Source organism: Stomoxys calcitrans, chromosome 1 (assembly GCF_963082655.1).
Source record: "Stomoxys calcitrans chromosome 1, idStoCalc2.1, whole genome shotgun sequence".
Classification (NCBI taxonomy): Eukaryota; Metazoa; Arthropoda; class Insecta; order Diptera; family Muscidae; genus Stomoxys; species Stomoxys calcitrans.
Genome location: NC_081552.1, coordinates 6,149,428 through 6,210,585, shown reverse-complemented (window position 1 = coordinate 6,210,585; position 61,158 = coordinate 6,149,428). Strand labels below are relative to the sequence as shown.

Below are 61,158 nucleotides of genomic sequence, written 5' to 3'. Positions count from 1 at the left end.
TTTCGTCTTTGGTTAGAAGACTTTTCTGCCATGCAAGGTGTGATGGTTTCAAGGGCCGTACGTTGGTATGTTGCATTTGTATTGTATTTAGCAATAACATCAAGCGTGGTCGTAGAGACACTGATGATGCGGAACACAGTAAACGTTCATTAAAGAAGAAACATCAACCAATATTGGCAAAGGGACAAAAAGGCCTCCAAATTTGAATAATTTGAGAAATCGGCAGAGCCGTTTATTTTATATTACTGTAACAAAGTTTCCAAGTAAGTATGGTGTCCTGTTTTGCAATGAAGAGCACTATTTTGTCAGGAAATGACCTCTCGGCGACACATATTTTGTTTTTTAGATATCAAAATTTTTGGGCCTATTTGAATTTTTTCTACTTTCTACTACGAAGATAAAGCAATGAAAATATTGGTGGCCTTTTATAACCTACTATGTGTAAGTCACTCACAAACAAAACATATTTAAGGAACAGTTTTGAAAGTTACCTTTTAAGTTATGAAAGTTCCAGTGGTGACGATTACGATATTTCTGAAAATTCTTTGCGGTCGTTCTATACAGAAAAATTCTTCCTGCGTGAAAAAGACAATGCTTCTCCTTAGGATTCAATAATAGTCTTGTACAGCAGCTCAGAACTATCATCGGTACTAGCTCCAAGTTATATGTGACCATGATATGTATTCAGATTTTTTTCTACTTCTGTTTATTTCCCAGATATTCTTCTAATAATCCTCTATTAAAGTATTGGCATGACTATGGTATCCAAGTTCCTAAGCCTTTGTTACAGTTAATCTCTAAATGTTGCAAAGCAAAGTTGTTGAAAATCCATTCCATTAACATCTCCCAATTCCAGGAATTTCTCCCAAAATACTACACTTGCTTTATGATCCCTGAGGAACAAAAGTACAGCATAATTTGTTCTGACAAAAAAAAAACCATATTCCCCAGTGTCTCAACATCTCTGAAAATGGCTAGCTTTAAGGATAGCTTAACAAAAATTCCATATTCTAGGACTTTGACATGCACACCGAAAAAAGAGATATTGAAATGCTGATGCTGTTGGCTTATGTTGACCAAGCTCCTTTTTTATTGACAATCTAATAAAAATTGTGTTGAGCCATTCGTTTCAATAGAAGAGATAGCTGGCTACTCGTTTCTGTGTATGGACGAATGAATAAATAAATGAATGTCCTGTCAAACTGATGTTTGCATGGGAGTGGAGACAACAAAACGATTTATTAAAATAATGATAAAGAAAGCATACAAACTCACACATACACATACTACATAGACCGAAAGTCCTGGACAAATTGTGTAGTTGCGGATGTATTATACTTTTCTGGGTCTAGCTACCCATGGAAAGACATTTTGACGACGATATGAGTAATTTGTTTTCTGGCTTTTAATGGTCAACTATTTTTTGGTTTTGTCTGTTCTATGCCATCCTTATGGAAGTTTCAAACCAAGCGTATACAAAAAGGATAATACCCAACAATGCCGATGATGATGGTGATGGCATAGTTTGGTTTCATTATATCCCATACGTGCGTGTGTTTTAAGCCCGTTTACATTACTACATGTTTAACAAAGCCAACGGTTTGGCTTTGTCCTTGTCAAACGGAAACCGGAAGTCAACAAGCTTTTGCGAAAAAGTCGCCATGAGAACACCCATAAAACTAACTGTGAGCCAAAAACCTCCATAGACAACAAATGCATCACCAAGCAACCAGGAAAGGTTTGTTCAACATACAACCAGCAATAACTAAAAGGACCTCATATGTTATCTTCATAAGTGGTTCGTTAATTCACATTCTATGGTGGCAAAAGCTGACAAATATAATTTATATTAGAAAACTACGACTATATCTACATGTCCCAATACCACAGCAATTTGATTTGGTGCTCTCACAGTCTTCCTGTGTGGATGGATGAATAACAAGGACATCATCATAATTCATTACATGCAAGTTTATATGTACACTAGTGTGTGTTTGCTTGTGTAGCCCCTAAATGTACACTTGCATATATCTCTGGAAGAGATATTACAATTTTTATGTCCTCCACAGATGATGTCCTGCCAAAGAGTATTAAATACGTACAAGTTATGATACAAAGATTATGTTGAAGTGCATAAATGGTTCTGGGTGGACGCTAGACTATATATGAATAGTTTTGGAGGTATTGTGGCCATATAAAATGGTGAGGACGTAGGAAAAGGTGAATTTTGCCATTACATGCCAACAGGCTTTTAATAATAATTTTATGTTTTGTTGAACAAATATTAAAATATTAAATGTTTCTCTACGTGCATTGCTTTTATATGACTAAAAGGCATGTAATATGATAAAGGGAGAGTACAAGATGAGTGTTCGAAATTAAATTCTGATGGGTAAGGTTAAAGAGTTAAATTCGTTGAACTATGGATATTATAGTGTATTAAAAAAATATATTGCCCCTGTTCTGTAGTGGAATGTTCATGCAAAAGTTGCATTAAAAAATATTTAAGGCAATCGATGGAGTGGAGTGAATGATTTGGTTTACGTTTTGCTTTTAGTTTGTAGGTGTTTATAATTAGGATGTTAGAAGTAGGGGTTTCTTTTCTAGAGATTCCTTCAGCAATAAATGAAACACGAGACATTGGATTGCTCTGACAGACATTAATTTCTTAATACCATCCACCATAGGATGGACGTATACTAATTTCGTCATTCCGTTTTTAACACCTCGACGTCTAAGACCCAAAACTTTATATATATTCTTGATTGTCATGACATTTTAGGTCCATCTAGCCATGGTCGTCGGTCAGTAACTTTCGAAATAAAGTATAGCTAGGCGCTTGAAATTTGACACAAATACTTATAATTTGAGTAGGTCAGTTGGGATTGTAAAATTGCCAAATCGGTCCAAGTTTTGATAAAGCTGCCATATTAACCGATCTTGGGTATGGAGCTTCTGAAATTGCGCACATATCGATCTGGTATGACTTCCTACAACTGTTCCAAGTTCGTTTGATAACCTGATGGAGCTTCCATATAAACCGATCTCCCAATTTGAATTTCTGAGCTTCTAGAGGGTCCAATTATTACTCGATTTGCCAGAAATTTTGGAGGTGGTGTTTTTCTATGACTTTTGACGGTCAAAAACACTCAAATATTGGACGATGAGATAGCGTGCTTAGGATATGGAAGGATCATTTCTTATCCATAAAACGCTGCTTTAATGGTTCTCCATTAAACTCTGTATGTATCAACACACAATGTTATCAGACAAAACTGTCCCCAGGCACCACATTCTGACAACGCTAGTGGGAGAAAGTCAAAAAAAAAAAAACTAGTAAACAATATGTCCTGTGAAAAAGGGTAAAAATATCTATTTGAAATGGTAAGAGCTGAGGTGTTCGCAAGAATGTGTGCAAAATTTCAAGGACCTAGGTTGTTCGGTCGTCCTTTGGCATGTCCCTAAAGTTTTTCACCTCGGTATTACGAAAATTTGTTGGCGATGCCAAATCTTCGTTTGTGGTATCTTGAGGTGTACAATATATCCAGAGGTTTCGGGGATATACGAATTTTAATTGTTATATGTTCAAATTTTGGCCGATATTGCAATTTACGAAAGCATTTGAGGATCGATTTTCATTTTTAGTATTTAGATTTTTAACAAAATTTTTATCGACTTTGTCGCAATAAGTGTCCATATATCATTATTTTGTCAAAAGTTATACAGATTGAAAGTAATTTTTTTTTTTTCATTTTTTTGCAATTTTTTTTTTTTTTTTTTTTTGAAAAAAAAAGTATTTTCATTGATAAGACTTTATTGAAAAAACTTGCTTCAATATTAATACTTTTTCTTTCTCTTCTGTAAAGGAAATATATTGGATGCGTTTTAAGTGAAATTTGAACAATATATGTCAACTTAAACGGGTGCAGTACATATAGTATGTCAAAAAATGCAATTTTTATTAAAAAAGTGGAAAAACCCCTCGGGTTCAGAAATTCCAAAGCCCAGATCCCCCGTTTGGGCACAGGTTTCTTTAACTCGATATATCCCCACAGCCCAAGCAAAAATGTTTTCTACCTAACAATATTTTTAGCCTCCACAGCAAATTTACTAAAAAATTCTGATTATGAAACCGACTTTGCCTGAAAGAGGTATTTTGCGAAATTTCAGTAAAAAAATTCGGTCACCATTTATTTTTAAAAGTCCTTAAAAAAACGCTATTATCTATCCTAGATTGCATTTGTCAAGTTCTTTTCTCGATATCTCCTTTTAGGCAAACAAAGGACAAAAGAAAATAATTACTATAATATTGGAGCTATATCAAGTTATGGTCCGATTCGGATTATAATTGAATTGAATATTGAATACCATAGTAGAAGTCATTGTATAAAATTTCAGCCAGTTCGAGTAAGAATTGTGCCCTTTAGGGGCTCAAGAAGTAAAATAGAGAGATCGGTTTATGTGGCTATCAGGCTATAGACGGATTCCGACCACATTTTACACGTATATTGAAGGTCATAGGAGAAGCAGTTGTACAAAATTTTACCCAAATCGGATAATAATTACGCCCTCTGGAGGCTCAAGAAATCAAGATCCCAGATCGGTTTATAATGTAGCTATATCAGGTTATGGATCGATTTGAACCATTTTTGACACAGTTGTTGGAAGTCATAATAAAACACGTCATGCAAAATTTCAGCCAAATCGGACGAGAATTGTGCCCTCTAGTAGCTAAAGAAGTCAAGATCCAAGATCGGTTTCTATGGCAGCCATATATAAAAAGTATTTGTGCAAAATCTCAGGCGGCTAGCTTTACTCCTTCGAAAGTTAGCGTGCTTTGGACAGACAGATGGACGGACTTAAAATGTCATGACGATCAAGAATATATAAACTTTACTAGCCGAACCGGGTCCGCTCCGCTGCGCCATCTTAAACTCTCTAATATCTTTTTAGGGTGGGGACACTTTGCCCTTAATGCGGATATCGAATTCGTGGCACTGTAGCCTATGACGCTGAACGCGTTCGAATTCTGGCGAAAACATCGGACAAAGCGGTGTTTATCCCCTCTTTATGTTGGCGACATTTGCGAAGTACAATGCCATGCACGGTCATTTAAAAAATTTTCCGCAAAGAGGTGCCGCACTGCGGGACGCCGTTCGGACTCGGTTATAAAAAAGGTCCCTTATCATTGAGTTTAAACTCGAATCGGAAAGCACTCATTGATGTGTGAAAATTTGCCCCTTCTCGGTGCCTGATGGTAATGTTCTTCCTTAGGGTAATTTTCTCATTAGGGGAGGGATGGCACCTCAGACATTTCGATTCAAATATGGATATCAAAGTCGTGCTGCACTTCCAAATCCCTTTAATTTGAGCCCCATATGGTCATGGGCGGTAAATATGAACCGTTTGGAGGGTGTTTTGGGGTTGGGGCGTCTACCGGCATTTTGCACTGAAATAAGATATTCCCAACGGAAATGAAGTTCAGTTTAGGGGATGCTTTAGGACGTACCCACTTGGCTCCAAATTCGTTTCCCATTTGACGTATCTTTAGTAGGAAAAGCGCCACCTAGACTTGAACGCAAATCTTAATGTCATATTCGTAATCTACTCCCTAATACCTTTCATTTGAATCCCATATATCCATGGTCGGCTTATATGCCCATTTGGGGGTGGGCGACCTCCCATTACCTGGACCTAATGTTTTATGCCATATTTGTAATCTACTGATTTTCATTTGAGTCCCATATTGATATGAACTTTGAATATAACGGTTTAGAGTAGTTTTGGGATTGGGGGCCCCGCTGGGTACTTGGACCCAAATTTTAATACCATATTTGTATTCTGGTCTCTAATACCTTTCATTTGATACCCTTATTGTGTCCATCGGACCACTTTCGGATAAAGGTTGCGTTTTTGGGTTAAGGCGGAGGGTCCGCCTCCATCCGATATCTAAAAATTATATAGCCTAAGATTCCTTCCAGACAAACGTACACCATCTATGAAAACTTTAAGAAAATGGGTTCTGCCACGTAACATATACTCATAATGGGCCTAATGGCTTTTTTGAGGGGTGGCTTCGATCTGATTTTGTATGCAAGATTCGAAATCTACTCCTGAATACCTTTCATTTGAGCCCCAAATTGAAATCCATGAACGTCCAATATGTCTGTTTGGGGGAATTTTGGGATTGGGGCGGCCAGATAAGTACTTAGACTCAAATTTTAATACCATATTCGTATTCTACTCTCCAATACCTTTCATTTGATACCTTTATTGCCCCGATCGTCCACTTTTGATTTTGGGTTGTGTTTTCGGCATAAGGGGGAGGGTCCTTCCCCCCTCCAAAACCGAAAAATTATATAGCTTATGTTTCCTTCCAGAACCAACCTACACAATATGCGAAAATTTCGAGAGAATCGGTTCAGCCGCTTTTCAGTCTGTACGGAACAAACAAACCGAGTCCCATATATCCGTGATTGACTAATGTGCCCATTTTGGGCGTTTTTGTGGGGGTGGGCTGACCCCCTATACTTTGACTTGAATTTGTATGCCAGATTCGTTGTCTACTCCCGCATACTTACCCATATTGTCCTTTTGGTCCACTTTTGATTTTGGGTTGTGTTTTTGGGGTAACGGTGATCCCTTCCACCCTACGCCCAATTCCGTTATCAATAAATTATAAAGGCTATTCCTACTTCCTGACCATATTCGTAATCTACTCCCGAACAAACAAACAAACCGACAAACAAACACAAATTGAATTTTATAAAGATAAAATGGGGTATTAGACGAGTATTTCGAGGAGTTACAAACAGAATGAAGAAATTAGTATACCTTCTAATTGTCCTATGGTGGAGGGTATAAAAAAACTTTTTTTCTCTTTTTATACCCACCGCCATAGGATGGGTATAAAATAACTAATCTAGTTATTCCGTTTGTAACATCTCTAGCCATGTTCGTCCGTCCGTCTGTCGAGATCACGATAGCGGTCGAACACGCTTGAATTTTTGCAAAGATACTTAATATTTATGTAGGTCGTTGGGGATTGCAAATGGGCCATATCGGTTCAGATTTGGATATAGCTTCCTTATAAACCGATCTCGATTTCCTAAAAGCTGCTTTTTTTATCCGATTTGGTTGAAATTTTTAATATCGTGTTCGAATCGGTCTATAACCCGATATAGCTCCCATAGAAACCAATCTGCCGACTTGACTTCTTGAGTTCTTACAAACCGCAATTTTTGTCCGATTTGACTTAAATTTTGCATGCAGTGTTCTATTACGACTTCCAACAACTGTGCCAAATACGGTTCAAATCAGTCTATAACTTGATATAGCTCCCACGTAAACCGGTCTCCCTTGTCATCCTTGTTCGGTTTCTAGAAGCTTTAATTTTTGCTGGTTTGACAGCAGTTTGGTATGTAGAATAAAATTATGCCCTTCAACTAAAATTATTGTGTATAAATTTTTAGTAGAATCCATTGTGGTGGGTTTCCAAGATTCGACCAGGCCGAACCTAGCACGCTTTTACTTGTTTGACTTCCAAATTGTATAACTTTTAACTGAATAATCAGATGTGAACACTTGATGCATTAAATTTGTTGTAAATTGTGTCACAAGGCTAATAATGAAAATCGACCGACCAAAAAAAAAAAAAAGTAATAATTGTCGACCTCAAACGGACATTTTTGTAGGGATTTTTTTTTAGCACTCTCCAGCAAAAAAAATTTTGGACATCGGATCACAAACGAATATTTGGCAACCCCAAAAAATTTTTGAAATATCGAGGTGACACATTTTAAGGACCTATCAAAAGATGCCCGGACAACCACCTCAGCTCTAACCATTTAAAATTTCAAAGAGATATTTCTACCCGTTCTCACACGGCATATTTTTACTAGTTTGTTTTTTGATTTTCTCCCACTGTGCAAAGTTTAGTGTACAATTTTTGCAATCCTAAAAAAACTGGTGTTCCATCCATATTGCATCAAAGAAACATATGTACAATGTACATTGAACATACAATGTTAAAAGGGTTATTAAAATTTGAGGTTGGTATGCATACACATGTTGAAGGAAAGATGTTCATAAGGATCGGTTCATGAAATTGTCCCCGCACGTTGTCAATATTTTCAACTAGGCCTGTTTATGATAATAACACCATTTTTTTCGCTTTCTAGAATTATAGTACGTCAATATACAATAAATGATGTAAATAATATATATAAGAAATTCCATCAAAATCGGAGTCAGGAGAACTTTCGAACCGAACACTGATTTTGGTAATAAAATTCAATGATTTGCAAGCGTTGCTCGTTAGTAAGTCTATTCATGATGAAATGTCAAAGCATACTGAGCATCTTTCTCTTTGACACCATGTCTGAAATCCCACGTGATCTGTCAAATACTAATACATGAAAATCCTAACCTCAAAAAAATCACCCTTTAGTAAGGCAAGACCACTAAAACAGCCCTTCACGACCTAGTCGGCTAAATGGAGAGTTCTCTCGCTGCCAAGGAGTATACAAATGTAGGTGTTGTTTTAAGGGTGTTTTCAAAAATGTATACCCAACGTCAATCATGATGGAGCTGGAGTTTCTAGGCATCAACACTACCATAGGAGAGTTTATTTATAACTTACTTACTAAAAGATACATCAAGGCAGGCTTGAGATCGGTAGATCTAAATAGATGGGTCAGCAGAGGAACACCTCAAGGAGGTGTACTGTCTCCTCTACTAATGGAATATAGCCATTAATAATACATTATTGTCTCCATGGCTGAAAACGGTGTAAAAGTGGTATCGTATGTTGATGACTTGGCAATTGTAGTTAAGGGAAGTTTCCCAGCACTCTAAAAGATGTACTTCAGGAAGCTTTACGCGCGCCAGCGAAGTGGGCTACCGAAAGTAGTCTAAATGGAAAACCGTGCAAAACAGAAGTAGTTCTTTTCAGCAGGAGATACAAGTTGCATACAGTGGAACCTGTCTCCTTGGGAGGAGAGAATGATCCATTTGCTGATAGTGCAAACTACCTAGGTGTAAATTGAAATTCAAGTCAAACATTTAGGAAAGGGCAAGAAAGGCAACTCTTGCACTACACACCTTTAAGAGAGCCATTGGCAAAATTTGGGGGCTTAAACCGCGTGTCATGCACTGCAGCTGTGAGACCTATAGTCCAAAAGTCCATCTACCGTTCAATACACAACTGGATCCAAAGGATGGCTTGTTTGTGTATCACTAAAGACGACACCATCTGATGCACTGAATTTAATGCAACAACTTATGACTCTGGACATTGTGGCTAGATAAATTGCTGCGACCACTGCTGGGAGGCTAAGGAAGTTTTCTCTTTGGTCATGCAGCGGCTACGGACAATGTGTTATCCTTGATAAAATGTCCGATGTTCCAGGCAGTGTGGATTACACATTGCCAGAGCCGCTCTTCAATAAAAAGTACTGTACTGTTTTCCTGATAGAACCCATTGGAACTACAATATCCCTGGTAATAGAAGTTACATAGACTTCTATATGGATGGTTCCAAACTAGACGACCAGATGGGCTCTGGGTGCACTCTGAAAATCTATCACCTAGGAGGTTACCTACTGAAGTGTTTATCAAGCGGAAATCCTTGCATTTAAAGAAGTGGTGGAATGGGCAAGATATAATGTCATAACGTCAACTGGCATAAATATATAGACAGACATGCAACCATTAAATCCCTGGAGAACATATTTGGCTGAACAGTTCAAAATTCACCAGTTTTGGGTGCCGGGCTACAGAGATATCCCTAGGAATTGTAAAGCGGACGAGCTTTCGAGACTAGAAACTACTTCACACATTCCAGGAGAACTGGAATCTGCGGGTATGCCTCTAGCGCCATATAAGTAAGGTTGCAGGATCAGTCCCGAAGGGCAACGATTGATAGAAGAGGTCTACTGATTTGCTGTCACTGGCTACACATGATATTTTTGTTTCAATTCCATTATGTACCCAAGTTATTCAATAAAAATAAAGCAAATAATTTATATATGCTGATGAATTAAAACCTTTTTGGATGAATAATAAACAAGGCGATGGTCTGTATTATTGATCAACACTCCTCTAACAAAAGAAAGGTAAATATCAAAATTTCAAACTTTGAGTGATCAACTAATGATTCATAAAAATTTAGCTATTTCAGCAGTAATTAGCATAAATATTACCAAACTTCTTCAGTCACAATGACCAACCAAATTCAGGGCTAAGTGACGTATGTACATATTTCCCAGGCAAAAACTTAAGCGCATGTAAGCTCTTCGGATATACCCATAGCTGTCTAAAGTCTCGCAAAATCAATAATACAACAAATCACCAAAGTGTAAAACTCAAAACCAAAACAAAAAAAAGCGACGAAGTTTACAAACAGTCAATGACCCACTTTCGTGTTTTTTGAATTATCATCCATCGAACCTAACCCAAATAAGCTATGAAATATACGAGTCTATTGGCATTTGCATAAACGAAGAGGTAAATCAAACAAAACATTTTTACTTTCATTGACCCCCAAATATGGCAATACGGGGAAAAAACTCAACATCTAGCTTAATTGATATACAATACCGGCTTATTGTTGGTGTTTTTTCGGATATTAAGGAGATGGTGAAGGTGTTAAACCAAAAATATGCGGTTGTTACTGCATTTCAACGCCTATTTTGTGGGAACATTATACCAAACTCTCCATATGGTACAAATGTTATATAAAAACATATTGCTTCATGACTTCGAACCGCTATAGGAAAGTTAACAGTTTCGAAAACATTGCAGATATACTACATGAATATAATGTAGAAGATGACCTAAAGACTGAACAATTCTGAACCTTACAACAAACCTTCAAAAGACAGTTTTTACCACTTCATGACATTATTTCATTAGTTTGTGATGAAATGGGGCATCCACGTGCTGACTTCAAAAGAGGTCGCGGCGACACGGATGATGCAAAACGTATTTCCCTTACATATGTATGCAAAACTGCATAAAAATAGATGATTTAAGTGGCTCTGCAACTCGATCTACTCCACTGTTAGTTAATAACAGTTAACCACTAGGTAAATGATCTACATTTAAAGTCTCCCTTTACCTCTTTGCTAACGCGTTTATTTAAATTAACGACATAGTAAATAAAAGGCAAATCAAAAAGACAATCATCTCTAACGAAACCATTTTTCATGTATCCACCAAAGAAAAGGCATATAGCGGCACTTCTTTATTGCAAGAGTTGCTCTGGTAATGAATTGATGCAAACAAAAGTCAAGTTAATAATTTTGTAAACATTGTATATGAAATGACGTCTTGTTTTTCCACATCCAGTTTGAGCAAAATAAACTTCCAAGGTAGCAAGGAACCAATGAGTGAATGGGGAGTGGGTATTATTTAATATTTATCATAGCCATCCAAAAAAACAAATAACAGCCATAAAACGCTCCAAACCAGCTGCCAGTAATCGGTAACAACAAATGAATTTGTGGCTCTTTTTTTACTTACCTAGCCCAACAGCAGCAAGTCAATGTTGTCGTAGTTGCAGCCGTTGTGGTTGTTATTTAAGCGTTTTGCGCCAACATTCATTACCAACAAAATAAAAAAAAAAAAACAAAACAAAACCCCAGCAATTGTTGCCAACTACGTCATAGTTGTAAACGCATTTTTTTTTTCAGCGCCACCTTTTTTGGAGTTTTTGCTGTAACTTTCTCTGAGCCATGGTAAGCTAGGGTGATTTTACAGTTCATGGCTTTCTTTGAGTCATCATCATCTTCATCATCTTCATCCAGCCGAGTGGCCTTCCAGCCCGGTATGCCTCAACTCTCTGTTTTCAAGCTTGTGAGTTTTTTTTTTCTTCAATTTTGCGCCAAACTGCATTTATTGGCCGGCATGGCTCTCCTTCTTCTTCTGCTTGTTAGTTGATTATGTTTCAGCGCCAGTGTATGGTTATAAAAGGCCAAGTTTTTTGTTGTCATGATGGACTGAAGAGTTGTTAACGAATTATGTTAATAAACTTATATGGAACAAGCCAACCACAAAACAGGCCAAAACAAACCAACAAATGTGAATATAGCAAAAAACTTTCAATTGCGTTTAGATGTTGTAATAGTTGGCCCCCGAGTTGGCGGAACCGAAAGAAGCAAAGCGGAGATGATTTATAGACAGCCATAATGGTAACATGAATGAATTGAGTGGGTTTTTAGTTCGTATTGAGAAAAAAAGTTTAAAAAAACATACTCAAAGTTGGGAAAAACAACTCAAAATCATAAAAAATAGTGAACTGTAACAATGACCTTCTCTAACAGTTAACATTAAAGTTTTAAAACACAAATGTCAATAAAACTTCATATCTATAAATAAAACTAAAACTAAATTAAAAATCTGTTCGCAACATTCTATCACAAGTATTAATAAAATCGATGGTTTTTAAGTTGGAAAAACAAAAAAAAAAAAACGATTATATTTTATAAAATCCATATAACTATTTTAAGAATTAAAAAACTTTTTTTATGGAAATTAAATTAAAAAAAAAAAAAAGTAAAAGCGAGCTAAGTTCGGCCGGGCCGGATCTTATATACCCTCCACCATGGATCGCATTTGTCGAGTTCTTTTCCCCGTATCAGGATATAAGAAAAGATTTGCTCTGCTATTAGAGCGATATCTAGATATGGTCCGGTTTCGATCACAATTAAATTATATGTTGGAGACCTGTGTAAAATGTCAGCCAATTCGAATAAGAATTGCGCCCTTTGGGGGCTCAAGAAGTAAAATAGAGAGATCGATTTATATGGAAGCTGTATCGGGCTATAGACCGATTCAGACCATAATAAACACGTATGGTGATGGTCATGAGAGAATCCGTCGTACAAAATTTCAGGCAAATCGGATAATATTGGGTTGCCCAAAAAGTAATTGCGGATTTTTCATATAGTCGGCGTTGAAAAATTTTTTCACAGCTTGTGACTCTGTAAATGCATTCTTTCTTCTGCCAGTTATCAGCTGTAACTTTTAGCTTGCTTTAGAAAAAAAGTGTAAAAAAAGTATATATGATTAAAGTTCATTCTAAGATTTATTAAAAATGCATTTACTTTCTTTTAAAAAATCCGCAATTACTTTTTGGGCAACCCAATAATTGCGACCTCCACAGGCTCAAGAAGTCAAGATCCCAGATCGGTTTATATTACAGCTATATCAGGTTATGAACCGATTTGAACCATACTTGGCGCAGCTGTTGGATATCATAACAAAACACGTTGTGCCAAAATTCATTCAAATCGGATAAGAATTGTTCACTCTAGAGGCTCAAGAAGTCAAGACCCAAGAGCGGTTGATATGGCAGCTATATCAGGTTAAGGACCGATTTGAACCTTACTTGGCACAGTTGTTGGATATCATAACAAACCGTTCGTGCGAAACTTCATTCCAATCAGATAAGAATTGCGCACTCTAGAGGCTCAGGAAGTCAAGACCCAAGATCGGTTTATATGGCAGCTATATCAAAACATGGACCGATATGGCCCATTTACAATACCAACCGACCTACACTAATAAGAAGTATTTGTGCAAAATTTCAAGCGGCTAGCTTTACTCCTTCGGAAGTTAGCGTGCCTTCGACAGCCAGACGGACATGGGTAGATCGACATAAAATGTCACGACGATCAAGAATATTTATACTTTATGGGGTCTCAGAAGAATATTTCGAGTAGTTACAAACAGAATGACGAAATTTGTATACCCCCCATCCTATGGTGGAGGGCATAAAAATATGGGGAAATTTTTTTTTGTCGATATAAAAATTCCGCAAAACTTTCTGTGGAAATGTATCATAATGGACGAAAACGTTTTAGTGAGTCTGATGGCAGACTGTCTCTTAAACATAACCTTCTATGGAAATGATAAAGGTTTTTTTTTTTCATACCAAAGAATGAAATAAAATTACCAAGGTAAATTTGGTGAGTCATGATATCCATCTCTTCTTTCTGTTCAAATAATCTGTTCCATTCTTATCTCAGAATATAATTACAGGAAGAAGTTTAATAAGCTGCAGTGGTATAGCAGAAATTAGTTCTAATTGCTTCCGAATCGAACAGGCTGAACATACAGCGTGAAGCCTCCTGAAATTTGGGTAAGCATTAGTAATTAAAAAAACCAAAAATTTGTTATGTTGTTTTACTGATCTTAATTTAACTTTGTTTGCAGGAACTTGTAAAATTGAAATCCGCAACGCAAATAATTTCGCAATGGTTTTAAACTACTAATGACAGACGGACTTACACCTTTGATGGTAAGTATTAGATTGAAAATAAAACTACGTATCTGTACTCAACATTTGCATTTCCTTTTTAAAAGTCTGTAAAATAATGGGTAAATGGCGTAACGGAACTTCTGGGAAAATATAGTGCTTACTCATATGCGACTTTTTTAAAAAAAATTCCAAAGCTATTGAAAACTAAATGTGTCAACGTTTTTTTTAATAGTTAATATATACGAAATTTATATTCGCTACATGTAAATTTGAAATATATTATTAAAATAAAACGAAGGATTAATATAAGAATAATAATACATCTACAATTACATTCATTTTGAAATGCGCATTGGTTAAATCTGAACGGAATAGAAGCCGATATTTTGCCAAAATTGTGTTCAGATGTATTACCACACAGTAAATATTTCGGATATTTTATTCCATCAATTGTGTTGATTTCAGTTCAAAATATCTTTCATGATTGTTCATCATATGCACTGAGTAAAGAATAATTTAGTTCCATTTTTTTAACGTTTTTAGATCCGCATTCACTAATAACGAATAAAAATGTCTTTAGCGCTATGTGAAGTTCAACATTATTCGAAAGTAGTTTATTTCAACTCAACCACTGGGTCACTTTTTTTGCGTGTAGTAAGCGATGTCAGATATGATATTGCTATCCTCATCAATTTGGTATTTGCAATGTTTATCTTCAGGCTTACTTTGGCAGCATTTTCATTCAATCGTTCCAGTTTCGTCTTTATATGCTCGAAGCGTTACGCAAAATGGCATATATCATCCGCATAGTTGATGTGTCCGAGGAAGTTGTTAATAACCCAGCGTATGCCATTGGGTGGCTCAGCATTAGTTGCTTTCAATACGGAGCCTAACAAAATTAAAAATAGCGTCGGTAACAAGATGCAACCCTGTTTCCATCCTTTGTCGATCCCGAAAAGTCAATTGAAATGGACTTAAACTTCAGCATTCCTATACAACTCTCTAATTAGTGTTACGATTTTTTCGGGGATGCCGTTATTAAATAGCGTGCTCCACATTGAACTTCACGTCAAAAGCACGCACGAAGTCTATGAATAATAGATATATGCGTGTATTAACTTCTGCAGACTGTTCAATGATTATGCGAAGGGAGTTAATGTGGTCGGCACAAGAACGTCCTGGCCGAAAACCTGCCTGTTCCTTCCTCAAAATGCTGTCAAGTGCATGCGAAATACTCTGCAGAAGAAGACTTGTCACTACTTCATTTATTGCGTTAAGTAATGAAATTCCCCTCCAATTTTTACACTGGGTGAGGTCACCCTTCTTTGGGATTGTGATCATGATCCCCTTCTTCCATTCTGTGGAAACAGTGCTTGTATGCCATGCCTCCCTGATTATTGCAGTGATCGCTTAAGCTATGGGGTGTGCCATTAATTTAATGAATCTACAAAAAATTGTGAATATTGAATGTGACAATATTTATTTTTTACCAATGAACAATAAATAAAATTTTTAATTGAATCGGAATATTTTTTAGATCCAAGAGCACTTTTAGGATAATTTTGATAAATAATTTCTACATAAAAGAGACAACTCCCACACAAACAGTCTTTTGAACTACCTTGTTAATGCCGTTCTAATCTTCTTTAAGATCAAAATATACATATCAATGACAGCATAATGGTCCATTATCACCAGACAACCGCGATAATGGACCCAAACATAAACCTCAAATTTGTGTTGAACCAAGTTGAATAGAAATCGATGTTGCGTCGTATACAGCGCGCTTTTCGCAAAAAATTTTAATATAACATTTGCATATATTCAATTAATTTTTTAATTGATCCAATAAAAAAATCGGATAGAAGCACTCCTTGTCGCGATGACATCGCAACCCATTGAAAATGCGACAAAATCTGTACTTGAGTACTAAAAGGAATTTTGGGTACAGAAGGAACTCTGGTAAAAAAATAGAGATAGTGTGCTTAGTATATTGAAAGAATATTTTTCCAAGCTGCTAATATCCTATAGTAGCCGGAAGAGAATGCCACACAAAAACAATATCTGATGATGGTTTAAATGGTGTCTGAATACCATTCCACAGATGGTGTGCTAGTAGACTTAATGTACTAATGGTATGGAAATGGCTTCTGGTATCAGATGAAACCCATTCCTGACGATGGTAAAACATGTATATAGCCTTGTCAGATTGAGCTCTACATAGAAGTAGTCTGGCTGAAGAAAAACAAGACAATAGGAGCCAATATATTTCCGGCTGAGTTGTTAAGACTGGAGGCGACGCGTCGATAAAACATATGCAAAAGCACGTCTACGCTTCCCGTTATTGCATACCATGTCCATACCATAACTTGAAATCTCAGCGTACTATTACCCGCACATAATAAAGGAGTCAAGCCTACTACAGCACATAAGACACTTTCGATACTATGTGAGCGATTAAACAAGTCAAAGCGTGCTTAGTTCGGCCATCCAGTTCTTGGGAACCCACCACCATGGATTCTGCTAAAAATTTATTTCGTTGAAGGGCATAATTTTATTCTACATACCAAACTTCGGTCAAACCAGCAAAAATTAGAGCCTATAGGAACCGAACAATGATAGTCGAGAGACCAGTTTACATGGCAGCTATATCAGGTTATAGACTGATTTGAATCGTACTTGACACACTTGTTGGAAGTCATAAAAGAACACTACGTGCAAAATTTTAGCCAAACATGACAACAATTACGGCTTGCAACGACTCAAGAAATCAAATAGTAAGATCGGTTTATATGGGAGCTACATCAGGTTATAGACCGATTTGAACCGTACTTGGCACAGTTGTTGAAAGTCATAACAGAACACTACATGCATTTCAGGCAAATAGAACAAACAATCCTGCTTGTAAGGGCTCAAGAAGTTAAATCGGAAGATCGGTTTATATGGGAGGTATATCCAAATGTAAACCGATATAGCTCATTTGCAATCTCAAACGACCAACACGACCACATTTTTGAAAAAATTTTTGATTTAAAACCAAATGGGTACTAAATAAAATCACCCACGGTTGTCAACTAATAAAAAGCTGTACGACCATTGGTTTGGTAGTTACCCCTGTGGTAAATGCCAGCTAAAACTACAAAACGGAATAAATTTTATTTTAGTCATTAATAAGCAAAAGTTCATTCATTCTTGCAACGGGTAAAAAAATGAAAAACTCAAATAGTCATCACCCTAGTATACACAAGGATATATTTGCTTCTAAGCCCTGTGGCTTGGAAATAATGTGCACATGTGTTAGCTTGCCTGCCACTGGTTTATAATTTCAGATAGATTAGCATGTCTCCACCCATTTTTTTTTTTAATTTTGGATTTGTCAATAAAAGCCACATTTAGGAAATAGTACTGATATTCAAGTCAAACTGTATATGTGTACCTCAATCCACTTTCGGTTTCATTTGAATATTTAATATTTTTATTTAGGGTTACTGACCCTGACCCAAACAATAGGTGTAACTGACATTTTAACTAACAAGTTGATTTCTAAATATCCAAGTCTATGTATTGAGAATAAATTTGTGGATTGGTTTTCGCAAGGAAAATCCCCAGATGCAAATCTAGTGACGTCAATATGACTAAGCGACATTAACAACGTTGCCTAAAACCTCTGAAAACATGACTTGTCACATTTTGTGAAACAAAATGGTATGAAACATGTTTTTAAGTTACCAGTGCTCATTCGACCCCGTTAACTGCCTTACTTAATACAGCCATTTAAAAAAAAACTCACTAGAAATATTAACTTCATTTGAGTTACAAACCTGTAAACATTTCTCTTTTTCTCAAAAACAGACACACAGTTTAATATAAAATATGCACTTCACTCACAGGCAACTTAATCATCATCATCATCATCGTCATTGGCAAAGCCGTCGAAGCACTTCGACCGGAACTTGAACAGCCAACAAACGTCTGCACTAGTCTGGGCCACCAGCAAACGTACGACAAACTCGAAAGCAAGCGGCCACGACTACGCGCAAGCGCACGAATTGATTATTTAACAGTACGGCGGTGGTTAAACCCATATTATTATTTGTTTTTTTTTTTTTTCTAAAGTGAGCCAAGTTAAATAAAAGCAAAAGTGAAATAAGGAAAGAAGTGTAAGTGTTGAATTTTTTCATTAGAGAAAAGAGCAAATAAATTGCTTCTCCTATTTAAAAAGTGATTACAAAAGCCTTATCAAAATAAAAGCATAAATAATTCACTCACAAAAAAGTATTGTTATTAAGCAATTAACAAAAAAAATCGTAAAAAGGCAGGCAACAACAGAAATAGTACCAAGTTTAAAACTGCTACATAGGAAAGCCAAGCAAGTGAAAAAATGTTAAAAGAAAGTGGAAGACCAACCACACACAAAAGTGTCTAAACAAAAATTGTGGAAAATGTGTTCAATTCCTACAAAAGTATATAAATTAATTAAAAAAAAGAAAAAATTATATTCAATCCGTAACAAAAAAAAGTTTTTAATAACCATGCAAAACAAAAATATGTTCATACTGGTCATGACAATTTTTTTTAATCAACAAATTGTGGTTAAATGCTATGGTCTGATTGCTACTCTAATGGTCACGTTTCCATTATGTCTCTGTTTTCGTTTTTTGTGATGATGCGGAGCTGCAGTATCTGAACTCCTTTTATTTGAATTTACTTTTTGTTTTGGTGAAATCCACAAAGTGTAGAAATTATCAAACTCTGTGTCATTCCCCTTTTAAATTGGCCCAGCATTTTATTTAGGGATTCTAAAAGGATATCAAAAGACTACTCTGTACCAGTAGATCTCAAACTGTTTGCGATTGTTTCCCCCTTAAAAAAAGGTCTTACAAGGAAAATGATTTTGGCAATGCAAAACACGTATATTTATATTATGTTGACATTTTCCAGTAAGCATGTTATGACATGCACAAATAGCATTTCCGTTTGCAATACCACGCTCTCATCACTGTCTGATGGTTGGCCAATGTTAACACTATTTCGAAACTATAGTTATAATGAAAAACATGTGGGATTTTTTAAGGATATTCCAAAAATATCTCGAAGAATTAATATTAAAGAGCGGAAGGTATATCTCGCAGAATTAATATTAAAGAGGGGAAGGTGTATCCTTTTGAGGGTATCTAAAATATATCGAAGAGTTTAATTGAAAGAAAAAGAAAGTGAAGGTTACAAACGGAATGACTAGATTAGTATACCCCCATCCTATAGTGGTAGGTTGTTCTTAGGGAATATTATAGAGAGTGACAGAGAAAAAACCCGAGAGCAAGCAGCAGAAAACGAACGAGAACAAAAAGCGCTCGAGCCGAACTAAGAAAATAAAACATCACCATGCCGAAGCAGTTTAGCAGCAAAGCACATAAGGTGGATGATGTTTTTTTTCTTTTTTTTTTGTTATTGTTGTTGTCATATGTTGGCTTCCAAACAGTACTTAGTAAGTAAAGGTTATAGACCGTTTTAATCGGTCTATTACCTGGTATAGATCCCATATAAACCATTCTGCCGATTTGATTTCTTGAGTCCTTAAGCCGCAATATTTGTCCGATGTGGCTGAACTTTCGCATGCGGTATTCTATTACGACTTCCAACAACTGTGCCATATAAACCGGCAGAAGTTTGGTATGTAGAATAAAATTATGCCCTTCAACTAAATTTTGTTTCCATTCCATGTCTTGTAATATATTTCTATTACAAATAAAACACAAAAAAACCCTTGTTTTTCAAAGTTAGGCGAAAAAATGCGCTTTTGCCTGGTAACGAAATCGCGATCTAGGAAACCAGTCAATCCTAGATCGCGATTTCGTTTGGAACGATCCAAACTCGTCGGTAGGATTTGTCAAAAAGGTATGTCTTCTAGGTTGAGTTTCAGTTTTTTTTTGGGTTCATTGTCGCCGAATTCGGTAATCTTATCAACGAACGATCTTACTTTTCCTATATGCCTTCTTTGTTGCGAACCATAAATTTTCGTTGAAGTGACAGAGAATTACCAAATGCTAGGCTAGGTCATATTGTCTGCATGGACGAAGAAGCTCCAGCAAAGAAGTCTCTTGAAGGCGACCATAAAAGAAAACGCAAAAGCGGAACAAAAAACTCCGATGGAGTGATCAAGTGGAGATTTCTGGTTGTCTGAAATTGGAGAAGAAGCGCATAAGATCGAAGCGCTTGGGCATCTATTCTACGTTCGGCTAGATGAATACATTTTCTGTAATGGCTGATTGAAGTAAAGTAAGTATGCCGCCCCGAGGTTTTGTCGCCAACCTTTTGGCAGTGGGATCTCCTTAGTTTGTCGCAATTATTTTGGTGTTCAACATCTTTGAGAGTGTTATATCCTGGTTGTTAAATGTCTCTTTTCACTGGGAGACATCTCGTCACATTTTGAATAGTGCCGTCTCTATTGACCAACCTGCCACATCTAGGTTGACTTAAAGTTTTTTGAAAATGAACAAGCACGTGAAAATTTTTCGAGGAACCTGTAACGGTAATTGCCTGCTATAGCGGTAACAATCTTCAGAACAGTACAGCCCAAACTGGCAATACGATCTAACATTACAATGAGTTCGTAAAACCAAATTGCATGAATGTTGGATCATAAATGGGTGTTGCAGCCTTACTTTAACTCATAGCGGTTGTAACTGTAAATTATGTGCATCCCCAATGGGACTTCAACATAGATAGGCTGGAACCAAACTCATAATAATTACTGATTGAACCCCCAGATTATTCCAGTATAGGCATCAAATACCTTGTGGGAATAAATCTTACGAAAAGAAAACATCTAAGCCATGAGCAAGTTTAGATGAAAAACATTGGCAAGGAATAAAAACTATCACTAAACACTGAGGAGCAGGGAGGCAGTCTCACGAACGCAAAATCACATACGAGAAGAAGCAAAATGGAGTGTTCGCTCCAATTATAGAACACATGTTAAAGTGACAAGCGAAGCTATATAATAAAAAGGGCAGTCGCTAGATCCAGTGTACTAGAATGAAGGGATCAGTACGAAATGAACAACAATTACTTTGGCAATATCCAATGCAGGGGAAAATATACAATGCCAGACTTGTACTGACTAGGTAGCATACAATGTAAAGGATTACGGCAGGCGACGCTTTATGACCCTTATGCGCATCCCTTTTTTGATCCTGGCCTTGCCTAACTTTAACTTTTTCGGAAATGAACATTTCGATGGGTTGTAATCGGCCGTAACTAGGAAAGGTTTTGGCAAAGTCTCGATGGATCAATTGGAGTAAAACATTTCGAAAATTGGTGTTTTAAATCAGAGAAGGCGTGCGTCAGACTGAAACTCTCGATTTGGTGAAGTTGGATCGGCCATATTATAAAGTCAAGGGATAAGAATTGCTATTATGGACTGATTCGGGAAGTACTGGGTTTAGCTGTTGGAGACCATAGCAGAAGTCATTGTGCTTAATTTCAGTCAAGTTGGAAAAGAATTTCGTCCTAAAGGTCTTCATGAAGTAAAATCGGGTGATCAGTTTATATGGGAGCTTTATAAGTTTATGAACCGATTTAGACCATATTTGGCACATATTTGTCTTTACCCCTTCAAAAATTAGCGTGCTTTTGACAGACAGACGGACGGATATGGTTAAATAGACTAAGAACGTCAAGGCGATCAAGAATATATATACTTTGTTGGGCCTGAGATCATTTTTTCTATGAGTTACAAACGGGATGACGATGTAAGTATACCGCCATTCTATCGTGGAGGGCGTAATTAGTATATCCTCCTTTGTCTGTGTTATAGCAACTTTTGCTTCGTGGCATACCATCCCCACAGAATTCTTATTTTCAGTTGTTTGTAGTAAGATATCACAGTAAATATCCAAATAAACTCCAAAACAGGGCAAATGTAGAAACATTAACACAAATCCACCCAAAAACTTGTGATACTAACCAGCAAGCAAGATGCAGGAAACATCTAAGGCAAACAACGAGAAGCAACAGAAAATACAGACCCCAACCACGTAAACCATGAAAGGATATGCTACATGTGTTGTTAAAAGGTCGAGAGAGCTCTGAAGCCCAGACTTATGCCAACACGTAAGGACATAACAGAAATTTTGTGACTCCAACACCTGGTGTTGCTTCTGGCACTAACCTCAACACACTGTAACCCGACTTTCCTTCTTGCCCCAAATGTTAGCTTGTCCTAACAAAGAGTTGAGCAATTGTTGGAAATGCATTTGAATTTTATGCTTGAAATAACCTGAAGTTGCAACAATATTAGCTGTTGCTGCAATGCGCATTATGTGGCGTGGAGAAAAAAGGGGGCGTCCTAGCAATACCAACTAAAACGTACAAAACAACCAAGAATATTTACATTTGACAAAAATTGAAAAACAAAAGAAAAAGTGTTCTAATTTGGTAATTTCTGCAGCAAAACGTGTGAGTTTTAATTAAAGGAATAAACCGAGAAGTCTTTGCCAAAACAAAAGAAGTAAACCAGAATTTCCCAAAATGCTAACATAATGTTTATTGCTATAAAAAAGTTTAAATTTCAAATAGAGTAAAATTGTCCAACTAAGAACACATACTCCAATGTAGTTAACCTCTATCCATATTATTAGTAAGCTTATTAGAATTCAAACCACTACTGCCTGCACATTTTGATTATACTTAGCCAATATGAAAGGATCCATATGCCAGTGTGCTTCCAAGTTGATGGGTTTATTCTCCTGGTGTTATGACAACTACCTTTTCTTTGTTTCATCGCATTTCCCAGTTAGACGGTAATTTATATGAATTTTCCGAATGTGACTTTGCATAATCATTTGTTATTATAAATTTTCCTTAATACGTAGCAAAAATGCAAAGTCTAAAGGCGTACACAAGGACGAGTGTCTGAATAAAACTGGGAAAGTATTTGGCGAGAGAGCTAGAGGTAAACTGCGATATTATTCTTGTTTATTTGCAAAAAGAAAAAATAGAGAAAAATGTGGAGGAAGAATAAAAAAGCTATTCTCACAGGATTGTTCGAAATGCTAAGCAATTGTGAAAATCATGCAATTTATTTGCCTAGCTCTATAAGAAATGTGTAGTAATCAACGAATAGGCGAAGGATTGGTACAAATCGCATTGCGACTCATATAAGAAACAAATTTGGAGAAGTTGATCAATTCAATTATCTCCGAGACATGACATTTTAGAAAAAAGGGTAAGGGGAGAGTCCGCCCATCAAAGTTTGGATGTTAGATCTACTTCATTCTCTTGGTTTTGGTGTTGGATTGGAGTAGCCAAACTCTTTGCCCCAAAAGTGGATATCAGATTTATATCCTTCTCGAAAAAAAACACATTTGAGCTACATATTGCTATAGTCGGTATATATGTTTGGTTTAGGTGGAGTTTATGAGGTGAGGCCTCCCAGAAACATTTAGCCATAAAACCCTATTTTCACCACGGGGTCATTATGCACCGTAGGTGAAAATTTCATGGTTTAGCCGTTTTTGCATCTATAAGGAACGAAACAAACATACAAACAAACAAACCGACAAACAAACGCAAGTTGATTTTTATATATAAGAAGATTTATTTACTTCAGCTAATGGCAGCTGGATTTATATATCATTACTAGCTGACCCGGGCCCGCTCCGCTGCGCCTTCTTTTACTTTATATGGAACAAAATTTCCTTGAAATATTTATTTTCGACAATTAAAGATCATTTAGTGAAAAACCATGCAAATTTGACTAACAGTTTAACAATATAAATGCCTTTATCTAAATCCCATATGATCTTTATTGGTCTACGAATTTAAGTTTCAATGTAAGGTGTACTCCATTCTTAAAATACTTCATTTCAGCCCGATATTCTCATGATGTCTGATTGAGTGGTGTTTTCGGGGGAGAGTGGTCCCCCAGATACTTGGCCCTGAAAAAATATCAACATCGTGCTCTTCTCTCAAATACCATTTATTTAAACCCCATATTGCCGTTGGCTTAAGAGGAGTTTACAGGATGAGACGTCCCCGAAACACATGGCCCCAAAATAGGTTATCAAATTTGTTTTCTAATCTCAAATACCTTTCATTTGAGCCGCATATTGGCATGGTCGAAATTTGTTTCCTTTGGGGGAGTTTAGGGAAAGGGGTGATGCCCTAAATACATGGTCCTACATTTAGATATCAAATTCGTATTCTACTCCCAAATACCTTTATTTGAGCCCCATATTGCGATGGTCAGTAAAAAATTGCTGTTTGGTCCCGAAAATGGGTAGCAATTCTAGCTCTACCCCCCAATTCCTTCCATTAAAGCTCCACATTGACATGGTCGTAAATATGCCCGATTTAGGGGTGTTTTGGGGATTGAGCAACGTGCTCTATTCTCATATATCTATATATCATTTATTTGAACCCCATATTGCCATAGCCCTCAAAATTGGATATCAAATTCGTTTTCTAATCTTATTTAAACTCCTTATTGCATAAGTCGGCAAATATGTCCGGGTTGGGGTATTGGCCCTAAAAACTATGAATATTTAGTTCCACTTTCTTTAAGACCCAAATTGTCTTGGTGAGCAAATATGTCCTGTTTGGGGGTTGTTATGGTGGTGGGACGTCCGCTAGACAGTTGGCCCCTAATGTTCATATCAGATACGTGGTCTACTGCCAAATACCTTTAATTTGAGCCCGATATTTCCATAGTCGGCAAACATGACCGGCTTGGGGGTGTTTTGGGGGATGGGCGGCTACTCAGTGAGTTGGCCGTGAAAATATATATCGGATTCATGTTCCATTTTAAAAGCCTTCTTGTTTGAGCCTCATATTGCAATAGTCAGAATATACTTACTATTTGGGTGGTGTTGTGGGGGTGATTCGTGCTTGACTTCCAAAGACCTTTAATTTGAGCCCCATATTGCTATGGTCGTAAATTTGTTCCCTTTGGGGGAAGTTTTTGGTGAGAGGCGGCCCCCCAAACACTTGGTCCCATATTTGGATATCAGATTCGTATTCAACACTCAAATATCTTTCATTTAAGCCCATTTTCGTATTGTCAGTAAATAAAGCCTGTTTGGGGGATGTTTTGGGAAAGGGATGGATCCCCAGAAACGTGGTCCCACATTTGGATATCAGATTCGCTTTCTCCTGGCAAATACCTTTCATTTGAGTCCCATATTGCCATGGTCGGTATATATGTCCGATTTATGGGTGTTTTGGGGGTCCGACAATTGGATATCAAATACGTTTTCTTATCCTAAATACCTTTCATTTGAGTCCCTTATTGTCGTGATTGGTCTAAATATATGTTTGGTAGGTTTGTGGGTGGGGCAGCCCCCCTTTGTACCCCATCCGAAATTTGGATACCAAAATTTTTATTTTTAGGGTACTATATGAGTACACACAAAATTTCGCTTAAATCGCACCACCCATCTCCGAGATCTGGCGTTTCTGAAAATTAGGGTAATGGGGAGGGTCCGCCCAAAAATATCTATTTCAATATTTTGTAAAGAGAAAATTTCAATAAAGTAATCTCTAGAGATACAATTTGTCTGAGGTCCGGGACCATTTTAATTATTTATCTTAAGACAAAACTTCAAAAGAAATTTTCTCTAAAGCAATTTTTTGAGATTTTTTAAATTTTTTCTGAAGACCAAATTAAATTTTTTGATGAAATTTTCGCTCAAGTTACAAAGAATTTAAATTTTTTAAAGACAAAACTATAAAAACTTTTTTTAATTTTTTTTTTTTTTGAACACAGAACAAAATTAAATTTTCTCTAAAGGCAAAATTTCATTGGTATTACTTCTACGATTATTTCGCAATTAATAAAATTTTTTCTAGAGATAAATTTTCAGTGCTAAATTATCTAAACCTGAGTAAAAAAATGTATATTGTCAGATCCAATTATATCTGCCATCAGATATAATTGGATCCGAAAAACGATTATATATAATTGGATACAATCTGATACAATTTAATACAATCGGATTTCGAATTTGTCTCAGTTATAAGTAGATCCATTTATATATAATAATATCTAATTGGATCTTAAATCTTAAATTAAAAAAATTGCAGTTTTTTTTCCTCCAGCATAGGATAAGGGTACACTAACTTCGACATTCTGTTTGTTACACCTCGAAATACACCTCTGAGACCCCATTAAGTATATATATTCTTGATCGACATGTCATTTTAAGTCGATCTAGCCATATCCGTCTGTCCATCGGTCTGTCGAAAGCACGCCAACTTTCCAAGGAGTAAAGCTAGCCGCTTTAAATTTTGGGCAAATACCTTTTATTAGTGTAGGTCGGTTGAGATTGTAAATGGGCCCCATCGGTCCACATTTTGATATGTCTTGGGTCTTGACTTCTTGACCCTCTGGAGGGCACAATTCTTATCCCATTTGACTAAAATTTTGCTCGTAGTGTTTTGGTATCACTTCCAACAACTGTGCAAAGTAGGGTCCAAATCGGTTCATAATCTGGTATAACTGGCATATAAACCGATCTTGGATCTTGACTTCTTGAGCGCAATTCTCATCCGATTTGGCTGAGATTTTACATGAGGTGTTTTGTTCCAATTCCAATTCAAGTTTAAACTCAATGGCAAGGGACCTTTTTTATAGCCAAGTCCAAACGGCGTGCCGCAGTGCGACACCTTTTTGGGGAGAATTTACGTGACAATGCATGGCTTGGTACCCGGAAATTTCGCCAGCATTAAAAGGGAATAACCACCGCTTTTAATATTTTTCGATGTTCTCGCCAGAATTCGAACGGAGACGTTCAGCGGACATGGGCTATAGTGGCACGAATTCGATATCCACATTCAAGGCGAAGTTTCCCATAAAATGACATTAGAGAGTTAAAGAAGGTGCAGCGGAGCGGGCCCGGTTCGGCTAGTCTTACTATAAAACTAATGGTGATTTCGATTGTGCGAAAAAGTGTAGCATTTTTTCGACTGTCTTGTTGATTGATTGTGTTTGTTTGTCCAATAAAATGTAATGTTTAAAGTGAACGCGTTTTATTTTGCTAACTGCATATTAAATACATTAATAGAAAGTTCTTCATCCGAAGACGAGGATGCTACTTTTACAGTACTATTTGGTCGAAATGACAACTTTTGGACATATGAACATGATCCATTGAAAATATAAAAAATGTATCACTATGTGAGGCTTGGGGTGTCATATGCGACTAATGTCCAGTATAAGTGCAACATTTTTTTCAGAATCGAAATCAGCATAAGATATCTGCACAAAAATAAACTCTGAGTAAGAGTGCCTCCGAGTACTCGAGGGCAGAAATTAACAATAATTATTCTTATGCATTACAAATTATTTGTTATATTTTTATACCCACCACCATAGGATGGGGGTATACTAATCTAGTCATTCCGTTTGTAACACTTCGAAATATTTATCTAAAACCCCATAAAGAATATAAATTCTTGATCGTCTCGACATTTTGAGTTGATCTAGCCATGTCCGTCTTTTCGTCTGTCGAAATCACGATAGTGGTCGAACACGTACAGCTAGCCGCTTGCAATTTTGCACAGATGTTTTCTATTAATGTAGGTTCTTGAGGCACTGGAAGCCGCAATCCGATCTCGCTAAAATCAGTCTACATCCGGATATAGCTCCCATATAAACAGATCTCCCGATTTGACTTCTTGAGCCCTTATAAGCCGCAGGTTTTGTCCAATTTGGCTGAAACTTTGCATGTGGTGTTCAGTTATGACTTCCAAAAACCGTGTTTAGTACGGTCCGAATCGGTCTATAACCTGATATAGCACTCATATAAACTGATTTCACGATTTGACTTCTTGAGTCCTTACAAGCCCCAATTTTTGTCCGATTTTGCACGTACTGTTCCTTTACGACTTTCAACAACTGTCCCAAGTACGGTCCAAATCAGTCTATAATCTAAAGGGTGATTTTTTTGAGGTTAGGATTTTCATGCATTAGTATTTGACAGATCACGTGGGATTTCAGACATGGTGTCAAAGAGAAAGATGCTCAGTATGCTTTGACATTTCATCATGAATAGACTTACTAACGAGCAACGCTTGCAAATCATTGAATTTTATTACCAAAATCAGTGTTCGGTTCGAAATGTGTTCATTCACCGTAACGTTGCGTCCAACAGCATCTTTGAAAAAATACGGTCCAATGATTCCACCAGCGTACAAACCACACCAAACAGTGCATTTTTCGGGATGCATGGGCAGTTCTTGAACGGCTTCTGGTTGCTCTTCACTCCAAATTCGGCAATTTTGCTTATTTACGTAGCCATTCAACCAGAAATGAGCCTCATCGCTGAACGGTGAATGAACGGGATATACACGGCTAAATCGAATAAGAAATCATTCTGTGTCGATCGGTATACTATTTCATGAACTTATTTGCGAAATATTACCACAAAAATTTAATAAAGGCCCAAAAAATGGCAATTTGGAACACAAAAATAACTTTGTAAAAAATCTTCAAATTGTACAGGATTACCCCAAATATAGAAAGTGCATGAATTCCCAAAAATTCTTTGTTTGTTTTTGGAAAAAACATTAAGGATAAAAGAGTCTTTCTACCTTTGTCTCTTATTTGTTAAAATTGTGAATATATCTATTCCCAGCGAACCAAATGTCGGATGTCAGAGAATTCCGAATAAATTCTGACCGCTTCCGACAAAACCTTATCGAGTTTGTTCCAAATTCTGTTTGACTTTCTGAGGGAAGTTTTATTCCGATAGTTCAAAGCCAACGATTTTTAAACTACTAAGAACTTTTCTTCCGTCATTTCGGAAAAAATTATGAATGATGTCTGAACTGCGATTCCGATGTTTTTTCCCTCGAGAAAAAATATTGCGATGTGCAATTCCCCAGACAAATAATTATATGTGCAAAAATTTTTTGCTGTTTTCTATCTAAATGAGACAAATAATTGAACATCAATTTAAGGAAAAAATGTCAAAAGGTCATCATAAATATTGGAGGGGATTCTCGGTGTCCTCGACAAGAGTGCTGCAACCATGGCCATGGGTCCCTTATTGCATTTATTGCACTTGGAAAACTTGGAAAGTTACAAATACGCTTTTTTCCAACTAAGATGAATGCAGAATTATTGTATATAAAGATATCCTAAACAAAAACATAATTGAATTTGCTGACGAATTGTGGGGCTTTCCCATAAAACAACGATGCATCCATGTTGAACGGTTGAAAAATTCATATTTTAGATCAAAAAACGTACCTTTACAATAACTGCCCGCCTTGGATCCTGATTTGAATCACGTTGAAAATCACTAGGGCATACTATCTGTAAAGGTTTTTGCAAACTACAATCTATACAGGACGCCTAAGAACTTGAAACAGGCGATAATGAAGAAATAGTTCAAAACTAAAAAAAAAAACAAGTAAAAAGGCGTTAAGTTCGACCACCTTTCGCGAAAATCCGATGAAAAATGCTTACCTTATGCCCAATAGAAGCTTTATCGAAATATGTTCCGATTTGGACCAAATACTAATAAGTACAAGTCATAGTTTAATTGTATATAACAAAAGGTTGATCTTTTTAGTAGCTATATCTACAAATAAACCGATCTGAACCATATACGACACTGATGTTGAAAAGCCTAACATAAGTCACTGTGTCAAATTTCAGTAAAATCGGATTATAAATGCGATTATAAATATCGGTCTATATGGCAGCTATATCCAAATCTGGACCGCTTAGGGCCAAGTTGCAGAAAAATGTCGAAGAGCCTAACACAACTCACTGTCCCAAATTTCGGCGAAATCGGATAATAAATGCGCCTTTTATTGGCCCAAAACCTTAAATCGAGAGATCGGCCTATTTGACAGATATATTGAAATCTTGACCGACCTAAGCCAACTTGCAGAAGTATGTCGAAGGGTCCAACATAAAAGTTCCAAATTTTGGCGACATCGGACAATAAATGCGCCTTTTATGGACGCAAGACCTTCAATCGAGAGATTGGTCTAAATGACAGCTATATCCAAATCTGGACCTATCTGAGCCGGATTATAACCTTCTTCAATAGGTCCAAATCTGGACCTATTGAAGAAGGATGTCGATTTCAAAATTTCAGCAAAATCGGATAATAAATGTGGCTTTTATGGGCCTTAGACCCTAGATCGGCGGATCGGTCTATATGGGGGCTATATGAAGATATAGTCTGTAAGGTGACCTTTTTTATTTTAGTTCAGTTTCATGATTTAAATTCTCATGTCTAATGCCTAACGCTTAAATTGGCTTTGAATTGAAACGGCATTACCGACAATCATTATTTTATTCGAGTAGTCGTCGGATTGCGTACAGACTAATTCAAGTATAGCGATGGCAATTGTCACTTCCCATGCTTTTTCGTCTTGACAGCGGTGACTGAATATTTTACAGAGGGGCGATAAGAGGTTTGATCTGCAAACCACCTTGGATACAGCTTCCTTTCTCATCTACCTTCGAAAGAGCTAAGAAGTGTTCCGCTGTAATAAACCAGTTCTGATCTTATCAAAAGTCTGCACAGAAGTTTTAATTTGGTTTGCAGCGCATTAAATTTTTTGTTTTTGAGGGAGAAGGAGAAAAAAAAAAAAAAAAAAAAACGATTGTGGTCGCCGGTGGTATTTTAACCAAATTTTTTATTAAATTTCCTTGTAATAGGAAATTTTGTTCCGTTTTGCATAAGGAACAAGAATCAGCCCACACGTGTACTAATTCTAACCTCCTTTAGGAGGTGCCAAGAAATTAATCATTACTTTCTAAGACAACAGGTAATATATTTTTTTTTCTTGCGTGCCAATCGGGTTTAGTAAAGAAAGGACTTTTTCCCTTAGGAAATTTTAAGATCAGTGAGCTTGCCACGTCGGGTCGTTACATCGGCCACAAATCCAGCAAGGCTTCCCCCCCCAAGGGAAGCCACGACGACAGCGAGTGCCCTCTGCGGAAGGCCGCCAAGTCTCACGCCAGGCTCCAGAAATTCCCTACAGTAGTTGCCTTCGCCAGAAAAGTGAAACAGATTTGCCTTTTCCAATTGACTGATTGGCTTAACTCGTGTTACATTGAGTCTCTAGCTTCAGGTGAACTAACAAAAGCACTGAGAAAACTTGTCTTATGAGGGGTCCAATTTATAAGTACATTCCCCAGCATCCATTTAACCAACAGCAAAATCAGAAAATAAGCACATAATTTACCATCCAAAGGAAGAACAATATGCCGAGTGATTGATTTAATATCACATTCTTACCTGGTGCCTTATCACCATATCGTCTTAAACCCAAGCAAAAGTTCCAGAAATGCCATTATATTTAAGTATCGCCGAAAATTTATATAAAATTTTAATTTGCACACTTTAATGGAAACACCCATATTTTTCCCATTCATAATTAGGTACTTATAAAATTTAAGCGTAAGATATTACTATGCAAAGTCAAAAAGCAGCAACAATTTTGTCCATTCATAATTTCCAGCACAGAGCACTAGCAGTATGAAGAGGCCTCATCATTCAGCGTCCGCCGTGTGTTTTGGGTGAGTAAACTCTTTCTTGGTCTCTTAAGATTACCTTGCAAATTTAATTCCATTACTCTTTGACATTGCATATGTTTTTTTTATCATTTTTTTTTTTTTGTTATCTGGAGTTTGGTTTGTCCACTGCAATGAGAATCACCCATTAATCGATGTGGAATCTGTTTGCTTATGCTCTTCCACTTAACTACTCTTATTTTGTTGTCGTGGGAGATGTTTTTTTTTTTTCCTCTTTTTGTACCCAGTTGTTCTTGTTGATAAATGAATGATTCCCATTGCGAAACAAACCCCAAAGAACTTGTTTTTTTTTTTTTTCCATAAATGTGCCTAAGCACTTTGTTGCTATATTTTTTTTGTGTACATTTCTTTTTGAATTATTAGTGTTTAGAAACTATGAAATAAGTATCTTATGAGCTATAATATTTAACCCTCCAAGGGATGTTAATTTTTCTAAGAAAGAAATATGAACTCGAAATTAGCTTCATTATTTGTTGAATAAAAGTATTGAGAATGAATCTGTAATTCGCCTGACATTTTCTTACAGGATGTAGGTGGGGAAAACCTTAATACTTCGGTTTAGGGATTTTAGTTTAAACCTTTATTTCGCCACACTAAAATCATGGTAGGGAGGGTGCAGAAGCGAAACACTCCGCAACATCAGGAGTGGTTAGGTCTTTGTGTTAGGATGCAAGTCGACATTTTATTTTGTTAAGTTAGATTGATAGTGGGGGGGACAGTTTCTATCAGTCATTAGTCCATCGTACCTCTTTCTAGGGAGTCTATATAAATTTAATTATGTTATGTACGTCAATTGGTTGTGAGATTTTAGTGGACAAGAAACCACCCCACCCGGCTGATCGCTAGTCGTATCAATGGCTCCCGTCCGTCCACAAGTTTCTCAAAATGTCATTTCACCATTAACCAAGGTTAATCGAAACGTACCATTACATAATTTGGCGCCCAACGTGGGGCCTGTAGAACTAATATTTTTTTTGCTTTGCTTTCGGCAAAGTAAAGGAAAGTGTGTTCCTTGCTCTCCACATCATATTAAATTAATTTTCTTTAAATTTCATCGTGCAAGTTTGGATATTTTATGGTAGTATCAGGTTTTTATAGATAAAATTTGAAAGCCTTTTGGACTTCGTCTATTTGAGTGATATTTTTCGAATAAGTCGACCAAAGTTCTATCTGATTTCTTTCTATTGATTGATGAACTACTGGTTTAATTTGTTAATGCTTGCATTTAATTCTGTTTAATATGGACCTCCATATTGTTATACTGATGACTTAGCTTCAAACCACCTGGAACACGTAGGTATTACAATATCTTTTGCTACTTTGCAAGGTGTTGTCCAGTTTTCCGGATTACGGATAAAGATATGGTTCGTTTGTCTCAGTTTAATAATTAAAATGATTTCATTTAGCTTCAATAGGCTATGTTTTTATCCACCATCGACTATATATTTTCTCCAAAGACCTAACGATTGTTTTCCCCCCCCAACATCCATATTGTAAGAAAACTAATAACATTGTATTTAAAATTGAATTTTGATTTCCTATATAGGATTTAGCTGTTTTCTCAGTGAGATTAGTTATAGTTAACGCATATATTGTTAATCCAAGATGGTAGACAGAACACCACCATCTCGTACTTTGACCGCAGAGGCTGCAGCCATTGCAGATCCTCAATGTTTTGTTTGTAAAGAACCCTTAATTGAGGGGCAGGAGATTTTTACTTTGTCTGTTTGTAGTCATTCGTTTCACCGTGCATGTCTAGAACAGCATCTGTCTGAGACTCCAGAGTGCCCAAATTGCCGGAAACCGTGTAGGTTGGCGGACATTAAGAAAGATGTTTCGAAGAATCAGAATAAGAATCAGGGTCGTGGTAAGCCTAGAGGTGCCATGGCAAAACAGCACAACACTCGAAGTTTTGCTCAGGGTAATCCCCAAACTCCTTCACGTGATTGTCTAGACGATTCATCACATATGAGTGATCTTCCTTCCAATGTAAGAGTCCCTAGGGCTCCGAATTTTGAGAACTTTCCTCGGACGGATATGTCTCGAATACCTGCTCGTGGAAGCTCTTCTTCGGATCTGTTTACAATAGATTATACACATATGACTCATTTAATTGAGGACACCATGTCAAGGATGCTTAGAAACTTGAATTTGTTACCGACTCCGCCTAATCCCTCAGTAAGTCAGTCTGTTCCGAACCAAAATACTTTGGATGACAATTCTCATTCAGCAGATAGAAATCGGAATGCAGGAGAGAACCAGGTGCATTTGAGAGTAGATCGAGATCAGACCCCTTCAGAGTCCTCTGCTCCACTAGTTTCGAGTTTCGACGAGGGAAGTGCTATACGATTTGACAAGATTACTTCCATAATTAGGAATTGGAATTTGAAATTTGACGGTGCCACAGATGGCATTAGTGTTGACGAATTTTTATATAGAGTCCGGTCCTTGACCCAGGATAATTTCAATAGTGATTTCTCGTTCGTTTGCAGGAATCTCAATATTTTGTTAAGTGGGAAAGCTCGCGAGTGGTTTTGGCGCTACCACAAGCAAGTGGACAATATTGAGTGGGGGGCATTTTGCCAAGCGCTTAGATATCAGTATAAGGACTTTAGATCCAGTTACGATATTAAAGAAGAAATACGAAGTAGGAAGATGAAGGCCAATGAGTCCTTTGAGTCATATTATGAGTCTGTAGCTTCCTTGTTGGATAAATTGGAATCTCCCATTCCTGAACAGGAACTAGTAGAAATCTTGACTAGAAATTTACGGCCTGAAATTAGGCACGAACTTCTGTTTGTACCGATTTTTTCGATTGCGCTTTCGGAGGACTCCAAACCATTGACGGCCTTCACGATACCCGGAAGACCGCTATACCAATTCGTTGTCATGCCATTTGGCCTCTGCAACGCCCCATCAACTATGTGTCGTCTTGTAGATGAAATCATACCACCGGATTTACGCAATTGCGTATTCGGATATCTGGACGATTTGGTGGTTGTATCTGAAGATTTCTCTACACATTTGACGGTGTTGATGAGGCTTGCAGAGCAATTTCGAAGGGCGAATTTGACCTTGAATGTCACCAAGTCCAAGTTTTGCGTGACCGAGGTCCACTATCTCGGCTACATAATTGGTCACGGTGGTATCAAGACGGATCCTGACAAGGTTCAATCGATTTTCGACTGGCCAGTCCCTAGAAATATAAAACAAGTTCGCGGATTTTTAGGGCTAGCAGGCTGGTATCGGCGATTTATTGCCAATTTTTCTTCTGTTGTGTTCCCTATATCAGAGGTGTTGTCGACCAAACGGAAGTTTTGTTGGACTTCGGAAGCTCAGGCTTCTTTCGAGCGGATAAAGTCCTTGTTGACCAACGCACCCGTATTGGCCAACCCGGATTTTAGTAGGAAGTTCTATTTACACTGCGATGCCAGTGATTTTGGCATTGGCGCAGTGTTGGTGCAGATAGATGACACTGGGAGCGAACGACCGATAGCCTTTATGTCAAGAAAGCTCAATTCGGCTCAGCGCAATTATAGCGTGACCGAACGAGAGTGTTTGGCAGCTATAGAGGCTATCAAAAAGTTCCGGTGTTATCTGGAGTTACAAGAGTTTGAGGTCATAACTGACCACTCTTCATTAGTATGGCTCATGCGACAGCCGGAGTTGACAGGACGCCTGGCACGATGGGTCTTTAAACTGCAGTCTTATCAGTTTACGATAAGCCACCGCAAGGGCAAAGATCACATCGTTCCAGATGCCCTGTCCAGGAATCCGTCTCACGAGGTCTCGGCCATAGAACTAACTGCACCCGAGATAGATCTCAATTCCACTTGTTTCAATGACGAGGACTATCAGGCTTTAAGGAGGAGGATTTCCGGTCTACCTTCAAATTATCCCGATGTTAAAATTGTGGACAATTTTGTCTACATTCGCACAGACCACTATCGCGGGGATACTGGGCAGGAAACGGCCTGCTGGAAGCTGTGGGTGCCTAGGAATCTTAGGAGAGATGTTATAGCTCGTGCGCATGACCTTCCTGTGTCTGCTCACGGAGGTGTATCGAAGACACTTGACTTGGTTAGAAGACATTTTTACTGGCCAGGGTTAGTCCACGATGTTAGGGAATACATTCGCTCTTGTGATATCTGTAAGGCTACCAAGGCCCCGAACTTTATTATGAGGCCGGAGATGATTACACCAGTGGTGACGACTAGACCATTTCAACGGTTATACGTTGACATATTGGGTCCCTATCCCCGTAGCAAGCAAGGTCATATCGGGTTGCTAATCATCCTCGATCATCTGACGAAGTTCCACTGGCTGTTCCCGCTGAGGAAATTCACCTCGTCTTCTATACAGGATATCCTACAGAAACATATTTTCCATGTTTATGGGGTCCCTGAGGTCCTTGTTAGTGACAATGGCTCACAATTCACGGCCAACGAATTTAAAACCTTTTTGACCGGTTTTGGTGTTTCGCATATATACACGGCTCTATACTCTCCACAGGCGAATGCCTCAGAGAGGGTAAACAGATCCATAATCGCGGGGATCAGAGCCTATTTGAAGGACGACCACAGCTTATGGGACCAACATCTAAGTTCCATAAGTTGCGCCCTCCGGAACTCGACACATCAGGCGATCCAGACGTCACCCTATAGAGCCTTATTTGGTCTGGAGATGATCACGCATGGTAGTTCATACCCTCTCCTTAGGAACTTGAATATGTTAGATGAGCCTAGCGCTCAGATTGATCGTGAGGACGAACTTCAGCTGATTAGGAAAGGTCTGAAGAAACACATAGCCAAAGCATTTGAGACAAATCGATCTCAGTATAATTTAAGGGCCAGACCGATCGCATATGATGTAGGACAAACTATATTTAGAAGGAACTTTGCGCAGAGCAACCAGGAGAAAAGATTCAATGCTAAATTAGCTCCACTTTTTATAAAGGCCAAGATTAGGAGCAAGGTCGGAAATCAATATTATCTATTGGAGGACCTTAACGGCAAGGAAATCGGGACATTTCACGCGAAGGACATTCGTCCATAATTCCCCATAATCCGCCTGCATGATATTTGTCGGATTATGTGGTTTGTAAGGTGACCTTTTTTATTTTAGTTCAGTTTCATGATTTAAATTCTCATGTCTAATGCCTAACGCTTAAATTGGCTTTGAATTGAAACGGCATTACCGACAATCATTATTTTATTCGAGTAGTCGTCGGATTGCGTACAGACTAATTCAAGTATAGCGATGGCAATTGTCACTTCCCATGCTTTTTCGTCTTGACAGCGGTGACTGAATATTTTACAGAGGGGCGATAAGAGGTTTGATCTGCAAACCACCTTGGATACAGCTTCCTTTCTCATCTACCTTCGAAAGAGCTAAGAAGTGTTCCGCTGTAATAAACCAGTTCTGATCTTATCAAAAGTCTGCACAGAAGTTTTAATTTGGTTTGCAGCGCATTAAATTTTTTGTTTTTGAGGGAGAAGGAGAAAAAAAAAAAAAAAAAAAAACGATTGTGGTCGCCGGTGGTATTTTAACCAAATTTTTTATTAAATTTCCTTGTAATAGGAAATTTTGTTCCGTTTTGCATAAGGAACAAGAATCAGCCCACACGTGTACTAATTCTAACCTCCTTTAGGAGGTGCCAAGAAATTAATCATTACTTTCTAAGACAACAGGTAATATATTTTTTTTTCTTGCGTGCCAATCGGGTTTAGTAAAGAAAGGACTTTTTCCCTTAGGAAATTTTAAGATCAGTGAGCTTGCCACGTCGGGTCGTTACATCGGCCACAAATCCAGCAAGGCTTCCCCCCCCAAGGGAAGCCACGACGACAGCGAGTGCCCTCTGCGGAAGGCCGCCAAGTCTCACGCCAGGCTCCAGAAATTCCCTACAGTAGTTGCCTTCGCCAGAAAAGTGAAACAGATTTGCCTTTTCCAATTGACTGATTGGCTTAACTCGTGTTACATTGAGTCTCTAGCTTCAGGTGAACTAACAAAAGCACTGAGAAAACTTGTCTTATGAGGGGTCCAATTTATAAGTACATTCCCCAGCATCCATTTAACCAACAGCAAAATCAGAAAATAAGCACATAATTTACCATCCAAAGGAAGAACAATATGCCGAGTGATTGATTTAATATCACATTCTTACCTGGTGCCTTATCACCATATCGTCTTAAACCCAAGCAAAAGTTCCAGAAATGCCATTATATTTAAGTATCGCCGAAAATTTATATAAAATTTTAATTTGCACACTTTAATGGAAACACCCATATTTTTCCCATTCATAATTAGGTACTTATAAAATTTAAGCGTAAGATATTACTATGCAAAGTCAAAAAGCAGCAACAATTTTGTCCATTCATAATTTCCAGCACAGAGCACTAGCAGTATGAAGAGGCCTCATCATTCAGCGTCCGCCGTGTGTTTTGGGTGAGTAAACTCTTTCTTGGTCTCTTAAGATTACCTTGCAAATTTAATTCCATTACTCTTTGACATTGCATATGTTTTTTTTATCATTTTTTTTTTTTGTTATCTGGAGTTTGGTTTGTCCACTGCAATGAGAATCACCCATTAATCGATGTGGAATCTGTTTGCTTATGCTCTTCCACTTAACTACTCTTATTTTGTTGTCGTGGGAGATGTTTTTTTTTTTTCCTCTTTTTGTACCCAGTTGATCTTGTTGATAAATGAATGATTCCCATTGCGAAACAAACCCCAAAGAACTTGTTTTTTTTTTTTTTCCATAAATGTGCCTAAGCACTTTGTTGCTATATTTTTTTTGTGTACATTTCTTTTTGAATTATTAGTGTTTAGAAACTATGAAATAAGTATCTTATGAGCTATAATATTTAACCCTCCAAGGGATGTTAATTTTTCTAAGAAAGAAATATGAACTCGAAATTAGCTTCATTATTTGTTGAATAAAAGTATTGAGAATGAATCTGTAATTCGCCTGACATTTTCTTACAGGATGTAGGTGGGGAAAACCTTAATACTTCGGTTTAGGGATTTTAGTTTAAACCTTTATTTCGCCACACTAAAATCATGGTAGGGAGGGTGCAGAAGCGAAACACTCCGCAACATCAGGAGTGGTTAGGTCTTTGTGTTAGGATGCAAGTCGACATTTTATTTTGTTAAGTTAGATTGATAGTGGGGGGGACAGTTTCTATCAGTCATTAGTCCATCGTACCTCTTTCTAGGGAGTCTATATAAATTTAATTATGTTATGTACGTCAATTGGTTGTGAGATTTTAGTGGACAAGAAACCACCCCACCCGGCTGATCGCTAGTCGTATCAATGGCTCCCGTCCGTCCACAAGTTTCTCAAAATGTCATTTCACCATTAACCAAGGTTAATCGAAACGTACCATTACAAGTCCGATATAGCCCATCTTTAAACTTAACCTGTTTATGGACAAAAAAAGAATCTGTGCAAAATTTCAGCTCCATATCTCTGTTTTTAAATACTGTAGCGTGATTTCAACAGACAGACGGACGGACATGGCTACATCGTCTAAGATTTTTACGCTGATCAAGAATCTATAAACTGTATAGGGTAGTCGATGTGAAAGTCATAACAAAACACTACATGCAAAATTTCAGCCAAATCGGATAAAAATTGCAGCTTCCAGAGGGTCAAGAAGTCAAATCGGGAGATTTATATGGAAGCTGTATCAAGGTATAGATCGATTTGGACCGTACTTAGCACAGATATTGGAAGTCATAAAAGAACACCAAGTGTAAAGTTTCAGCCAAATCATTGATATGTGAAAAGTTTGCCCCAGTTCCTTAGTGTTCATGATCATTTAAATTTAACGCTTCCTATTCAAAGAATAGCATGGCAAAGACTGTATTAATATTTAGCAAGAGTGTGCTGTTGTCAAATATACTTTGACTAGCATGGTTGATCGCGATTTTTGATACGCCATGTATCTTCATTAACACCTTTGTCAAATTGATTAAGGTGCTCTACATACCCAACTATTATTGAGTACGGTGTAGAGCATGAGTTCCGAAACAGGGCTCAACAAGTCTCATATCCCTCCCAAGCGCAGTAAGAAAGCATACAGACTTATTTTCCACTTTTCCGACAGAAAGTAATCATCAATGCTTAAAACAAAACTCTCCAACATTGCCAAACTATTTTTAATGTGTTTAAAAGCTTGTATAAAAATATAAAAAAAAATAAAAGCATTTTAAGGCTACAATTGACATTTTTGCTGTTTTATCAAAAAATTCTGTACCATTTTCAGCAAAGTCTATGTTGTTTCAGCAAACATGTTTTCTGTTTTAAAAACAATTTTCTCTGAGTGTTGCTTAAGTTTCAACGACAGCATTTTTCATAAGAATTAAGTTCACAAGCTTCTTAATGCGGTGAAAAAAACATCCATATAACATATTGTTAGATGAACGTTATAAAAAAAATTTTGCATAGAGTACTCTATATTCGACCTTGCTTTGCTTTCAAGTTACCCTTAGCTCTTTGTTTATATGCTGGGGGTGATTTCTCAATGGAAATGTTTAACGTGATGACTGTGAATGCAACAACTTCGGCAACAACAATGTCATGACTGTGACTATTGCCACTACTTGAGGATAATAACCAAATTATGTGCTGCAGTAGCTTACATTTATGAATTGTTATGCTGACGCGTCAAAATGCAATGGCAAGTAGTCCCAAGGAAACTGAGGAGCTTGAGAAAAATAAAACTGCAGCAAAGAAAAAGGAAACAAGCACACTGGGAACTTATTAAACGTGTGACACTTGGTGAAGTGATAATCATGGCAAAACGGAAAAAGACACTATAAACGTGTTGAAAGCGGTAGAAGGATGTTATGTTATGGTGAAGGAGGTAACACAATGCTAGTGGAAGAGAAAAAAAGGCAAAGGCAAAATGTGATTGTTGACCTAGGGTAGGAGGAAAAGCCATATTTGCAGCCATCATTCTACACTTTGCTGGTAGGTTCATTAATGCTCATCATCATGCAAACCCTATGTGATGTGAAGCTGTGACATTTGATTGTCTGTGCTATTTCTTTTCGTCTCTGAATTCTTATTTAAGCTTATTTTTAATATAATTTTCTATTGTTTGCTTTTTTATTCTTTCTTTTTCTACCTCTCGCTCATTTCAGGGCCAAAACTACATCTTTCTCTGTAGCCTTCATTAGCTTCAGGCCAACTGTCAACGCTACCGTCATCATCATCAACATCGTCAGCATTGTCATCAGACAAATGTCAAAATGTTTCGTTTGTTGCTGCCAGCAACAAAATGCAAGCAACAACAAATTGCTATACTAATTATATCATTTTTTCTCTACGTGAATGGCATACGTAATGAGGGTAACAATATGTTGCAACAACAGCCACTACTGCATACGCCAATTGAAAATTCCAATTATCACAGGTAAGTGCACATATTTAACATGGAAAAAAAACTGATTGAAATTGTTAGGAAAACAACTTTTGCAGGAACAAGTTCAAAGTGGGAAATTAAAGTATCCAAACAGGCAATAAGGGCAAATGGCAATGATTTTTATACCCACCACCGAAGGGTGAGGGTATATTCAATTTGTCATTCCGTTTGCAACACATCGAAATATCCATTTCCGACCCTTTAAAGTATATATATTCTTGATCAGCGTAAAAATTTAAGACCATCTACCCATGTCCGTCAGTCTGTTGAAATCACGCTACAGTCTTTAAGAATAGAGGTATTGAGCTGAAATTTTGCACAGACTCTTTCTTTGTCCATAAGCAGGTTAAGTTTGAAGATGGGCTATATCGTACTATATCTTGATATAGCCCCCATATAGACCGATCCGCCGAGGGTCATAGGTCCATAAAAGCCACATTTATCATCCGAGTTCGCTGAAATTTGGAACAATGAGTTGTGTTAGGCCCATCGACATTCTTCTTCAATTTAGCCCAGATCGGTACAGATTTGGATATAGCTGTCATATAGACCGATCAACCGATTTAGGGCCTTAGGCCCATGAGATCCACATTTATTATCCAATTTTGCAAACATTTAAGACAGTGAGTTGTGTTAGGCATCTCGACATCTTTCTTCAATTTGACCTAGATCGGTATAGATTTGGATATAGCTGTCATATAAACCGATCTCTCGATTTAAGGCATATTAAAAGGCCATTTATTTTCCGAATTCACTGAAATTTGGGACAGTGAGACATTTTTGAGCAAATTGGCCCAAATAGGTCCGGATATGGATATAGCTGCCATTTAGACCGATCTCTCGATTGAAGGTTATGGGGCCATAAAAGGCGCATTTATTGTCCGATTTGGGACAGTGAGTTATGTTAAGCCCATCGCCATACTTCTGCAATATCGCACAGATCGGTTCAGATTTTAATATAGCTGACATATAAACCGATCTCTCGATTTAAGGTTTTGGGTCCATAAAAGATGCATTTATTGCACGATGTAACCGAAATTTAGGACAGTGAGTTGTGTTGGGCCCATCGACATTCTTCATCAATTTTGGCTCAGATCGGTCCAGATTTGCATATAGCTGCCATATAGACCGATCTCCCGATTTAAGGCATATTAAAATATATTTTTCTGCAACTTGGGCCAAATCGGTCCAGATATGTATATAGCTGTCATCTAAACCGATATCTCGATTCAAAGTCTTGGTCCCATAGAAAGCGCATTTATAATCTAATTGCACTAAAATTTGACACAGTGACTTAAGCTAGGCTTTTCGACATGCGTGTCGTATAAGGTTCAGATCGGTTACTTTTAGATATAGCTACAAAAAAGATCAATATTTTGTTATAAACAATTGAACAATGACTTGTGCTTATTAGTATATGGTCCAAACCGGAACCAGAAACTGGTTGCGCCCTATTACAATTTTTGTTGGCAAATTAAGTATGCGTTCCCTATTCGACATGAACATTAACGCATTAGGTGTAGCATTAAACTCGGCTGTGATGCATAAAAAAGCCATTCTTTGGATCCGGCTGAGTATTAAACAGTATGTGGACTTTTGAAACGCCGTCCAGCAGACTACAACACAATATAGCATTTTAGGTATTAAGCCCCAACTTTTGCCAATCGCTCTCTTGAAGGGGTATAGTGCAAGAGTTCATTTCTTGCCCTTTCCAAAATGATTGATTTGAAGTTGAATTTCATGTCTAACAAAACACAGGGTGTTTTGCGCTTTTAGTAAATGTACAATAACATTCTCTTTCTCTTCCATTGATACAAGAGGGATCTTCGCTTTGACCATTCAGAAAAATGTATGAATTCTTTATTTAAATCAATAGTAAGTCCACATAATTTTATGTTTGAATCACAAACCGCATCAAACTAAGACTTTTTCGGGATGCATTGGTTGCTCTTGCAATGCTTCTGGCTGATCTTCACTCCAAATTCGACAATTCTGCTTATTTACGTAGCCATTGAATTAGCTTCGTCGCTGAAAAACAAAAAGCGCGTGATGAACTTTCTTAATAGATCACGCATTTTGACAGTAAAATTAAAAAATTTGCAAGCGTAATTCGTTTTTAAGACGATTCATGGTTAAGTTTTAGACCCTACGTGCTGTTTAAACCAGTGTTTCCAAACAGATAATTGCTAAAAAATCACAGTTTATATCTCTAAGAGTGCTGAGAAATTTCCAAACGTTCACGTCATCGGCTTTCACTATCGCTTTTACACCCTTTTCTTCCAGAGACAATAATATATTGTTAATGGATATATTCCAAAATAGGGGAAACAGTATACCTCCTTCAGTTGTTCTTCTGCTGACCCTTCTTTTTAGATTTACAGATCCCAAGCCTGCCGTAATTAGGCGATCACCACGGATCTTTGCCTTAAGATTTGTTTCAATCAACCTCTTTAGAGTTTTCAACATAGAGAATAACAAACTACACAGAAAAAAATATAAGGAATCATTTTTTTATTCAATCCGAATTTTTTTTAATTGCAATCGTGATTGAAATTTAGGCAATTAATTGAATCAATAATTTGTGAATTTCAACTGAACTTTTTTAAATACGATTATGATTAAAATGTTTGCAATTTTTCATTAAAATATTAACTGATGCAAACATATTTTTAATAGAATCCGATCATTCACGGACGTGATTGAAAGTGTTACCTTTTTCAAATAACCAATAAGTTCATCCAATATTTATTTTCAATTAAATCGAAATTTTTTTTTTTACCCTATCAGCACTTTATGACCTCCGTTATTGAAAAAGTTTGGGCAATACATATTTTTTATATATCAGATAAATATTTTCTATATATTACATAAAACTCCCACACACAGTCTTTCGACTACCTTATTAAATTTCTAGACGAATTTCTAATCTTATTTGTTATCAAAACATACATATAAATGTCATAACGGGTTCTTCTGCATCGATCTAATTATACAATATTTTAGATAAATATCTTTCTGTTGGGATTGCTTCCCCAATATATAATTAATTCATAAATTTACTGCAATAAAAACATGTTAATTACTATTAGTTTGTCAGTAGTTAGACCTAAAACCGCCTTGCAACTTCTTTTTATAATTTGGGAAACAATATTTTTCCGGACCCCCGGGATGTTTTGTGTCTAAGTAGTGATCATGGACCCAAACATAAAAATAAAATTCGTGTTATTGGAGTTCAACAAATGTACATTGAAATCGAGGTTGTGCCCTATAAGCACGCTTTTCGCAAACATTCTAATGTAAAATTTGCATATTTCCAATTTTTTCAGTTAATTTTTTAATTGATCCAATTAAAAAATTTGCTGGAAATTTAGCAACTATCAATCATTTTTTGAAAAAATTTGTTGAAAATATAAAAAAATATAATAATTTTTTTATTGGATCAATTAAAACATTTATTAAAAATTCCAAAATGTTTCAATATCTTTCTTAATTTAATATGTAATTTTATTAAATGAAAGTGTTGATTCATGTTTAGTCACTATTTTCATTGAATCGGTTTCATTTAAAAAATTAATTAGATCAATTAATTTAGTGATTGAAACCGATTTTTATATTTTTGTGTAAAAGGGCAAAAATCTTCTGCCTTCGTGTGGTGGAATGATAATTACCTTTTATTACATCCCTTCATCCCACAGGTATATATGACATGCTGATACAATCAGAGTATAACTCTTTAAGGCAAGGAGCCAGTCTGTCGGGCACAGCTTGTAATTCAAGCGGTGATATCAACCGGGTCTGGAGATTTTAAGGAGTCGAAACTTTTTATCGTCCAGAGTATTTTCAACTCAGACACAATTTCCCCGGCAACTTCCGACGAATGAATATCACTGACAACCTCTACTGGCACCATGTTGTTTTTTGGGAGATTCCGGCGAAATATGTATCAACGATTATTTCTAGTGTTTGACGAATAGACATTGTCCATACATTCCATACAGGCATATTACAACTATGGCTTTAACTATTTCCATATTCAATTACGAAGCATTAAATATTTTGTTAGTACTATTAATTTTTAATTTATAAGAAATACTAAAACCTTTTTACCAATTTAATTTTCGTTGCAGTCCCTCTTCAACAAATTCCATTTTCCAGCCATCACCTTTAATAGAATTTACACTAGCCGATGTTACCCAGTCGCATGGTTTTAAGCCATTACTGGAAGACAAATACCTGACCAGTATACCACCAACACCCATTTCGCAGGACTATATGGCGGCAACCTCTAGTCCAAGCAGCTACATTGCTAAAACTGATAGCCTTAACGATAATCGACGCTATTCCACATCATTTACAAATGGCGAGCAGCAATTCTCATTTCCTAATGAGCAACAACATCAACAAGGATTTCTTTCACAACAGCAACTGCTGCAACAACAGCAGCAGCAAGACCAACACTTTGCACAACAACTAACAGAAATGCCAATTTATATCTACAAGGATCCATATACAAACGAGAATTATCATTATACACCAACCAAGGCGACCAGTCAACATAAGGATGTAGCCTCGCCTGCAACATACACCCATAACAATTACAATGGCTATGGTGGCTATCAACAGCAGCAACAACAACAACAACAACAATTTCAACCCACAGTGTCCACCACGCTACAGCATAATCAGGAATATTTGGTGCATTCAAGCATGTTGGTGGGCAATCACGCATATGAGCCCTCTCGCAAGGATGTCTATCAGAAACGGCCTGGTCAAGTATACGATGAATCGTACAGTTCTCATCCCAATGCAGTAGTGGAAAAGAAATCGGAGGTTGGAATGGGTAAGAAACCCAATAAAATATCCTACGATTCGCATGATTACCCGCCGCCAAGTTATCATCAGCAGCATACCTCGAATTTTCTGCCCACCCCAGTTCCAAGTGCAGCGCCATCACCAAGGCCCACTCCTCCGCCAGTAAGAGCAACACAAATGTCTCAAATTTACTATACAACACCAAGACCACCCCAACTAGCAGTATTTTATGATACACCAAGTGCACCGCAAGTTAGACCACCTCCCTCTTATGCAACACCACGACCTCCGCCAAGTCAAGACTATAATAAGCCTCGACCGCCTTCATTCGTTGTTCGAGAACAGCCATATTTGCAATCATCGCAAAATGTCTTGCCTAATTATGCAAACAATTTGGATAATTATTTACCCAACAAACAGCAAACAGAGTATTACCGGCCGCCAGAATATCCCTCGCAACAGTATGACAGCAACTCTCCACCTCCTGGTGCTCCTTTCCGACAACAATATCAGCAAACATCCTTTCCACCATTTGGTCAACAATCTTCCCCGCCTCCTTTTCAATCGCCAGCATCATCAAGACCATCTTACAATAACTACTATGACTATCAAATTGGCGAAATCCCACCCCAAACACAAGGAGCTTTCAATTACCCCTATACCAGACCACCGCCACAGTACAATGGTCCCTATAGACCTCCGTACGCGCCATCGCCCACAACACCGCAGCCTAGTGGACTGGCTACTTTAGTTCAATACGCCCCACAATTCACTTCATTGCTTTTAGGTGGTGGTGGATCTTCGAACACTAATAGTCCATTAGGTAGCTTGTTAGGGGCACTTGCTGGTGCTAACACGCCACAGTCATCCTCATCGTCGTCTACGTCTTCATATAATCGAAGACCCATCAACTCACAGCTCATTAGGGCATTGGAGAATATCGCACGCAATGACGATTTGCAATGTGTGCCAAAAGTTTTATGCCAAATGATTGCTGGTCAAACACAACGCGGTCAGCTGCCTAGTTTTATAACATCGCCCACCATAACCAAGTGAGTATAAACAGAACAGGCAAAGAAAACGAAGAGAAGAGATAGTTTATTTTTCTTTATTCGAAGGACCGATAGGTTGTCATCAACTTTGACCATTCTGCCCTCTCTTTGTTTGTGTTGGTGTTTCCATTCAGATCCAATCGGAAACAACCAGTAGAGGGAGCTAAAGTAAATGTTATTGCTGCTCACTTGGAGTGGCTTAACGCCTATAACATTGATCTTCGTGTGGTAGTTGTCTTTGTGACTACCTATTAAATATTCATCATTTAGTCTTTTTTAATCGATTCAAATTGCCATATTAATCGATTTTCTGGTCTGAGGAACTAATTTGCAAGTCTATATATTTGGTTAGCAAATTTGCGCTGATGACCACCTGTACCGCTAAACTGAGTTCGATGCCTGGCAAGGACATTAGAATAAATTTTGTGATGGTCATCCCCACACTATTGGTAGCGACACTTCTTATTTATAACATGTAATACTTTGGAACAAAAACGTTTGAGTTTTTTTCGTTTCAAGAATCGTGTCTTTTGAACCGAAAAAGATAATTGAATGATTTAAACGGCAAAGGGCAGTTAAGCGTTCACCCTAAATGAATGCTTAAAAAGGGTGCTACGCCTTTTAGGTGCTTAGGTATGGCTTAACTTAGTTTTTTTTCGGAAATTTTAAGTTGTGAAGCGTATAACTTTTAATAAGAAAGGGCAATCCTTATCAATTTTTTTTTAATTATTCGAAGAATTTTGTAACCTTTCGAATGGTATAATAAGATTTGCAATTGGTAAAGAAGTAGTGCCTTCAATGAAATCTTAAAAAAAATTGTTACTCCAATATCTCATAAAAAGTTATGGATATTTAGACACCTATGCATATTTTTTGTAGGTTTTGAAGAGCATTATCTTTTGCAAAAAGAATCCTAACAATCGGCTTTAAATGCTTATTTGGCAGCACTTCAAAATTTGAAATGCTAGAGGTGACCTACATTCACGCCCCATATCATCCCCGTGGATCAACTAGGGTCTCAAAATTTTTAACATTTATTGGAAATCATCTCCACACTCACAATGTCAAGTTTCGTGTAGATTTTTTTTTATCTGTACGAAAGTTGTAGAATTATTCCAAGGATTTTTCGGCTGTGGGACATGTCCTCCAGACACTTCTTGAACAATGCCTTTTTACATTTTTTGCCTTTTAAAAAAATTGGGGCAACCACGGGTAGCCAAACTTTTTTGAATTATGTTAGAGGCATTTTCTATCAAAGTTGAAAAATAGTGAAAAAGGTACTTTTTAAATAGTGATTTTTTTATTATTTCTACACCTTTAAGTATACCCTTTCATAGACAAAATGAAAAAAGACAATTCTCACTCCAGAATTGTCTTTTTTTATTTTGGTCCCCTAGATTATGACCAGAATAAAGATATCAGATTCACAGTCCACAACCCCATGTAGTATTTTGTGGTTGTGGTGGCCCCCGGGTTACTTGGACCTAATTTTCAATACCATATTCGTATTCTACTCTTCAATACCTTTCATTTGATACCCATATTGTCCCGATCGGTCAACTTTGATTTTGGAGTTTTTTTTTTTTGCGGTAACGGGGGAGGGTTCGGGACCATTTTCGTAATCTACTCCCGAATAGCTTTCAGTTGAGTCCCATTTTGTAATGATCGTCCAAAATGCCTACTTGAAGGGGTTTTAAGGCCGGGACAGCCTCCAAGGTACCTGGACCCAACTTTTGATATCAAATTCGTTTTCTACTCCCGAATACCTTTCATTTGAGACCCATATTGCCCCGATCGGACAAATTTTTTTTTTTTTTTTGGGTGTTACTTTTGGGAGTTATGGGTAGGATCCGCCTCTTTAGATATCAACAAATTATACAGTCTATTGTCTGCCGAATTCCTTTTATTTAAGTCCCACTTTGTTCCGATCGGTCCACTTTTCTTTTTGGTCGGTGCATTTCAGTCGCTTTTGAATTCATATATTATTCCTGAATACCTTTCATTTATGTCACATATTGTCCCGATCGGTCCATTTTCATTTATGGATAAAGCTTTTAGAGTAGGGGGAGGGTCCGCCCCCCTTGCGATATCAAACAATTATATAGCCTACTGCTCCTTTCGGACCACTCCCCACAATCTGTGAAAGAAATTGGTTTAGCCGTTTCTATATATCTATACGGAACAAACAAATTTACAAGCCCGCAAACAAACAAATAAAAAAACATACAAACAAACTCAAATTCATTTTTATATATGTGTATAGAAGACTGGCTGAATCCTGCCCGCTTCGCTGCGCCTTCTTTTACACTATATGAAATATAACTTTATTTTCAATTACAATTCTTTACGTTCACTAAGTTACCTTTATATTTTGCGGCCATGTTTTAATAATAACTTTCTCTATTTCGTTGTTCGGTTCGGGTTCCTGTTCAAATAATTTATATCCCCCAATAGATGGCGCTGAATTTGTTGTTGGTGATGCTCGTTGTTGATTCCCACCACATTGTCATAATTTTGTCTATTTGTGAATTCAATCGAATTTCCACTTTTGTCGGCCTATCGAATGTCACCGTTGCGCATGTGTAAGCATCTTCGGCTTACCCATATCATAAATATCAGAAAACGGCTTAAACTACTTACAATTTTTTTCTTTTTATACCCTCCACCATAGGATGGGGGTAAACTAATTTGTCATTCGGTTTGTAACACATCGAAGTATTCATCTGAGACCCAACAAAATATATATACATGTATATTAAGGATCGTGTAGACATTCTAAGTCGATTTAGCCATGTCCGTCCGTCCAAAGCACACCTACTTTCGAAGGGATAAAGGGATAAATTTTGCACAAATACCTCCTATTAGTGTGGGTCAGGTGGGATTGTAAATGGGTCATATCGGTCCATGTTCTGATATAGCTGCCATACGAACCAATCTTGGACCTTGACTTCTTAAGCCTCTAAACGGCGCAAATCTGATACTATTCCCACAAGTGGATTTCAGATTCGTTTTCTACTCTCAAATACCTTTAATTTGAGACCTTTAAATTTAAGTAGTTGTCTATCTACCTGTTAAATAGTCATAATTTAGCCTATTTTTGTAATCAAATCAAATTTCCATGTTAAACTATTTTCTGTGGTAAAGAACTAATTTGCCTGTCTACATATTTGGTACAGTGGCGATAGATCTTACTATTAAACCATTTGAACAAAAAAGTGTTGCCCAGCAGTACGTCGTTTGGTCTTGTCTACGGATGAGCTACAATAAAATGGTCGCAATCTTAACGTTAAGGTTTGCAACTCCTCTTATCACGCTGATCGTCATAATTTTGGGGGTCCGGCGCCCTACATTTATTTGTGTCACCACACATTAACTAAATCACAGTGTCCTGTTAGGTCATTATGATTGATCGACTGTTTTGTGGGTGAGGTGGTCCGCTAGATATATGAGCAGAATAATAATACCAGATTCGCAGTCCACAACCATATACCTGTAATTTAACCCCATATTGTCAAGATTAGTGTATGTGATATTCGTAGTCTATTCCCAAATACCTTTTATTTGAGTTCCCTGTTGATTTGTACGTTCAATATGTCTGTTTGGGCGACCCCTTGGATACTTGATCCCAATTCTTAATACCATATTCGTATTCTACTATCCAGTACCATTAATGTGATACTCATCGGTCCGCTTTTGATCTTAAGTGGTGTTTTTTGGGGGTAACGGGAGAGGGTCCGTCCCCATCCAATATCAACAAATTTTTATTCCTATCCCTCCTTTCTGAACATATTCGTAATCTACTCTCGAATACCTTCCATTTGAGTGTGATAATGTCATGCTCGTCCAAAAAGCCTATTTTAGGGGGTTTTGAGGTCGGGGCGGCCTCCCAATTACTTGGACCTAATTTTTATACCCACCACCGAAGGATGGGGGTATAATCATTTTGTTATTCCGTTTGCAACACATCGAAATATCCATTTCCGGTCCTATAAAGTCTATATATTCTTGATCGGCGTAAAAATCTAAGACGATGTAGCCATGTCCGTCCGTCTGTCTGTTGAAATCACGCCACAGTCTTTAAAAATAGAGATATTGAGTTTAATCGATCTCTCGATTTAAGGGTTTGGGGCCATAAAAGGCGCATTTATAATCCGATTTCGCCGAAATTTGGGTCAGTGAGTTGTTTTAGGCTCTACGACATTTTTCTGCAACTTGGCCCATAACGGTCCAGATTTGGACTTAGCTACCATATAGACCGATCTGTCAATTTAAAGTCTTGGTCCCATAAAAGGCGCATTTATAATCCGATTTCACTGAAATTTGACACAGTGACTTATGATAGGCTTTTCGACATCCGTGTCGTATATGGTTCAGATAGTTTTATTTTTAGATATAGCTACTAAAAAGATCAATATTTTGTTAAACATTATTAAACAATGACTTGTGCTTATTAGTGTTAGGTCCAAATTGGAACATATTTCGATATAGCAAACAAACAAACACAATCATTTTTAAATTTCAGCACTTGATATTCCTTCAATAGTAGTGGCGACAATTGTGAACAATTATCCATTTAAGACTTCAGTACAAAATTGTACACATTTGTTTTTATACCCACCACCATAGGATAAGGGTATACTAGTCTAGTCATTCCGTTTGTAACACCTCGAAATTTTGATCTGCAACCCCATAAAGTATATATATTCTGGATCCTCTCGACATTCTGATTCGATCTAACCATGCCCGTCCGTTCGTCTGTTGAAATCACGATAGCGGTTGAACGCGTACAGGTACCCGCTTGACATTTTGCATAGATACTTAATATTGATGTAGATCGTTGTATAATCGTTGGCTAAACATTATTTTAACGACTTCTCCTATGACCTTTCACATATGTGCATATGGTCTGAAACGGTCCATAACCTGATGTAGCTCCCATATGAAATGATATCCCGATTTTAATTCTCGAGCCACTATAGGGCTCAATTCTTATCCAATTTTGGCTGACATTTTGCACAATGACTTCTATTACGGTCTCTAACAGCCAAACCAAGCATGGTCCGAATCGGTTGATAACCTGAAATAGCTCCAATATCTTGGCAAATTTTATCCATTATCCTGCCGTATAAAGAGATATCGGGCAAAAAATGGCAAATGAGATCCATGGTAGAGAATAATAATGATTCGGCCTGGTCGAACTTTTCACGCTTGTACTTGTTGTCACACTCGATTCGTTCACCAAGTCATTGAAAACAGCTATTTTCCCTTTATAAAATTTGTTGTTTTCAATGATTTGGCGAACGAATCGAGTGACAAAACGAAAAAAATGTGTTGTTATCGGCACACCACTTGGCTCGACTATGAAAAGGAGGCTTCTTATCTTTGAGCTAAATTTTCAATCAAACCCGCTCCATTGTGCTTTCGCTTTCAAAACGTAGAAAAATGTCACCTTTCTAACGGATCTTATTCTCCAATAGCTCTTATTCTGTGTATGTTCGTTGAGCCTTCCCCTCTAACAGTTAACCACAAGCTTGGATATTCGCATTCTAGTAAATAGATTTTTATCTATGGCGAAGACAGCCATTTAAACTACCCGAAACACTTATTGTTAAGGCCCGTCTTAGGGTGGGAAATTTAAAAATAATACAGCAAACAACCGCAACGAAATTCCTATACTTTAGTTTTCTTCATTTTACGGACCAGTAGGTTGCCATAACAAAGATAAATGCTGCAAGATTAATTTTTACCACTCTGCCCTCTCTCTGCATTCAGTTGATCCAATTGCAAACAGCTAATAGATAGCGCTTATATAAATGTTAGTGCTGCCATCGATCAGGGAAAGGTTTAGACTTTAATGATAAGGTTTAGACCAAAATGATTATAAAATAACTTAAAAGTTCTTTGTTCCATGTCGCCGCGGATCCTTGCGCAATCACATATAAACGACTGAGAATTTGTCATTTATCCCATCTGTTAGAGCTTTTTTGAACATATTGTTATGAATCTATAGATTTCCTTTGTCTGTGCTGTTACTCGCTTGGAGCGCCTTAGCGCCTATAACATTGATCATCATGTGTTAGTTGTCTATAACTGACAATATGCCTACCTGTTGAATAGTCATTATTTAGTATTTTGGTTTAAATCAAATTAAATTGCCATATTAAACGATTCTCAGTGGTAAAGAACTAATTTGCCGGTCTTTATATTAGGTGCGGTGGCGACAGTTCTTAGTAATTAAGTCATGTAAAACTTTTGGACATGAAAGTGTTGCCCAGCAGCACATTGGACTTGTCTAGGAAAAGAAGGTTCATTGTCGATGAGCTAAAAATGGCGGCCACCATGGCGTTAAGGTTTGCAACTGCTCCTATCACACTGAACGTCATAACTTTGGGGATATGGCGGCAGTGTCCTGCTACGTCACTATAATTTAACAACTGTTTTGAGGTGAGGTGGTCCGCTAAATATATGAGCAGAATAAAGATGTCATATTCGCAGCCCACAACCTAATACTTTTCATTTAACCCCATACTGTCATAATTGGTGAATACAGCCGTTTGGTAGGGGGCGTCCCACTCCATCTGACACTTGTGCACAAATTTGAATGACGCACTCCACTTAAAAATATGTACCACTTGATCCCCCATTGTTTTAATAGGTCAAATAAACTTTTGGAGGCGACATAGATTCTTGGACATAAAGTTTAATGTCATATTCGTAATCTGCACTAAATACATTTAATTTGAGACTCATCTAGTTACCATCGATTTATGATCCCATTTGAGGGTGGGGCGACCCCCAATTACTTTGACCTCATTTTTTATGTCATATTCGTAGTCTAGTCTCGAATACCTTTCATTTGAGTCCCATATTGATATTTACGTTTGGATTAAAGATCTTTTAGTGAAATACCATGCTACGAAAATAGTATATCGCTTGACAAACAGTTTAACAATATAAGTGCCTTTATCTGAATCCCATATGATCTATATTATTCGACGAATTTTAGTTTGGATGTAAGGTGTATACAATTCTTAAAATACTTTATTTCGGCCGATATTCTCATGATGTCTGATTTAGTGGTATTTTCGGGGGAGAGATGGTCCCCCAGATACTTGGCCCTGAAAAAATATCAACATCGTGCTCTTCTCTCAAATACCATTAATTTAAACCCCATATTGCCATTGGCTTAAGACGAGTTTACAGGAAGAGGCGTCGCCCAAATACGTGGTCCCAAAATAGGTTATCAAATTCGTTTTCTAATCTCAAATACCTTTTATTTGAGCCACATATTGGCATGGTCGAAAAATGTTTACCCTTTGGAGGATGTTTGGAGAAGGGGTGATGCCTTAAATACATGGTCCTACATTTGAATAGCAAATTTGTATTCTATTCCCAAATACCTTTATTTGAGCCCCATATTGCGATGGTTAGTAAAAAACTGCTGTTTGTGGGGTATTTTGGGAAAGGGGTAGACCCCCAGAAAATTGGTCCGATAGTGGGTGTCAATTCTTGCTGGACCCCCCAATACCTTTCATTTAAGCTCCACATTGTCATGGTCGGTAAATATGCCCGATTGCGAGTAGGGTGGTCCCCCAAATTCTAAGCCCTGGGCAACGTGCTCTATTCTCATATATTTAAATATCATTTATTTAAACCCCATATTGCCATTTGCCTCAAAATTAGATATCAAATTTTTTATCTAATCTCATTTAAACTCCTTATTGCAAAAGTCAACATATATGACCGGTTTGGGGTATTGGCCCTAAAAACAATGAATATTTAGTTCCACTCTCTTTAAGACCCAAATTGTTTTGGTGAGCAAATACGTCCTATTGGGGGGTGTTTTGAGGAATTGGCGGCCACTCAGTGAGTTGGCCTTGAAAAAATATATAGGATTCGTGTTCTACTCTAAAAACCCTCATATTTGAGCCTCATATTGCAATAGTCAGCAAATACTACCTAGTTGGGTGGTGTTGTGGGAGTGGGGTGGCCCCATAGACAATTTTCCCGAATATTGATATCAGATTCGTGCTTTACTTCCAAAGACCTTTCATTTGAGGCCCATATTGCTATGGTGTGATGTTTTTGGGGAGAGACGGTCCCCAAACACTTGGTCCCATATTTTGATATTAGATTCGAATTCTACACTCAAATACCTTTTATTTAAGCCCCATATTACCATGGTCAGTAAATAAGTCCTGTTTGGGGAAGGGGTGGACCCCCAGAAACGTGGTCCCACATTTGGATATTAGATTCGTATTCTACTCGCAAATACCTTTCATTTGAGCCCCATATTGTTATGGTAAATATGTCCGATTTAGGGGGGTTTTGGGGCTTGGTGTGGTCCCCCTAGCACTTGGTCCGACAATTGGATATCAGATACGTTTTCTTATCCTAAATACCTTTCATTTCAGTCCCATATTGTCGTGATTGGTGTAAATATATGTTTGGTAGATTTTAGGGTGGGGCACCCCCCCTATGTATCCCATCCGAAATTTGGATACCGAATTTTTATTTTTAGGGTACTATATGAGAGCACATAAAATTTCGCTTAAATCGCACCACCCATCTCGGAGATCTGGCGTTTCTGAATATTAGGGTAAGGGGGAGGGTCCGCCCCCCCCTTCAGATATCAAAAAATTTAGTACCCTATTTTCACCACGGGGTAAATATGTACCATCTGAGGTGAATGAACACATTTCGAAACGAACACTGATTTTGGTAATAAAATTCAATGATTTGCAAGCGTTGCTCGTTAGTAAGTCTATTCATGATGAAATGTCAAAGCATACTGAGCATCTTTCTCTTTGACACCATGTCCGAAATCCCACGTGATCTGTCAAATACTAATGCATGAAAATTCTAACCTCAAAAAAATCACCCTTTATAATATTTTATATACACTAAATAATAGTTTTATTTCCATCGAAAATTTTATGTGATCAAAATTTTATTTCTAAAAAAATTTAATTTCTATAAAAACTGTTGTACAAATTATATTTTGAGATTCCATTGCAGGATATTGTTCGGCTTTAGATTATTGTTTAATGCTTTCTATTCAAAGAACAAAGTATAGAAAAAATATTTAAAAAAATATTAAAACTCAGCAAATGTGTGTGTTTTTTGTTTTTTGTAGAAGCATTTCACTGGTTGCTCGTATCGCGATTTCAAGTAGAGCGCAAAATGGCAATATGAGGTATAATAAATGATATTTGAGAGTAGAGCCCTATGCTGATATATTTTTCAGGGTTAAGTGTTTTGGGAACCACACCATCCCCCAAAACACCCCTAAATTTGACATATATATATACCGACCATTGCAATATAGGGCTCAAATGAATGGTATTTGGGACTAGAGCACGAATTATTTAAAATTTTAAATATTGAAAATATTTTATATTTGCAGGAGATTTTGGAAAAAAATTTTGAAATTTTTTTTCCTAACTTAATTTGGTTATATAGCTTATTTTAACAAATTCATAAAAAAAACTTTAATTATTATTCCATTTTTAGTTTTCTGGCTGGTTTCCCAGCCTCTTCACCGGCTTTGATATATGGACGTGCCGCTTTATTGGGTATTAGTGGAGGTGAAAGAAGTTGTCACAGCACCTATGTAAAGTGCCCTAAAAATGAGGTATCCAAAAATTAATCAAACTAAATCAAATAATTTTTGTTCACAACCCTCTTGTTTGCTTTCTTACAACACTTTTCCCCCAGATTGAAATCATTAATTATCTCAACAATCATCGTGGAGGCTTTTTCAAATTTTTTAGTGAACCCGACGACCAATCGTTGACCCAACAAAATGTAAATCAAGATTCATTTCAGTCAGGAGCCAGTTCCTTCCTAAGTATTTTGTCTGCTCTCACGGGTACTGCACAAGAACTGGTCACAACTCCACGACCCAGACCAAAGCCGCAACCACAGCCAGCTTCCTCGGACATTACCGAAACCATAGGCAACTTCTTTACCAATCTGCTATCCGACTATATGGGTGAAGGAGCCACCGTGGAATATCAAAGAAGGAGACTCAAAAGAAGCACCAAGGAAAAGATAATACGTTTTGAGTCCAAAAGCAAAGAAGATGATGAACATTATAATTTTAGCCAACAGGCACAAGATTACAATGATGACGAAGATACTGAGGATACACAAAAAACCGTAGATTTCGTTTATGAACCTGATTACCAGAATGATGATGATACTGTCGGCACCATATCCACCGAAGCGAGAGTGTTGCATCCAAGCTCACCCAAGAGAAATCATTTAAAATTCTTTCCCGAAGATGGAAACGTGCATGAAAACAATGAGAAGTCCAAGGATGACATCACAACCTTGATTGAAGAATTCAATGAATTAAATAAAGGAAGAAAATTAAAGTTTCCCTCCACAGAAGCGGAAAGGCAATACATTGATGTAGCCCAAGAGTATGTAAGAGACTCCAAACACTTGAAGGAAAATGATGACACTCAAAAATATAACTATGGCCATCACTTTACAAATTATGAGCAGGAAAGTTATGACCAAAATGAACAAGATTCAAAGAAAATAAAATTCTACAATGAGCCCGAAGAGGAAAAACTCCCTTTTAGATCGGAATATAGCAAAGAAATTCATGATCTTAAAGTCGCTGAATCAAATCATGATAGTAAGAAAATAAAATTTCCCGAACGTGAAGGGAAAATTCTAAATAGACCCTATTATGCAGCTTCTTACACCTACAATCAGCAACAGCAAATACCTTATGAGGAAAATGAGGACAAATTTGTGGTGCCAAATCATCAGAGGCCACAGTTAAGAGAACAGGAATACAGTAATAGTAATGAGATAGGACCATTGGATTATAATCGTTATAAGCCACCTGAAAGACCTGAAAACTATTATGAGCACAATCGTCCCAGTGTCTATAATACCCAAATAAGTTCCTCGAATTCCGTAAACAATTATTTATCAAATACCGCGATTAATCACAATCACTACACTTCCCCTTGGCCACAGACCGATAGTAGTGACAGCAGTTCCAATAAAGGAAGTGTAAATTATTTTTTGCCTACCCCAGCTCCCGATAATAATGACCTAGATAAAGAATACAATAATGCCATATATCCTAACAATAATTTCCAAGCTGGCAATGGAAATTATAAACCCTACAACAGCTATGAAACAAATTCCAATCGTTATACCAGTTCATCCAGCAGCATTACATACCAAAGCCAAACTTATAATGGAAATAGAAGGCCCTATGATGGCAGTAGCGCTAATTATGCCTCCAACAAATACCCTTCAAGCTCCTATCCCGCAAATAATGATCGTTATCATTCCTCTCATTACATCAATAGATATACAACAACCACCACCACAACACCAAAGCCTAGAAACGACAACATCTATGTAACAAATTCTCGAGGAGAAACGGAATATTATATCCGCCCAGATGGTAGAAAAATTTATTTGTAAAATATTTTCTTCAGAAAATGGTGATTTATAGAGCATTTATTTAAAATACATATTTAGTAAAAAAAAAAACAATTTTGTACAGGTCTACAGCAATCTCTTAATGTTAATAAATTATTTATTTTTTATAAACGATTTGTTGTACTACTTATGTTGAAACTATAAGGGAGCCTAAAAGTATGTTTTAAATTGTTTGATATTAATTTTATCAAAAACTGCCTTCTCGCTAGCGGCGGCTAACATTCAAACGATGATAAACATGATGTCAAAAGGTAATTTCACCCATAACTGATTTGATTGGAATATGATGAATCGAAAAAAGACTCAAAACAAACAATTCAGTCAAATTGGTTAAGAATTGTGTCATTTTCACATATGACCATGAACATTCCATTAATGAACAGGGACAAACTTCTCATATATCAATGAGTGCTGTCCGATTCAAGTTTAAGCTCAATGATAAGGGGCTGCCTATTTCTAGACGAGTTCGATAGGCGCGCCGCAGTGTGACACCTCTTTGGGGAAACGTTTTTACATGGCATAGTACCTCACAAATGTCGCCAGACTTAAGAGGGTGGAATCCACCGTTGAAGCAATTTTTTTCTGTTGTTCTCCCAATGATTCGAACCCACGCGTTAAAGTCGTAGGCGGACAAAACATTCTTGGATATGTATTGGAAGTTGGGAAAATTCCAGCCAAACTGGATAAGATTTGTAACCTCCAATTAGTCAATAAATCAGTTCGGATGGCTGGTTTATATGGGAGCCATATTAGATATAATACAGATTTGGACCATTCTTGGCAAGGATGTAAGAATTTAAACCAGAACTCAATTTTGTACAAAACTTTGGCTCAAGCGAATAACGATTAAGTCCTTCAGAGGATCAAGTCAAATCCGAAAGATTTGGCCATTGAGATCCCAACCTACCTTCAACCAATAAAATTCCATCTGCGAAATTCGAGAGGCCAGTCTTTTTCGTCGAAAAGCTAGAGGGGCTGAACCTTTTGGCAAGCTTTAACCTACAAGCACATAACTGTAAGATTAGATTGCATTGAGAACAAATATTCAAACTCCCCTGTTTTTACTACGGTATAGGACTATGAAAAGTTACTTATATTTTACTATACAGCCTAACATCATTTACACAAATAAAGGAAAATAACTTTTAAATCTCAAGTTCCAATTGGATTTTATAATATTGCAATTAGAAACCCTTACCTTTTCCTTACCTTTTCCATTTTTCTTTTTATACCTCAGGCAGTTCAATTGAAACAATTCATATATAGCACTTACTTTTCATTTCTAATAAGATTTAGTTAATTAAAATGTTTTTAATTAATTAAATCTTATTTAATTGCAGCAGCATGCTGCACCTGCTGAATTGTTAGAAACAGATGATCGCGCAAGAAAAACACGTAGGTGGATTTGAGAAGGTGGTCTTACGTGAACAGCTGAAAACAGTCGACCACTTTGACGGTAATAAGATGTCAATTCCGTGTTTCCACCTCATTTTTTAGCACATTCTCTCTGTGTTTATCTTTCTTTGGTTGTGTTGAGAAAAATGTCATCTTTGAAATGACATCTTGATGACGAGATGGCGGCTTGCACCACTTTTAATCTCTTCGCCATGAGTTGCATGGTGCATTGAATTAGCGAAATTTTGCGTCGCAGGCAAGACATTTATGTCGCCACTGAAAAATAGTTGTGTAGAACACAAGATGGTGACGAACATCGATTTATAATTTTTTATATATACAAGCTGAATCAGGCCTGCTCCGCTGTGCCTTCTTTTACAATATATGGAACAAAATTATCCTTTGAACATTTACTTTCCACACTTAAAGCTTTTAGTGAAATGCCATGCTACGAAAATGGTATGTGTATATCGCCTGATTTAAAGTATAATAATATAAATACCTTTATTTGCATCTCATATGATCTTTATTAGTCTATGATTTCGCTCGGACGGTTAAGGGTCATCTAAGTTTGGATGTTAGATGTACTTCACGTTTTAAAAAAACTTTATTGGAGACTGATACTCTCATATTGCAATGACCAGTAAATAAGTCCTGTTTCGGGGATGTTTTGGGGAAGTTGTGGACCCCGAAAAATTTCGTGTTTTACTCCCCCGTAGCTTTCATTTGAGCGCCATATTGCCATGGTCGGTAAATATGTACGATTTAGGGGTGTTTTGGGGAGTGGGGGTGATTCTACAAACAATTAGCTCTGAAAAAAATTGGCATCGTGTTCTACTATCAAATATAATTTGTTTCAACCACATATTGCCATTGGTTTAGAGGGAGTATGTGGGATGAGGCGTCCCCCAAAAACTTGGCCCAAAAAAACAAAATCAAATTTGTTTTCTAATCTCAAATACCTTTCATTTGAGCCGCTTTTTGGAAAAGTCGTCAAATATGGCCGGTTTAGGGTGGGCCCTAAAAACTATTAACTTCGTGCTCCACTCTCCTTGAGCCCCAAATTGTTATGCTGAGCAAATACGTCCTATTTGGGGTTGTTATGGGGATGGGATATCCCCAAGGCAGTTAGTTTCGAATGCTGATTCATACTCTACTCCCAAATACCTTTGAGCC

General features: G+C 37.2%; 1 protein-coding gene across 1 annotated transcript; it reads left to right on the top strand.

Moving 5' to 3' along the window:
- Positions 1–18,271: 18,271 nt before the first annotated feature.
- LOC106090467 (uncharacterized) lies at positions 18,272–58,569 on the top strand. Its single transcript, XM_059361016.1, has 5 exons — positions 18,272–18,423; positions 40,968–41,239; positions 45,376–47,112; positions 56,626–56,746; positions 56,830–58,569. The coding sequence occupies exons 2-5, from the start codon at positions 41,076–41,078 to the stop codon at positions 58,567–58,569; spliced, it is 3,762 nt and encodes a 1,253-aa protein (XP_059216999.1). The 5' UTR covers positions 18,272–18,423; positions 40,968–41,075.
- The last annotated feature ends 2,589 nt before the right edge of the window (positions 58,570–61,158 follow it).

Bases quoted from the DNA above. Each gene is read 5' to 3' on its own strand.
- LOC106090467 (XM_059361016.1), top strand. From the start codon at position 41,076: ATGTTTCGTTTGTTGCTGCCAGCAACAAAATGCAAGCAACAACAAATT. The intron at 47,113-56,625 runs GTGAGTATAAAC...TTCCATTTTTAG, and splicing joins ACATCGCCCACCATAACCAA to TTTTCTGGCTGGTTTCCCAG. The intron at 56,747-56,829 runs GTATCCAAAAAT...CTTTTCCCCCAG, and splicing joins TAAAGTGCCCTAAAAATGAG to ATTGAAATCATTAATTATCT.